The sequence below is a fragment of the Cyanistes caeruleus genome, chromosome 10 (assembly GCF_971803275.1).
Source record: "Cyanistes caeruleus chromosome 10, bCyaCae1.hap1.1, whole genome shotgun sequence".
In the NCBI taxonomy this organism is placed as follows: domain Eukaryota; kingdom Metazoa; phylum Chordata; class Aves; order Passeriformes; family Paridae; genus Cyanistes; species Cyanistes caeruleus.
The window spans coordinates 8,222,121-8,294,209 of record NC_141710.1 but is presented as its reverse complement, the minus strand read 5'-3'; the positions used below and the strand labels follow the sequence as shown (position 1 = coordinate 8,294,209).

The 72,089-nt window shown below is 43.4% G+C and overlaps 1 protein-coding gene and 2 long non-coding RNA genes across 5 annotated transcripts; 2 read left to right on the top strand and 1 right to left on the bottom strand.

The window, feature by feature from the left end:
- Positions 1-3,850: 3,850 nt before the first annotated feature.
- SCG2 (secretogranin II) lies at positions 3,851-10,075 on the top strand. The gene is made up of 2 exons (XM_023933230.2): positions 3,851-4,587; positions 7,717-10,075. Exon 2 carries the CDS (start codon positions 7,731-7,733, stop codon positions 9,606-9,608), a length of 1,878 nt encoding a protein of 625 aa, XP_023788998.1. The 5' UTR covers positions 3,851-4,587; positions 7,717-7,730; the 3' UTR covers positions 9,609-10,075.
- Positions 10,076-31,568: 21,493 nt separating this feature from the next.
- On the bottom strand, positions 31,569-47,614 carry LOC147651279 (uncharacterized). Of its 2 annotated transcripts, none has more exons than XR_015274434.1 (3): positions 47,168-47,607; positions 37,735-37,831; positions 31,569-33,347 (listed from the first exon to the last, which is right to left on the bottom strand). It is a non-coding gene; the product is annotated as an uncharacterized LOC147651279 (long non-coding RNA). The 2 variants fall into 2 exon arrangements; XR_015274433.1 differs by lacking the exon at positions 31,569-33,347 and adding an exon at positions 36,533-36,690 and having other exon boundaries at positions 47,168-47,614.
- Positions 47,615-49,353: 1,739 nt separating this feature from the next.
- Positions 49,354-63,878, top strand: LOC111933557 (uncharacterized). Of its 2 annotated transcripts, XR_015274431.1 has the most exons (6): positions 49,354-49,683; positions 50,039-50,284; positions 54,521-54,661; positions 54,769-56,443; positions 60,213-60,319; positions 61,812-63,878. It is a non-coding gene; the product is annotated as an uncharacterized LOC111933557 (long non-coding RNA). The 2 variants fall into 2 exon arrangements; XR_015274432.1 differs by lacking the exons at positions 49,354-49,683; positions 50,039-50,284; positions 54,521-54,661 and having other exon boundaries at positions 55,862-58,926.
- Positions 63,879-72,089: the final 8,211 nt, after the last annotated feature.

The window sequence follows — 72,089 nt, the reverse complement described above, 5'->3', positions numbered from 1 at the left end:
ACTTTTTTTATTGATCTGCTGCTTTTGCAGCTCCTTCCAGCCCAGGCTGCTCTGCCCCTCTGGCCCTGGCTGAGCTGATATATCCCATTCTTTTTTTTCACTTTTCCAATTGCCGGCCCTGAGCAGAGGGGTCTCTCCTATGGGGTGGAGCCTGGTTATCCCAAGCTTCAGGCATCCCACAGTCAGTGTAGGTCACTGGGCAGGTAGCAGCAGTGAGGCAGCGGCGCTGGAGCCAGCAGCAGTCCTTGGAGCAAACAGAGAGGCACTGGAGAGGTGGCAAAGCCCTAGGGAAGGACTCTAAGGAGGGTGGCCCAGCTGAGCCCCAGGTGACCCCAGCCCTGGTGACCCCAGGTGCCGAGCTGCAGTGGGTGTGAAGTGCTGACTCACACCGCTGAGCACTGGGACACAGCCCCGTGCTGCTGGGAGCCTTGTCTAAGGCTCCTCTTCAGAGTTATTTTTTTAATAAGCAGGCAGCCTGAAATCCTGAACTTGTAAATGTTGGATAAAAGTCCAGATTTGTTTTTTTGTTTTTCCTTAGCTTTTCCTGTTCTTGAAATGTCCCCTCAGGGAGGTGTGTAGGGCAGGCTGGTGTTAAACCTGCTTCATCTCGTTGCAGTGTTTGAATAAAGCCCAGTGATCGACAGCCAGTGGATGCTTGCCTTGACATCCCTGCTTTTAGAGGACTGGTTACAAACTGCAAAGCCCTTATTTTTCCTTCCAATGCTGTATTTATCCCTCCCCTTATGGCTTTGGAAATGAAATTTGAGCCATTTATTGTGCACTAAATTTAGGGAGGACAAAAATATTTGCATACAAATATGATTGATCTTTCAAGCATGCAAAATGAGCAAAAAATGATGAGTCTGATGTTGGACAAAAGCAGAGCTTGAGTATTTTAAAATTAAAATAATTTAAAAGAATCTGTATCTATGATGGCAGATGAGCTTTTTCTGAGGAAAGAAAACCTCCTCTTTCTCATTATATACCGAGTAAATGAAGATATTCAAGTCAGATATGGACTGAATTTTAAATGTGACAATGGCATTTATTCTGCAGGAGATGTCATGTCTGTAATGGATTATAAATTATTTTTAGTTGCTACTAGAAACAGAAGAAGGGGGGAAGAAATAATCAATATTGACACAACCCTGCTTTATTTTTTAAGTAGTGCTGATCTTGGTGGCACCAATTAGAGGAGGAAAGAGCTAAAGCTGCAGAAGTGCAAACCCATTCTGGTGTTTAGAAAAGGGCCACAGCAGCGAGACAAATGTGCTGCCTCTGTGTTTCTGCTGGGATGGTCATGCCAGCAAGGTCATCATTCCATCCTCTCCTGGGAGCTGGGCAGGTGTGGTGGGAGGCCACGGCCCAGGAACAGCTGTGGTTCTGTCCACCTTCACCCTGCTGGTGCTGCTGTGTCCTGGGGCCTGGGCACAAGGACACTGACCCCAAGACCCTTTGCCAGCCCATGCTTCTTCCTCAAGACAAGTTTCCTGACTTTTCCCACTGACAGTAGGGATGATGATATTCCAGCTAAGGTATGACAAACCGAGTGGGCCAGACCCCTCTGGCCTCTGTTTGTGGCAGCGAAGCTCCCCTCCCAACCCCATGCCCTCTTTCTTGCATGAAATGGAATAAAAGCCTCTTGCTGCAAGGTGCAGGGTTGATTGATTAACTTTTATCTTCTCATGATGCATGACTAGGTAAGGCAGAGCATGTGACAAGACAAGCTGTTCAGAGAAATCACTGCGGATAGAGCTGGGCTGTTCCCAGGATCCACAAAAGGATGCAGCATGGGCGAAATTCACTCAGAAAAACAAGATTACCCAGCTCCTTTGCTTAAGCAGTTGATATTGAGCTAATTCTAATGCAATTTCCTAAAATTTAGAGATGCTGTGATGCGATCTTATTCTTGTATAAAATGCCATGGAACTTCTGATGACAGAACAGATCCAATTTTCTGTTGCATGACTCATTCTGAGGAAAAGAATGCTGTACATTCAATATGACCAAAAAAAGTACATTCAGTAAGGCCCTCCTTATAGGGCTGTGTGGATGCAATCAATCGTAAGCACAAAGTCCAGGCAACACTTTTTGATATGGAGTAAAATTGACAGATGGATTGTAGAAGCCTTTGGAAAATTTTATCCACTGAACCCAGAATAGCCACAGCAGAGACCTAAGCCAAGTGTCTGCCTGACTTTATATGCTGTAAATCTGAGGTGAGTGGTTAAGGAGGATGGAATCTTGCTCACGTGCCAACTAATTTGGGTTGTCTGAAACGCGCTCTAATGCAGAAGATCAGGGATAGATGGATGGGGTTCAACAGGATGATTTAACGGGAAAGAATTTGCTCCATAAGTATTAGTCATTTGGTGACAGAATGCACAAAAGCCTGTTGGAAATACCTGCAGAAGAACAAGAAAATTCCTGAAAGTCTGAATTGAGTAATTTTCTTCTGGGTGTTTTTTGTTATTATTTTGTTTGTTGGTTTTGATTATACTGAGTATTCTGTCCATGGACTGAGGTGTATTAGCGATAGCACTGTCTGCAGGGCTGTGTTTTCTGGGCATTCAGAGCCCTGCTGAGGGGGATGTGGTGTTCAGCAATACAGTTCCCAGCTGCTCAGAGGGCACTTGGACCTTGCCCTCTGCTTACTGCAGCAATGCCTTTCTATTTCCCTTCTTAAGGGTTGCTAACATGGGCCCTAATGCAATATTTTTTGGCTCTTTTCTTCCTGGATCTGTTAATGAAAGTGAGTGTGGATGGAATCTGGGGCCAGAAGAGTTTCAGTACAAAAACTGAAATTGTATTTTACTCATCAAACTATGTGAATTGAAACAAAATCTCTGCTTCCAGATCTCCATGTTAACTACAGCAAATGCAGCCAGGATTGTCTTGTTGTCTGTTCATGGCTAAAATTATTTCTAGCTTACTGTTCTTACAATAATTTAATTTTGTAATGTTTATTGGCATGGAAGGTATATTCATCCTAGTTTTTTGGGGTTTTTTTTTGCATTTTGTGCTGTAAAAGGTCAAAATTGTCAGGAAAGATTTATTTTTGGGGAAAAAGAATCCTTATTTAAAAGCCAAAGTAAAATAACCTTTCTGTAACAGAAAGGAAGGTAGAAAGGAAGAAGGAATAAGCTAAGACTCTGAGCATCAGGTGAAGCCATGTGTTACATCTTGTATTGTGTGATTTATGAAATGGTGGTATTTACACACCCCACTGATCCAGGCGTGCAGGTGCTGCCCTTTTTGAGTGCTGAGAATGGAGGTAAAACTGTAAGGGCCTTTTCAGCAGCACCTGGCAGTGGTGCCAGGGATGGGTAGTCCTTCTCTGGCTCCATCCCCATCCAGAGGAGTGCCAGCCTGGCCCCTGTCCCATGCCACAGCCACTGGCAGAGCCAGAGCACACAGCCTGGGATGGGGGCTACTGGGGCAGGAGGAACCTTCTGCCTTATCTTTCACCAACATTCTTCAGTTTTTCCATCTACCTCAGATAAACAATGGAGGGGTGTCCTTCCCCCCTCAGCCCCCTCCCTCAGGAGTGTCCCTCTCTAGCTGGTCCAGAGCTCCAGGGCTACACCTGATGACAAAGCCACAGATGCCATCAACATCAACATTCCAGCCCTGTGACAAAGCCAGAAATGTGCCACAACAGCTCAGTCAATGAACTAAAGAGAAAAAAAAATAAAAAAAGCCCTGCTGGCCATAGCTGTTGAAAGGCCATCTCCTGCCAAGGCATGAGATAAACACACACTCACACAGACCCTGGGTGTAGTCTTCCTCATAGCTGGGCTCACTCCTTCAGCCCCTGCGTGCCCTCAGCTTTGCTCCTGCCTCACAGCCCTGGGCGAGTGTCCCTGCTGCTGGCTTGGCCTGCACGCACCCCCGAGCTGGGGTCATCTTCAGCCACCCCCGAGCCGGGGTCATCATCAGCCACCCCCGAGCTGAGGGTCATCTTCAGCCACCCCCGATCTGGGGTCATCTTCAGCCACCCCGAGCTGGGGTCATCTTCAGCCACCCCCGAGCTGGGGGTCATCATCAGCCGCCCCCGATCTGAGGGTCATCTTCAGCCACCCCCGAGCTGAGGGTCATCTTCAGCCACCCCAAGGTGTAGGTCGGGTTTATCAAGTCCTTCCTCCCAGCCTGTGGGAGCTGAGAAGCAGAACTGCCTGTATCACGTCTGCCTTTTTGGGGTTTATTTTGTTTTTGGTTTTGTTTTTATTTTTTTCTTTTTAAACCTTTATTCCCTTTCCCCCTTCTTTCTTCCCTACCTTGCTTTTCTCTTCTTGTTTTTTTCCTCGCGGCTTTTTTCGCTCTGTCATTTTTTTTATTGGTTTTTTTTTTTTTTTTGGTTTTTTTTTTACTTTTCTCCCCGTTTTTCCTTCCCGGCCTTTCCGCCGGTTTTACGTGCGCGGCTGTGTGCCCGCCCCGTGAGGGCCCGGGCTGGCTCCGCCCGCGGCGGCTCCCGCGGCGCCTCGGCCGGGCCGGGCGGGCGGGGCGGGGCCCTGACGCTGAGGGCGGTATAAGCGGCCGCTGTCCGGGTGCTGAAGGCGGCGGAGCGGCGGAGCGGCGGCAGCGCAGGTAGGGCTGCAGGGCCGTCGGGATGTAGGGATGTAGAAGGGATGCGGAGCCCCAGGGCTGCGCAGGGGGATCCGGCACCGAGAGAGCGGTGAAGTCGCACCGAGAGCCGGTGGTGCCGCGGCAAGGGAGCACATCTCTATTAGATGTGCCCCATCACTGTATATATGGTATAGGCGCACTGGCAGCACCGGCCGGGGCTCAGGCGGGAGCTCCGGGAGCGATGGCACTCAGCCGTGCCGGGTGGCCGACACGGCACTTGGGCGGATGGGCGGGGGGTCCCTGGGATGCAGACACCCTCCGAGTCACAGCACACAGTCCTTCCATTCACTGGAACTGCTGTGGGTTTGGGCTTTTACCCCTCCGTGCTGTTTTGTTTGTGTTGTCAGTTCCTTTCACAGGGTTAGAGATGCTTTTGAACAAGGCAGATTTACTGCACTCGTGTCATTTATTGCAAAATAGAAATGGGAGGAAGAGTGCATGATATATTTATTTTCCCTGTGGAAAACTGCTGTTAGGTTTCACCTAAGACTCTCAGGGCTGGGACACATTTATAGGAAAAACCTGGGAGTTTTCACAGCTAAATTTCACTGAAAACATTAGAGTCACATCAGAAACAACTGCTAGGAGAATGAGAGGGAAAATTACTGCTACCATGGAAACATCCCAGAAAGGAGATATTTTCTGTGTCTGTTTTTTAGGGAACTTTTTCAGTCTGTATTGCCTTTGTATGTGTTAAATTTTGATCATGATTGCCTGATTTTGTAAAGAGAAGCTTCTTCATCTTCATGTGTTGGCTACAAGATGATTTTCCTGTTTGTTAGGTGCAAGTAGAGGAGAAAATATGCTCTCCATCCTGACTGGTTTCACAGTTATCGATCTGGAGACAAAAGAGCTGTTTTAACATATTGTCCTTTGAGAGGCACAGGAGAGAATGTTTACAATATTTCCTAAAGATAGGCTAAAATGTCCTGTTTTCAGAACAAATGTGTAATTAAAGTCTGAAAGACTGGGGAGGAGTCCTCTTACCTTGGAAAGTGCAGTATATTTAATGACAAGATTTACGATCTGAACTCATAGCTTCTAAAATAAATCATTCCTAAATCTGTTTGACAAGGCTTTCAAATATCATCTACCAGGAAATTAGAAGTAAAAATTGACCTAGAGGCAAATGCACACAAAATATGTAGAGAGGAGCCAATGTTCTGTTACTTCTGCAAAGGAAATATCCAACTGAGCAACGTCCTTGTGGAACACTAAACTAAACTTTGCCTGGCTGCATACATTTTGATTTTAGTGGGATGCTGACAGCTCTTGAAAGGCTGTAGCAATCCAAATTGTGTGCAGCAAAGGAGGGTGAGTTCCTGGTCTTTGTGAGTGGGTGGTGCTTGGCAGATGATTATAGAAGGACTCTCCCTTCCCCCATCCCTTGAAAAGGACAGTTTTTCATGTGCTAATCAAACGGACTCTGTTAGTAACCACTCTGCTGAAAAAGAAAGTCTGAATTTCACTTATTTGCTACAGAAGTAGAAAATTAGGTGCTTTTTGTTGTTGTTGGTAGTGGTTTTTTGTTTGTCCGTTTGTTTTTTTATATATGGAGATATATATTTATGTACAGGGCTAGTGCCTTTTCTGTGACAGAAAACGAAGCAATGTGTTGGCTTTGTCTCAGGGCAAACTCAGATCTGGAGGGTGGGACATTCTAATCAACTGTTGAACTAATCCCTTGTGAAATCAATACTCAAATGTATCCAGGCTTGAAGTCAGAAATGTTTGGGGAAATTGTTTGCTATTATGCCTGTTAGCCTGCTCATGCATACTGAAGGGGGAAAAATAAGCAGCTCTCTGAACTGATAGTGCTTTAATTATTCAGTAAAGTCACATTATGTTAAGGACAAAATCTGAGTGGAAAAATCTACCAGTGAGCTGAAATGAACACATTCATGCTCACTTTCTACTTCCAGCAGTAGTGTAAACACGGGTGTACACAGCTCTTTCAGGATGCCATGAACCACCAGCGTCTCAACAGGATGCTTTTACCAAGCCAAAAACCAAAGGAACCAAAATAGGTCAATTAATCAAAGCAGTTTCTATCTTTATCATTCCATTCTCATTATTGTACTTTGTTAATGTAACTGGATCAGAAAAGAGTCTAATCTGTCCCGTGGCCCCAGTGTACCAGTGCCTGAGTGTGTCCTAGGGAATGACTGATGGCAATTTTCCCCTGTGCCAGCTCCCTGCAAGGCTGGGCTTTTGCAGCTGTATCCTCATGCACAGCGATGCTGTAATCGTCTTAATTCTGTCAGTGGCATATTTTTCCCAGCTCTGTTTCAGAATTTATTTTTGTCTGGTGTAAGCTGGGCAGACATGGGCTTCTACTGATCTATTCTAACCAAATTTGCCAGTGGTCATGTTTCTGCCTGTCCTGGGACCTGATTCAATTTCTGCTGAAGTGAATGAATAAGCAAATGAATGAAATCACCACTCAAACCTACTCGAGCTCAATTCCAAGATGGGCTTTAAAGGATTCAGTAAAATGATCTTGTACCTTTAGGATAAATTATAGATTTCCTCTCATATAAGAGATCATTGCCCTGGGAAGATGACTCATAGAGTCATTAACTGGTATTCACCTGTGATACAAATAATCTTAAAAAAATGAAATAGCAAAATAAAGGAAGTAATAGCTTCAGTACTATCAGTACTGACAGAAATAAACTTGCAAGAAATTTTATATGCTACGTTCTGCACTTGATCACATTAATTTTATTGCAATTTAGCATCATTTAGCAGTATTGTCCTGGCATGAAATTAGATGCCCTATGGAACGAGCTCACAAAATATTTCTGTCCATAGTTTTAAGATTAGTATTATGAGTAACATTAAATGTATGGATACACCAATTTTGTCATTTAAGTGCTTTGTTCTCATGATCAAAATGACATTGAGGTATGTCTATGGGCATTTCATGAGTTATATAGGGTTGGTATTTTGTATGTTGGTGCTGTTATTGGACAATTAATGTCCATAAAGTACATGGAGCATTGAGATAAGAAATTTCTTGCATAGTTTCCTAAGCCTGTCTCCATATGTTAAAAGCTTCTTTTTTTTCTTCTTCTTCTTTATTTAAAGGAAATATTTTAAACATGGCAGAAACTAAAAGCTTCCAGCCTGGAGCAGCCTGTGCTCTCACCTTTTTCTTTGTCCTAATCTGTTGGGTTGATGCAGCCTCCTTCCAGCAGCACCAGCTGCTTCAGAAAGATCCAGACTATGCAATGAAAAACTTACAGAGGCTCCCAAATCCCGATATGATCAAAGCACTGGAGTACATAGAAGACCTTCGCAAGCAAACCAGCAAGGGAGAAGGCAGTCCTGATTACAACTCATATCAAAGTGTCCCGTACCTCCTCCCACAGAGAGAAAGCAAGGATCAGCTTCACCTCCCGGAAAACATGCGGGATTCTTTGACTGAAGATGAGTCCCAATGGGTTAAGGTCATGCTGGAAGCCTTGCGGCAAGCTGAGAAGGAGTCAAAAGCTGGCCCAAAGGAGAACAAACCTTATGGTCTGAGTTCAGATAACAACTTTCCAGCTGGAGTAACTGATGATTACGAGGCTTACAAGTGGCCTGAGAGGTGGCAAAAGTACCTCAAAATGCCACTTGGGCACTATGAAGACAGTTCAAGAGACAGTCCCTTCAAGCGTACCAACGAAATTGTGGAAGAGCAATACACCCCCCAGAGCCTTGCCACGCTGGAGTCGGTGTTCCAGGAGCTGGGCAAGATGGCAGGACCCAGTAACCACAAGAAAGAAAGGCTGGATGAGGACCAGAAATTGTACACAGATGATGAAGATGATGTGTATAAAGTGAATAACATCGCCTACGAGGATGTGGTTGGAGGAGAAGATTGGAATCCCATAGAGGAAAAGGTGGAAAGCCAAACCCAGGAAGAGATAAAAGATAGCAAAGAGGAAATTGATAAACACGAAGAGGAGATTGATGATGAAATGAAAAGATCAGGAAAACTCAGCTTCCTTGAGGATGAAATAAGAAGAGAAAATAAAGATCAAGTGTCAGAGGACGTTTCAAAACTAATGAATTATTACCTGAAGAGGCTGATGGGTAGTGCTGGGAATAGGAAATTAAGGACTGGAGGAGAACTTGAGGAAAAAAGAGCATCCATGTTTTTGGATAAGCAACTTGATCCTCAGGCTATAGCCCAGCTGATAGAAATCTCAAGGAATTTGCAAATTCCTCCTGAGGATTTAATAGACATGTTGAAAGCTGGAGAAAAAAAGCAGCTTCAGAGCGAAAGGTTGGAAGCCGAGCAGGAAATGGAATTCCCAGAAGACCTCGATGAGATAACTGAAACAAATCTAGGACAGAGCGACATATTTAAAAATAATATAAACTCTAAAAACGGGTACATGAAGCAGCCTCTTATTCCAGAAAATCTACCTGAAGACCTCAATCTTGAAGATATTGTCAGCCTTCTGGGAAATGACAATTTAGCTAATCAGAATCCCTCCTACTTACTAAATCGTCTTAATCAAGAAAGCGATTTGCCAAGACTGTCTTACATTCCCAGAAGATTGAAAGGACACCTGTTCCCTAAAGCTGCCTGGATGAACGATTTGGAAAGGCGACAAACGGAGTATGAGAAACTGAATGACAAGGATGAAGAGCTGGCCGATTACTTGGCAAAGGTGCTGGCAAAATACCCTGAAGTGATCAATACGAACCAGATGAAACGAGTGCCGGCTGCAGCTTCTGAGAGCAACCTGCCGGAAGAGGAGCACCTGGAGCAGGCCATCCGAGAGCACCTAAACCAGCTGGGACCACAGGAGGCTGCCACGCTGGCTTCGCTCAGCAAAAGGCTCTCCATGGCCGGGGAAGCTGATGACACACAAACCAGGCAGTACCTGGATGAGGATATGCTGGCAAAGGTGCTGGAGTACCTAAAACAGGAGAAATCAGAGCTTGAAAGAGATCACATTACCAAGCGAGCAATGGAAAACATGTAATTGTTCCCCAAGTATTATTTCTCTTCAATGTGTTGACTTCTATCCCAATTCAGTTGTGATTTATTCCTGCTCTCCCACTAAACAACCTATGGTAGACTATTTACCATTGAACAGTCTGCATATCTTTCTCAGAGCTGTTATATTGTTTATCGGTATACTTATATGTTATAAATTATGGGGCAAACAACAAATTGCTTCAAGTGTTTTAAGAAACAATTTAATGATATCAAGTAAAAGTATAATATGTAAACAAATGACCTTTGCATTGTTAATAAAACATGATAAATGAAGAGTGACAATTATAATTTGAAATTTTTAAGATTAATTGGATTATTTTGTTACTGTCTGTAGTGGTTTTTGTGCAGTATCGAATAAAAAAATAAAGCATTATATATATATAGTTTTATTTACAAGGCTTTTTCTATTCAGTGTTTTATTGTTGATGAATAAATTATTTCTGGACAATCGACTGTGTTTCTTTGTGGCAGTTGATAAAATCATATTAATTGGAAACATATTTTTACTTCTACAGCTGACTCTTCTGAAATATATTATTTTTCCTACAAATTAAGTTGTAAGCATAAACTTGTGGTTTTCTGGGGTGTAAGAACATCCACTGGTGTTACCCTTAAGGGCAGGGGGTACCTGAAGAGCTTGCTGAAGTCAATCAGTGTAATAACTGCATTACCTAGAACTGAAAATTTGGCCTCACATAATTAAGAGGTATATCAGTACTTCTTGGCAGCAGGAGGAACAGAAATGATCTTCCAGCTGAGACAGACTTGATGATGAAGCTCTGAAAAAATGAAAATTATGAGCTCTGGGAAGCTCTGCAGACGAGTCCCCCTCCATCTCTCACAATGACAGCTGCAAAGAGAGGGCCAGGCTCCAAGGCAAGGCAGGCAGGGAACTGCTTTGGTTTGTCTGATAAAGATATTATTTCCTTTTTCATTAAATGACCATTACATGTCACATAAATACACAGAAAACCTTTACTATTCAGCACACTACCTGGACACTAGAAATGTCTCTTGAGCTCCTGTTATGACCTGCAGTAGATGGTCTGGAGAGGTTCTGGCTCTTTTACAGAAGGAAATGTGCTTGCAGAACTCTGAGAGACAGAAGTGGTTTTCACTGGGACAGCTCATTTCCAGGATTATAGTTTAAAAGTGGTTTTCCCTGTGGTATTCTGCAACAGCTCATCTGGCCTAAGTGGCGTGGGGATGATTTTTGGCAAGGCAATGTCTAATGAAGTACAAAGGCTGCAGAAATAAAACTTCAGTGTTGCCATTACCCTGAGCAATCGCAGCCAACAGGAGCTCAGCCCCTCTTGCAGCCATTATTCCTTGAATCCACACCAGACAATAAAATACCTGACTTTCCAGGTGTGTGTAGGACCTGGAAGAGGTGTCACACATGGTGACACATGACAGGTGGGAGTTCCTTAGTGTCATTCCCCTCCTGCCGTAGCCTGCAGTACTCCCTTGCCCTGGGCTACCCAAGCTCCTGAGCTGACCAAAGCCCTGGGGATCTGTTTGACTGCCCCCAGGCTCTTACTCAGGGAGAGCTCAATGAAAATTTTGGATACCAGAATGATTTTGTAGTAGTACAAACCTATGCATAAAAGGAGAGGTGCCATCAGACACGATGTAGAAGAGGAAATAAGCTTTGGAAAATCCTAATCTTGGCATAAGAAAGCACATCACTTTTTAGAAGTCCATCCCACTCACAGCATGTGCAAGCTATTAGGCACTTTGTGGTTCATCTTCACAAACAAGAAAAGGGGCACTGTGCTTGAAATAACAGAATTACTCTTTGTCTAACGGACCTATATGGAAGTGTCAAGCTGATTTCAAGCTAAGAAGTTACAACAGTACTTTTTCCTCTTCAAGCCACAGAAAGCAGACAACTAATCCCCCTATGAAGTGCTTTATTTCTAACGAACTCATCTCCAACTCTATACTGGAATTAAATGAAATGAGAAAATATTAAATAGGCAGCAGTCTCTTGGTGGCTATAGCTGCCTCTTGCTATGCAACCAAGGCTCCCTCAGAAGAGCCATAGTTATACCTGAGTATGCAAGACAGCATTATCCAAACGTACATCCCATCATGAGATCTGCTCCATTAAACCACTCCAGAGCCTCCTCCTGCAGAGAGGCTGTGTAGTGCTTAATTGTTCTTAATAGCCACGGCTGCTTCTGCTTTCATTTGTCTGTGGTTTGTATTTTCCTTATGGGTGCAGTGGGACAAGGAGTCATGTTGTTAATAATGCACACAGAATGCACAATCCATAACAGATACACTATCAAGATTATTATCATAATTATATGCAAAATAAAGTGACCACCCTGCAATTTTTACTCAAAGTGAGGAGCAGATTTTTAATTCCCCTTTTGTGTTATGATTTGACAGCATCCCAGATGCAGCTGGTTTATACTCTGTGTCAGTGGCTTTTGTCCAGCAAAGAAAATGTTTCTGCTCAAATTTTCCTCCTAAAACTTGCTTCATTGTGTCCTCATATTTAAGGTCCTCCTCAACACACAGATTGAACAGAAATTCTGTATCTGGTCCAAATACACCAAGCTACTGAACACCTTCCTCAAGGAAGTTCTTCTTTGTATATACACTAGAATTCATTTATTAGTACCCATAAGAATAAATGCTGTTTTGGTTTTTTTCATTAATTCATATGCTACTGCAAGTGCTTTGTTTACATCTGCCTCTTGATGGTTCCATTATTTTGTCAGCTGGAGCTCTTAAATGAGAACACTTGTTGATTCAAAAATTAATGTAACCAAATTACCTCGACCGGAGAAATGAGATTGTAGCAATTATTTCCTTCTAAGAGGGTATTTCCACGGTGCAGTGGAAGGGGGTTGAGTTGCATGCAATGTGACAGTTGTCACTGTTTCCCAAAGCACTTTATGAGACTGGTTTTGCAGGAGAAACGACATGAGCCATTATTTTCATACCATGACAAAGGGGAGCCGAGGCTGGAGCACAGGCAGCCTGAGCTGTGCTTTGTCTCACAGCTTCGCTCTGCCTTTCTTGCTGTTATTAATGAGAACACTAATGATTCAAACCTGCATCTCCAGACACACCTGACCCAGACCCAGCTACTGCTAGTTAGGTCACACATGGCATCACAGGAGCAGAGCAGTGCTGTGGCCAAGGGATGTGCACTGGGGACTGATGTGTGGGAGCAGCATTCCCTGGAGCTTCCCCCCAGGCTCCACAGCACTGAGCAGTGGCTATTTACTACGTGATGCATAAATCCATACAGACACAGCTGGATGGCAGCTGCACTTTGCGTTTGTTCAGCTACCCAGGCGCCTCCAGAGAGGTTAATGTCAGCTACAGGAACTCCAGTTAGCAGCAGCAGGCAGGTGCAGAGCCTCTAGTGCATAAAGTGGAAAGGAGAAGCCCTGAATCAGAGCTGATTAGCTGAAGAGACACGTTATTCCTGACTTTTGGATCATTCAAAAACATTTGAGATCGTTAATAATTCATTTGCAGATGTAGCAGAGCTCTAAATGTGGCTGATTAAATGCATTTGACGTTTCTCTTGAGAGAGGCTGTTATTCCAGGAAACCACTTGGTATCTGCAAATGTCTTGGAGTTAGTGTACTCAAAATTACGGCTTCACTCGCAATGTTTTCCCTTGTAAAGAAAGGAAAGTGACCTCTCATTCCAAATGTAATGTACCCTGGTGAATAACAGTGGCACAATTATTTTTAAAGTTCCCCACAGCCACTCAGCAGATCTGCTGTGTAATGACATGGTCCAATGTGCAGAGCTCTGCCTTCCTCTGCTTAGACAAAAACCTGTAGCATCTGTCTGCTGAGATCTCCAGTGAAGCAGATGGTCATTCCTTATTGTCTATTAAACTCTTTCCAAAAGCATGGAAACCTTTAAGTGGATACCTTTAAGTGAATCTTTTTTTCCTAGCTCAAATTTTAGATACCATTTAGTTTCACATTGTACACATCTTGAGCCTGAATGCAAAAAGAAACCTCCCATCTCCACTTTTCTCTCTCCTCTTTGACCTAAGAGAAGGTGTGAGACTTCTTGGATGAGATACAACATATAATTTCTGCAAAGAAACACATTTTTACCATGGCTACATGTCTTGCCACCTGCTAATAAATGTCATAGCAGCACAACAAACCACTTAGATCTACCAGCACTTGTACTCCCCTTCTAAACACGTAAGAGCCATGCCAGGAACAGCATATATACACCTAGAGAAAGGTAAAAACAAAGATAAATCATTAAATGGGGAAACCCTCAACATTCCTTGCTTGTTATGCATGCAGCATAACAACAGGAGATATGTTAAATCCCTGCAAGTAAGTTTTAGGATGGAAATAGAATTTGACAGGAAAACTGTTTTCTGCAAGGGTAAATTTACTCAGATCCAACACAATATCAATTGATTTTTTTCTTACAAACATGAATGCAACAAGATAGAAACTTTTTGATAGTGACTGGCACACTGAAAGAGGCTAAGGAAAAAAAAAAAACTACATTGGAAAATTTTATTCTGTATGTAAGTCTGCAACTACCACCATATCCCACTGGGTAATTTAGACAAGAAAAATGTTACTGTGCAAACTCATGAGCTTTTAGTCTCACCCATGGCCTCAGATGTTGCTCCCCTAGAAGCAATAGTCAGGATGAACTTTGTTTAAATATATTTTTGACTTTCTAATTTCTGTTTTAAGAATGACATACCCCTGACCCTCTCCTCACTCAGAGTGTAGAGTCTGAAGCTGGTGCAACCCCAGTAGCACAAACTTTGAGGAATGGCTGGGGCACAGCGGCTGCTCTAATGCCAGATGTTCTGTCTTCTGCACACCTGAGCCTCCTCCTTGTGACAAAGGAGTTATTTCAGCCATAGGATCTTTATCTGCAGGGAAAAGTTATGGATATTTTTATTCTAGAAGAAAATCTACTGTTGAGAATGACTCAACTGTAAAAAAACTTAGAGAAAAAAGGAAACCTGCCAAATCCTCAAACTTTATTACTTGTTACTTTTTTACTTATTACAAAACCCCTGATTTTGTTTTATTTCGTGCTGTTTCTCCTTTGCTCCTTTCAGACTCAGCACACTGCACTTTTCTGATGCTGCAAAAGAGTTCAAAGCTACTGCTTGCTTCCCCTTTTGGCAACACCTTTTGCATCAGTCTTATTTATATCTGACCCAATGCAGGTGGATCTAACAACTTCACACAACTCTCTGCTGCATGGTGCTATTTGTTTCCGTGCTAGGAAATTTTGTGATATCCCACATAACAAGGCTGTTTTTAAGCTGAAACTCATTCCCAGCCCAGAGAAGATGTGGAGCAGAAGCCAGCATCCTCCACCACAGACAGAGCAGTGCTTGACACTGCCTTGGCAGCCCCATGTCCCCCTCCCCAGTGTGGGGACAATCAGGGACACCAGAGCAAACACTTGGAGACACAGTGACAGATGTATAGCTCAAACATACAGTTTACTGTGCAGTAAAACAAACCACTTTGCAGGGGAAGCCACAGAGCAACTCTTCAGCACTGCCATGGCTGTGAAGTTCCTTCCAGGTTAGAGCAATGTGCCCTCTTGGAGCTGATCACTGCTTCACGCACAGATAGCCACATCAGACTCCAAATCTCTTGGCTCCAAACTAGGATGCTATTTACAGATCCCCCTCAGCTCTCCCCACCAGCCTTCCAAACAGGCTGGGATATAAACTCTGAAAAATAGGAAAATTGTTCAGGCACAGATGTGAGAACAAAAGGGATGGTAAGTAATTTGGATATTAAAAAATATGCTAAAATAAATTGTGACAGGCAGGTCAAGTTCCTGAGGAAAAATATTTTGACAACAACCTTCCAAGAAAATTTCAGTAAAACCAATACTTGCTCAAACATCTTTTCCCATCCATCTGATTCACAAGTAGGCAGCCAGAAAATGTGATTAGCTTTATTTCGTTAACCCTGCTAAAGGCAACATTTACATTTTTAACTTAATACTGGATGTTCACTGAAGTGCTCTCCAAAGCCAGGTGATGAATGAGGCTGGGGAGGCCTCCCATCCCTGTCACTCGCTACCTCCATGTGCCACAGAGAAGATAAATGATAATTGGGAGCCTGGCCATGCTGCAGAATAATGGAATCATCTGGGGAAAATGGGACTGGAGACTGCCTGAGTATCAGCATTCCCCTGGGCAACCTCAGGCTTTAGGAGCCTTCTGTCTTCGAGCTGACACCTTAGTGGTAACTTTCTTGGCTAACTCATTTGTTAATCAGGTTGAGTAATTTCCTTCTCTTCCATTTACCATCCTCCTGACTTAGCTCAGTGCATGAGTCAGTAAGCCTGGCTTCATCTTCTTTATAAATTCTGAATGTATTTTATTGTGGATAAAGTTTTTGCTGATCAACTCCTACAGCTTAAATATTCAGAATGGAAAAAAAAGGTGGAACTTCACCTTTGGCTTGGGTATTTTTAAAAATTAACTCCTACCTCATAGCACCTCTCCAAAGAAGCAGCCAAAAGCAGCAGTAGACTGTTCTATAAATATAAAATGGAAGTGACCTTTTAAAAATACATACTTTACATATCAAACTGCAGAGATAAAGTAGAATATAGTTATCCTATGCCAAGACCATTGAGACACCTGTGTTTCTCCTAAGGAAATTACTTTGCCTTGTAGCTCACCTTTTTATAGTGCACATTATTCTGCCTGTGAAATTCATTACCTAGTACTTGATCTCCTTGATAGCCTAGCACTGATGTCCTTTGGAAATGATTTTTTTAACAGTCTTCTTGATGAACATGTGTTTTGTGGCACCTGAAAATAGATGTACTTCAATTCTAGGCTAGCTGCACATTTTACCTATGGAGCTGTACGTTTCAGTAGCTGTGACTTTCTGTGTGTGGAGATGGAAATAATTGAAAGGGTCATTTGCCTGATGAGATACGATTATTTGTCCTCCTACATATCCTATGAGTACAAAGTTGGATTTATAGCTTGACCTTTTTACTTTACATCTTTCAAGAGCCAGAGAAGAAGCAGTGTACTACTTTATAAAGCCTTGCTGGGTGTATCACTACAGGCACTGTAGTGATATACCCCCCTTATAACAAAGACAGTTGAGGTGTACAAAGCAGCAGGTGCTTCAATGCAGTTACAGACAGGAAAACACATGGGAGGAGAGCAGGCAAGACCCTGCTTGGTGTTCACAGGTTAGGAATGAGATGTGGGGGACTGTTTCTGCCACCAGATCTGACTTGGGCAGCAGGAGACAGGTCTTCAGCTTGACTTTCTCACAAGGAAGGCATCAGCCTTGGCTCATCAGTGTTTCTGTTCAGCCTGATGAAAAATATCTATTTTCTGGCAAAAGAAACTAAAGCCAGGGATGCTGTTCTCCTAAAAATATTGTGACTTTTGGAACTGTGAAACAATTTGGCTGCCTAAAACTAAACATCTACATTAAAACAGCTCATCTTTCCAAGTTGCTGTGCCTTGGCAAGGCTAAGAAAACATTGGGGTTGGCTTTTCCTTATAAATAGCCACACTGTGTACTGGGGTAACTTACTGCAGCTCTGCTGACTTCACTGCTAACAAAGGTTTGGCCACCTAGACCAATAAATACATGGAGACAAACGATCTCCCCTGTCCATGTCCTGTTTGAGTGTGTGACAGTTCCATGTGCAGCCAGGATCTCTGGGGAGCACAGGCCCTGCCCAGCAGAGCCTCTCTGCTCTGTGTCCCAGAGAGCAGCAGGCAATAGAGGACTGACAGGGTGTGGGAGCACAGCTGTGACAGGAGCACCTTCCCCAGCCCAGGTGAGAGGAGAGCCAAAGGACAAAGTGTCCAGGGTCTCTGTGAAGAGGCAGTGCTGTTTCCCAGGAGCCCACATGCTCATGTGTCTCCCTGAAACCCACCCACTGAGCATTTCTAACCTTCTGTAAACGGGCAGGGCACAACTCTCCAGTGCCCTGCAAGCCCTCTGCCATTCCTGCAGCCCCCAGGAGCTGGGCTGCCTCGGGACCAGCCTGGACCTTGGCTGGGAAGCCTCTCCTGGTGCAGGGGAGAACCCTCCAAGGGGACAGAGCTGCTCCCAGCTGTGCTGGGCAGAGCTCCCCTGCCCTCCCCTGCCACAGGCCACTGTCTTTGGGCAGGCTCTGGAAGGTTTTTTCTTCATCAGCCTGATCCTCAAGCCTGGGGAACACAGGGTAGTTGCTGGGGCCACGTAAGGACAGACACACTTATATTCTATCTGTGCTACATTTTCTCCAACACTTACATGAATCCAAATGTTATCAAACCCCAAACTCTTCGTTTCACACAACACAAATTTTTATGTAGCTTTTGAAGTTGTTTTTAAAGCTCTTCTATAAAAATGAAGTACAAACTGAAGGTAAGAATCATCTGAACATAAAATGAACTATATTCTCTTCTGAAAATTCCCTTTCTGTTTAGCTTCTTAAGGTTTTTACCTGTTCAGAAATCTGCAGACTGCTTTACTCAAAGGATAAAAAAAATCTTGTTTCAAGAAAAAGAAAATATAATTCTCCTCTCTTAAACTAGAAAGCAGAAAATAGGATCTTCTTTTCTTTTTCTGTGGCTGATAGCGTCTGTAAGAGGCTTTCTGCATTCCTTCATGCAAGAGAATTAGTGGAGAATTAAATATCATATAAATGTGTTGAGACACAACTACAGCCTGCATCAAGAATAAGGTATCCTCCCATCCAGGGAAGTATTGTTATTCCAGAGAAGTCTGTCAGAGACCATTACTGATAATAGCATATAAAAGCCATAGTTCTGTTCCCCAGAACTAGCCAGTTTGCTTTCTTCACATGTAATTTAGAATTTGATATAATTTTCAACTTTGCAGTGCTGGGAGAGCAGTTCAACTGACTTTTAAAGTTAATTTCAAGAATCCAGTTCAATTTAGCAAGTAATTTGCAGAGACCAGCCTTCTTATTGCAGCATGGTTTTCTGCCCATTGCAGAAAGCTCAAAGGGGAAGGAAGTGTCATTAGCTACCCCACATAATACTCTCTAACACAAAATGCAATTGTAAGTGGATATATTGAAGCATTGAGATGCCAATTAGCTACTTCAATGTAAATTATTCTTTTACTTACAGGGTGGTTCTTCCTTAAACGTGAAATTGCTGCAGCTCTGAGGCTAACACCGACTCATGAGCTAAATGAATCACAGAGTCAGGTTACTGCATCTGCAAGGAATGTTCCTGAGTCTGACCCGATGCTACAGCACCTGCAGGAGATCTGTGTGTGTGTGCATGCATCTGCCAGAGGAAGCAATTCCCAAGGGATTTTCTGGTGGATCGTCTCCCACATGTTCTAAGGCTGGAGGAGCAACCAGCTGGAGCTTTGGGTCCACCAAAGGGAACACATCCCTCCCTTCTCTGCTCTTATCCACGGCCACTTTAGGTGAGTTCACTCCTTTAGGTGAGTTCACACTTTCCTTCACTTCATCAGCCCCTCCAAGCCCAGAGCTGAGTCCTCTCTCACAGGAGCAGGGCTCCCAGCAGTCTGGTGCCAAGTGTCCCAGGGCTACCAGAGGGCCCCTGACCTGGGAAGTTTTCCACCTGTTCCTGCTCTGTCAGACTGGCCCAGTTACTGGTCCCCATGTTCCTTACCTGCCTTTAGAATGCCAAGTTTGCAGTGCAGCAAACGTGAGCCAGCAAAGAGGAATCAGGCTGTGTTATCTTTAAAGACAAATAGCTGGAGGCTTTCCAGAAAAATCTGGATGTTTTTCCACTGCTGATTTCTTTGCTACACCCAAGATGAAACCAAACCCACGGGGTGAGCTTTCTGCACTGCCAAGCCAGCTTTCCCTGCCATGCTTCCCACATCCCCCAGGAGTAAAAGCTCTTCTCACCCACGCCTTGAGACCCCCAGTGCTGCTCCCCATTTCAGCATGGGCTCCCTGCATCCCAGCCACACCACCACCTGTCTGCTGGCATTTAGGAAATGGCATCTGGGAGTCTGGGGGCTCCTGAAGAGGGTCCACAGCAGTCCAGGAGGTTCACAGGCCTGCTGCTGGCCTACCTGAACACAGTGCTGCAGCCCACACTCCCCAGGAAATGTCTAAGAGGTGCAGGCTGAGAGAGAGATGATGCTCTGCAATGCACACACAATCAGGAATTGGCTGATCAGCTCTTGCCTGAGGTCATATAACATAGTAAATACAGAAATGGGATTATAATGGCATTGACCTTGGCCTTTTCAGTTCAATTTCTATCAGAGGAAATGCTAAAAGTATCCACAAGTACTCTGGCCAATTAGTTACCAAATGTTTCTGCAATATCTATAGAACCTCCACAATTTAGAGTATTTGCTGCTATTGAGAAATATTAAATTTTACTACACTCTGGTTTCATTCTCTGCAGAGCTGTAGCAGAGTCCATTATCACATTGCTAGCTGTGCTCTGTTAATGCCTACAGAGAAATTAATGGCAAAAATCTGATTGCTTTGAGCTCAGTGGGAGCCCACCATTGCCATCAGTATCTCCCAGGCCTTGTATGGGTCTTTAGAGACCATGTCTGTGAAATATGTCCTGTCACTAAGGCAAAGCTCTAAAGCTCCCTCCTTTTTCTAATGCTCTTTCTAAGCTTTTAAATCATGTGTTAAAATCTGCCCTAACTGGGCATTAAGTTCTAAACCCTTTCCACAAACCTAGAAAGGGTTTATTTTTTTTTTGTTCCTATATTTAAAATAGAAACATGACTCAAGTTTTTAGTAAAAACAACGTAGCTGTTGCAGGACACTTGCAGCTTCCCAGTGGGAGTTGATCACACGAGACAGGCAGTCCCAGGACCAGCTCCAGCTAGAGAGGGACAGCCTAAAGGAGGCTCACTGGAAAGCAACAGAACTGAAAGCAGCCAGCCCCTCTGGTCACTTCCAGAGACTCCCAGCAGCCATCTCCATCTCCTGCTGTTTTCCAGCGGGTGCAGAGTCAGGCTGGTGCCACATCAGTCCTGATGAGATGCTGGCTCTTGTTGGCAGCAGCAGCTGCCTCTGCAACATTAGTCACACATGCAAAACAACTCAGCCAACTTAGGAGAGACAGCAGCATAAACTGTTCTTCAATTTCCTATTTTGTTATCTCTGTACATCTGGTTTGCTTGTTTGTCTCATGTCTCCCAGGCTTGTTCTCAAGAGTGATTTTTCTGAGGTGATTTCTTTCTATTGGAGTATCTGCCTTTGCCAGGCTGATTGTGCAAGTGGAAATGAACTTCCATTGAGACAGATTAATTAAAAGAAGATTAGTAAGATTAGCTGAACTATAACTGGTGTGTGCCTTCCTTGTTGAATGAAAGCATTGTGCTACGAACAACGGAGCCAAGGGCCAGCCCTTCTCCATAAGTATCCAACGTTGGTCTGTGTATTCTGGCTTTATCAGCAGCTGCTTGCTGGTAAATGGATGATAGCTGCTGTAAGGTTCTGGTGCTAGACACTCACAAGCACACAGGAGAAAAGGACAAGGGAAAATTTCCAATTATTCACAGCCCAGCACTTTGGAAGGTGGGCTCGGGGTGCCAGCACAGCACACCAGCCAAAGGGGGTTTCATTTGTAGTGCACCCAAGCTGTGACACCATCAGTGACTCTTTCATGGTGTTAATGGAAAGACAGAGGTATTTCTAGCTTCTCTCAGACTTTTAGAGCTGTTTTCCAAGAGCTATTCATGCCACTCTGAATTGCTTTGGCAATATGTTTCCCACCCTGGGGCTGTCTGAGAGCTTTTGGACTGCCTGTGGTGTGATTGCTGGGACCTGTGTCTTCTCCTTCACACACAAACCCCTCAGCAGGAACACTGACCAACACAGCAGGAACCAAGCATTTTCCCTGGCACCAGAGCTGGAGGAACACCAACAGAGCTCTGGACTGGGCAGAGGCAGTGCCATGTTGTTGAGCTTTTAGAAGGAGGGCAGGAAACAGGGCTTATCACACCCCTACTGCCCCACACATCCCTGCCTCCAGCACATCTCATGGGCTGCTGCTGCTCTACCCAGCCAGCCTCACTGCCACAGCACTTTCTGCCACCTTCTTCTCCCAGCAGGAGAAAGCATGGCAGCACATCCCCAAGCACCATGACAGAAGGGAGTGGAAGGTGTTTCAGCATTTGGAGATTTGAAGAGGTCAAGTCTAACCAGAAGCAATGGATTTCACAGGAAAAAAACCCTCCCAACTGAATTGTGTTTACCTCAATTACACAGGAAACCACTCTGTGGCTGATGCTAGGCTGATGCTAGGCAGGCTTTAGCTCTTCTTGTAAACAGCAGTGATCTTCCCCCTCTCACATTTTCTCCTGGCTGCTTGTTTTCCAGCTCAGGAACTTGAGAGGGGGAAAAAAGAAAAAAAAAACTGAAAAGGAAGACAAACAGCAGAAGAGAAAGAACAAACTTGAGGCACAGCAGGTCAGGAAGAACACAGAAAAGGCAGATCAGGAGCTCCTGTCCTTCCTGTCTTGCACAAGAGCAATCAATGACATGAAAAACAGCAAACACAGAGCTGATGGAAGGAAAAACTGCCATCTAACCCATAATTAGACCAAAGAACTCAGTGCTCTGAATGGACATCCAGGGAAGGACATGGTGAAATTTGTACAATTATTTGTGTAACGAGAACAGCAGCTTTAGAAGTTAACAACCTTGTGTGTGAGTGTGTGTAGATGATGTAACATGGCATATTCCCAGTTGAAGCCAGTCAGGATTAGGAGAAACCCAGTTAGAAATGCAGTCTGACCATAACAGCTGAAAGCAAGGCTGCTGGGAGGTGCCTGGAGCACCCTTTTTGCTGCAGACCCATTAAGCAGAGGGACAATGGCCCTGTTTGCTGTGGCAACCCTGAGCCCCTTTCCCTGTGACACCCCTGCTGTACCCATGAACACACCAGGGGCCAGGAGCCCACCCTGCTGAGCTCTGCCTTTTCCCTGTGACACCCCTGTTGTACCCATGAGCACACCAGGGGCCAGGAGCCCACCCTGCTGCAGCTCTGCCTTTTCCCTGTGACACCCCTGTTGTACCCATGAGCACACCAGGGGCCAGGAGCCCACCCTGCTGAGCTCTCCCTTTTCCCTGTGACACCCCTGTTGTACCCATGAGCACACCAGGGGCCAGGAGCCCACCCTGCTGAGCTCTCCCTTTTCCCTGTGACACCCCTGTTGTACCCATGAGCACACCAGGGGCCAGGAGCCCACCCTGCTGCAGCTCTGCCTTTTCCCTGTGACATTCCTGTTGTACCCATGAACACACCAGGGGCCAGGAGCCCACCCTGCTGCAGCTCTGCCTTTTCCCTGTGACATTCCTGCTGTACCCATGAGCACACCAGGGGCCAGGAGCCCACCCTGCTGCAGCTCTGCCTTTTCCCTGTGACATTCCTGTTGTACCCATGAACACACCAGGGGCCAGGAGCCCACCCTGCTGCTCTCCAGCCTGCACCACACACCAGAGCCTCTGGCTGCCGCCTGTGCCCTGGGGTACTCACAGTGTGGAAGGAGAACAAATCACTGCTAAAACACCTAGGAGATTCATTCAGGAAGTAGATTTTATTACAATCTATGCAAACTCCTTTTGCAGCTTGAGCACACCAGACTATGAGAGAAGTCTTGCTGCCGGAGCTAATGAGCCAGTTTTCAGCAAAGTGTAAATCAGCTTGTAGGGGCTCCCAGGCTGTCAGAGCACAGATCATCATTGCTGAGTGCTTTGCTAATACTGTAAACAGTGATGACATTTAGAGAATTGTTTAACTGAGGGAGGAGGTTTTAAGTTACTTCTGCAGCAGTATCTAATGGGGGTAAACCTCTGCAGATCATACATCACAGCTCTGGCAGCAGTCTGTAATGTCTTTAGGCTACATCTTTAAATTATGAATAATGCCCATTAAAAAATCGTAACTCTTAGTTGATAAGCACATCTGGGTAAGATGCTGTCAGAAAGATCAGAGCCCAGATCACAGATGCAGTATCTGGCCTCATCCTATGGAACAGTTTGGAGGATTGGCACACCATTGTAGTGGTTTATTGCACCTCTTAAAACCAGCACACTGCAAAGTGCTTCCCAGCAACAATCTTTCCACTTGGATTTGAGTTAAGCCCTTCCAAGTCTGAGCATCCAAGAGCATGAGAAATCAGTAGGATGCACATTTTAAGGAAGTCTTTTATAACTTTGAGAAAATCATTTCCTCTAGAAGGATTTATTTATCTTGTAGCAAGGTAACTTTGAGGCAATGTGAGTTGAGCGTGACATCTCTTTCCTGTCCCCACAGCAAAGAGGAAGCCCTTGGTCTGTGTCCCTGAGACCACGCTCATGTCTGTGCAGTTATTTCTGCAGCAGAGCGAGAGGCGTGTGAAAGAAAGCCTCTGAGCTGTACCAGGGTATGTCAAAATTTAACTAAAGTCAGTCAGTTTAGCTTTGAAGTGTATTTAGCTTTCAAGTTGAAGTGCAAACAACCTGATAAAGCCAATGTTAAAGTTACAGCACATACACCCCTAAATCTCAGTAAGAGCAGAAGCAGTTGCCTCCTTTTGTCCAGGTTTGTGCTGCCCAGCCCCTCTGCCCTGTGAGGATGCTGGAGCCTCCCTGGCAGAGAAGCCCTGCTGACTGCAGTGCAAGCCTCACAGCACACAGCCTCCCCAAGGCTGGGCTGAGATGTAACAGCACAGCAATGTCAGGGCTGAGCTGGGCCTCCAGGACCGTGCTGAGACCACTGGGGTGAGACACCAGAGGGATCCAAGGCTTCCAAACCCAGGTGTGCAACCTGGCACCACCCTGCACAGTGCAGCAGGACCAGGGGCTCAGCTACAGAGATATTTCTTGTCACAGAGAATCTGTGGGACTGGCAGGCTCTGGGGGTGGATGGGAAAACCACTGTGGCTCTGCTTGCCCCTGCCTCCCTCCATCCTCCAGCTGGGGAAGGGTGGAGGGCAGGCACAGTGGCCAAGCTAGTATTTCTCTCATCACACAGACCAAAAATAGCAGCTGACCTTAATGCAGGCTTTTTGTCTAACCACTTTCTTCTAATCAGCTGCATAAAGGCCAGCCACCATCTATTCACCACAGAGCAAGAGAGAAATGCTGAGCAGAACTGCCAGGTCACTCATTTAACCTCAAGAGTGTAATCTTCTTACTCTGACTGCAGGAGGTAGGAGTAGCACCTGGCCAGGACATGTCCTAAGTGAATTAGCAGCACCATCCATAGGCTTGCAGAAGGAAAGAAAATCAGAGCAGTACCACACAAGGAAAGGAACTTCTGGCAGCTTATCCCAAGCTTTCTGGAAGGGCAGGCAGGCTACAGGCAATCAGAGCAGCCACAGGACATAGCAGATACCATTTTATAATGCATTTTCCCCCCAACAAATGTAAAGCTTGTTAAAAGTGTAAGGCTGACAGCACTGAGAGATAGCTGAAGAAGGAAAACTGGTTTCAGTAGCATGAGATTTCACATACCTTCTGTCAAGAAGCAATCCTCAATCTCAGAAGTCCTACTTCAGTGAGAAACTGTAAGTGATGGTCCATTTACACAAAGTTAACTACAGCTTGCAAAGGCCATCCAGCTGGATGAAACCCTGTTTCTGAGCCCGGATCCACTCATTCCCCATACATAACACCTGATAAACAGACATTCTGCTGCCATTCAGTCCATTGCTGGGGCTCATCAATCTCCCTGGGGCCTGATCTCTCATGCAGCTCTGGCTCAGCACTGGAGGATCCCTCCTGCACCAAGCCTGCTCTCCTGCTGTCCCAGGCAGCCACCTCACATGGCCCCATCTGTCAATCAGCCACTGTGTCCCTGCTCTGAATTACAATTGCACTAGACAGGCCCACCCTCAGATGAACCAAACCCCTCACATCCAATGTGATGCCCACCATGGAGAAGGAGAAGTGTCCTTTTGTTCTCTGTAACCTGCCTCTACTGGCAGGGTGAGGTCCCACCTGCAGGAGCTCTGTGCCTCCCAGGTTGCCTCCAGCTGGCACAGGGGTGAAAATGCTTTCTTGAGAAGGGATGCTGTGTGTTCAAAGCTGTGCAGCCACGGGAGGGTCAGTCTCCTGTGGAGTGCTCCAAACACCAGGCTCAGTACCCAAAGGCGTCACTGATGGTGCCACTGATACCCCAGAGGACAAGGGTGAGACACAAATCCTTCTGCAGCATGCAGAGAAGAGACCAGCACCACTCTGGGACTGTTCCAGGCTGCTGAGGAGAATGCTCTGAGGTATTGGCAAGCCTCAGGAGTGCCAAGATTTTTTGATGTTTTGTGTGTAGTCAGAGTTCCACTTTGACTGGAGTGTTTTTACTCAGGGGATTCAAGTCCCATTTGCCTCCCCACTCTACTCCAGCTGATGGAGACACATCTACAGGACAACAAGAGTTTTTGAGGTATGGCTGAAGCTCACAGCTTATAATCCTACAAGATGATATTCTCCTGTAATGAGAATACCTCACAACCAACATTTCATTTAACAATTTGCATTTACCACAAACCACCAACATTAAAATGAGAGGAACTGACAAACACATCAGCTGTAGCTCCTACTCTGTGCAGCATCCGAGATGGCCACTCTTCCTTTCCAGCAGATTATTCCCCCTGTAGAAGCCAGCTGCTTCTAACATCAAGATCACCTGTTTTGAACATTAACTCAGTCTAATCCTCACTTTCTTGGTAGGCCCTTGCCATAGAAACCTTCCTTAGCAACAGGGGGATGGAGCAACAGCAGCTCCAGCCAGAGACATTCATGAGGCAGCCCTGGACCCTCTGTGTGCCACCTCAGGCTCTGTCTTCCCAGCTTTCCTTTCCAGCAGAAACAGGGTGTGTGTCAGGAGGAAAATGGCTGCACTGGGAAACTGTTTGAGACCACTTCAAAATCTCCTTTTGATTAAGTTCCCTTGGCCTGGTTTATGAACCCAGCTCACTCAAGGGAAACAGTCTGCACCCACTGAGCACTGGGGTGACAAGGATGACGACTGATGTTTGTGGCCACAGGTACAGGGGGTGACAAGAGGAACCTAGAGGAAAGTGGGGAGGGGATGAGAGCTGGAGCATCTCAATATTGGCTCAGCAGTCACTCTGCTGAAGTGGAACAAGTAGAATGGCTCAGGGCACTGAAAACAGCCCTGAGAACTCCATGAAGAAAGAAAATCCTGAGCACAATCACATCCTGCACAATCATTTGTGACCCTCACTGGCCAGCAGACAATGGTCTCCAGTGAATCTGTGGGGAGTACTGGTACCTGAGATGTTCTACAGTTTTTCCTGCCACACATTTCTGCTGTATCTTTACTTGAGTGCTATTTCTTTTACTGGCTAGAAAAATCAGTATTTGTCTCTCTGATGGGAGGCATGCTGTAAAGAGAATATCAGGAGCTGCATGAGACAAAGGGCAACACCTCAGTCCTGTACCACCACAGGAGAGATGGCAAAGAGAAATGCAGTCAAAAAAAGCTGGCACTTCAAATTCCTAATCAATCAGCATCCAGGCTGGAAAAGAAGTGGTGAAGGATCAGACAGATTTGTTATTGCTTCTGTATCATCCTTCCTCCAGACTTGTGCCTTTCTGCTCCCAATAGCTTTATTTTGGCAGGCAGATAAAGCAGTATGCATGTTGTTCTGAATTTTCCACTTCTTTCAGGGAAGTAGCTGACTTTGGCTCTGCAGATAGCAGCAAGGCAGATCTGAAGCAAGCCTGAAGTGGAAACATCCCACCAAGGGGAAACATCTAGCCCAGGTCCAGGGTCAAGCTAAAGCCAGTGGTGCCACTTCTGTTGTGGAGTCTGCTTGTGTCCAGCCACCTTGGAGGCCAAGTGTCCTAACCAAAGCTTCCCCAGCTGCCTCCTCTCTGGAGAGCCAGCACAAGGACATGTCTCAAGTATTGAGGCAGGCACTACACCACTTCCAGTCTCAGGAACCTGTACCTTTATCCTTCCATGCTCTGACTCACCCTGTCACAAACACACCACGCAAGCACCCTGCTGCTCCCAGCACCACACCATGACTCACTGGTAAACCTGCACTGCCCTCACTTCCAGCCCCCCCTGCCAGGTTTTTCATTATCTGCTCTGCTGCCTGTGGGACAATCATCTCTGGGGAGAGCCCAGGGGGTCTGCACCTCCAAACCCCTGTCCCATGCTCACCTGCCAGCACAGGACACAATTAACTGCAGGCAGCTGACCTGAATTCACATGCCTGGCTTGTAGGGAAGAGGGAACCAATTTGTCCTATGCAGTGGGAGCAAGTACTTTTATCTTGATGGGCTGCAGAATCTGCAGAATTCTCATGACAGATACAGGAAAATATTTTTCTGTTTTTGTTTGCTAGGGTTTTTTTTCACATTTTAATATTTTCTAGCTTTTATCCAGTGACAAACATTTCTGCTCTTAGATGAGGAAGCATTTGTTTATGCCTCTGACCAAAGCTCTGGCCCTGAGAGGGCTTAGATTTAGCACTTTTATTCAACAGCCCACTGAGGAGCAAGAGGCTTGACTTACATGATTTATTTGATATGTTTGAAGATATATGAAAACTTGATTATATCAAAGGCTGCTATTTATGAAGTCTGTTTCTCAACTATAGAAACAAAAATCTCAATTGTTAGATGAATGCTTACTGAATTAAGTGAAGGAACCAAATGGCTTTCGTTACACATGCAAGTATTCTCACACACTGCTATGAGTAATAACACATAAAAAATTCATGGAAAAAATCAAACTTGCTGAAGGCTAACTATAACATATCCTTCACTATCAAAGAAATAAAGATTCAAGACTTAGAACACTCTTAAAACAAAGTCAAAAGTGAACATTGTTCCTAAGAAACAGGCATAAAACAATAAGGGTAAGGTGCCAAGGCTGTGCAGTGCCTAATTCCCAGGAATTATTATTATTGTAATGTCCCAGGAACTGGCACATGCTCAGGTAGCTCCATTCAGGTGCAAGTATTTCAAGAAAGTGGAGGTGTCTTCAAGCCTGGCTTACCCTCTGGGTCTCTCTGTGGAGCAGACCTTTGTTCTGGAGAGGAGAGGAACCCTGCAGAGCCACATGTGCCAGTCAGGGAACCAGGCAAAGGCAGCACAGGGCACAGACAGCAGCGAGCTTGGTTTTCTGCAGGCAGGAAAACTCCCAACACCTGGCTTATCTACAGAGTGAAAAAACCTGGAAGTGTGATCCAGCATAAAGCCTACCCTTAGTGATTTATTCTGATCACAGCCTTCCAAAAACATTTTGCTTTCTTTTTCTTCCAAGAAACATACATAAATAAATAAAAGTGTCATTCTTTATAAGTGTATTTGGAAATATTTTCTATTCTGATAAAAGAAAAGCACACTACAACTTTGTTCCTCTTATTTTTGCTTCAAGTAAGGAATAAATCCTGTTTTACATGTAAATTTTCAAGAGAAAATTATTTTCCCTTCTAGAGTTCTAACTTTCCTTTTATGTTGTTCTTTCCTTCTCCATCACTATTAGGCTCTCTGAGCTTACAGGCATCCAGGGTATGAGCAGTGGCATTTCTGCTCTGGTCTGCAGCTGTAAGGAGCTGTATCTTCACAGGGGAAGGGGAACAAGGTGAGTTTTTCTCCATTCCCATTCATCTTGCCCTGTTGCAGCACTGCAGAGGACAAACTCTCACAAGCAGATGGCTGAAAGTCACCATGCAAGACAGGAGAGATCCCCCACTGCCTCTTCAGACCTCACACACTTTTTAATCACGAGGCAAGATGACCTTGGCTCTCTTAACACATTATTTTCTGCCAAAATTATGAAACCAAATTAGCTTTCACAACTGGGTTCAAGCACTGAATTTCCATTAGTAGTACAAGAAAAATTCACAGCAACCCACAGCTTCCATGCATGTGGTTCACACTTTCTCCACAGCCTGAGTATCAAATGAACAATTTAACTGGGATTCCAGGGGAAACCTGAGTAGCAGAGAGGAACCAGAAAGCAAACATCATGAACGTAGCTAAGGAAGAGCAGATCCCCTCCTCACCCACCTGCCAGGCCTTAACCAGCAGCTCTGGCAGAGAAAATCTTCCTTGCCAGCCAGGAGGCTTCCTGGAAGGTGAGAGCAAAACCTAAAAGGACTTCAAAACTGAGTCTGACTTCAAAGAGCCCTGCTGGGGGACCTGCATCTGCAGCTTTTCACATTGTCTTGCCATGTTTGACAGTTTATCATGAAACTATTCATTCAGCCAGATCAGCACAACAAACCCTTTAATGGATCTTAGGCTGAAAGGAGTTCAGCCTGTGAACATAGAAAGTAAAACCATCATTTTCCATGAAGAAAACTTGGATGAATCTTAAAATACCAGGTTTTTTTCAGGGGTAGATATATATTCAAAGCTTTTTTTCCTTTCTGTGGGCTTTTCAAGACTTAATAAATCTCTGAGCCCTTATTGACCAGGCACAGCAGGTACCTACATTGGAACATCTTGCTGGAATCCAGGATGAGGAGACCAGCTCTGAAATCCTCACACTGCTGGTGCACCGAGCACAGGGTCACACAGGAAGAGTCTTCTCATGCCTAGGAAGCTCTAATCATAGAAACATCAGCAAAATTTTCAACCAGGCTGATTCTCAACGAATCAGTGAAACTTCTGATTTTTACCGTAATGGACTTGGACTCAACTCAAGGACTAAAATCTCATTAGATTCCAAAACCTAAACTGAACCATGTAAAAAGCTTTCATGCTCTGTGCCCATCCCTGTTATAGGGCCTCCATTACCATGGCATTGGAGTTCTTCATGAGTTTTAACATTTATGCTCACAGCATCCTACTGCAATGGAGAAATTTCTTCCTTTTGTAGGCTGGAAACTGAGGCAGAGAGAGACCAAAGAGTCTGATCCAAGAATTACAGGACCCATAAAGTCTAAACTCCAAACCTGAGTCCCTCAAACTCACACCTGTAAGAGTTCCTCAAAATCCACCAAGTCCTTAGACTTAGGTCTGTCTCAAATGCTTGGCATCATCACCATCATCACCATCACCATCATCACCTTTTGCATATGAGAATGCTGGAAAACCACTCATCAGAAAGTCAGTGCTCAGGATAGAAGGGAAATCAGATGCTCTAAATTATGAAAACAGGTCAGGTCAGAGAATGCTGGTTAGGGCAGTGAGGCACATCCATATTATTTATCCTAATAAATAGGCCTCTCTGGACCATGCAGAAATACCCAGACTTTCTCCCTTTGCATCAGCAGCACCCAGGCCAGCACAAGTACTGGAATATTTTGAACTTGTCTCACTTTCTCAGACACTTAGTGGGGAAAAGCAACAGAAAGTTATGATGAAAGGGATATTATGTGGCTGTGTGACTGTCACATAATGGAACACTCTCTCTGAGTAATTGCGTAAAGAGCAATTTTGTGGGTTTTATTGAATAACTCAAGATAATTTAAACCTCCATAAAAGGATAGTGAAAATAAAAAATAACTCTCTTACAGGAAGACACGTCCTCACATAAAGAATTCTAGAGGTGCAACACTTAAGAATATGTTTGAATTTTAACTTTTTCAGAAGACATTGCAACATTTTAAAAGGAGTAGTTTTTGTTCAGACAGTCCAATAATTTAGTTCATAGCATACAAGATCTGAATGTTGTGTACATATGATGTGTATTGCATTCAGTATATAAGTGCTATACAAAACAAATGGAAAAGAAAAGTCCTGTTTAGAAAAATATTCCTAGCCACAAAAGCCAGGTGGATAAGGGAAAGGAAAAGTTTCTTTGCACATCAAATATGTCTCCTGCAAATGTGCCTACACCTACTTCACCTGTCCCCACTCATACCCTTAGCACTTTAAAAATCAGATTTTTACCCAAGATATTCTAGCTTGAGGGCTATTGCAGAGCCAGACCAGGACCTCATCAATACCATCTAAAGAGCCAAAATAGAATAATTACATACCATTGTTGGTAGGGTTGGTTTTGGTGTTGTTGTTGTTGGGGTTTTTTTGTTTGTTTTTGTTGGTTTTTTGTTTGTTTGTTTATTTTTGTTTTGTTTTGTTTTTTGTTTAAAGGGAAGCATCAGCATCAAAAGATTCAGCCATTTGCCCCCATCTATCCTGAATTACTGATGGCAGATCTGGAGAGCTGATCTTGGACCTTGTGCCTCCCAGCCCTCTGTTTGGCCAAGTGCTAACAGAAGTTATTAGACATGTCACTGAGGACAAAACCACTGAAAACACACCCTGAGACACAGTGCCCAAATTTAGGGACTCTTTGGTTCTCTAATTTATTTTAGCTCCTTTAGTTTTCCCTTTTAAAGGAAACATCAACACCACATCTTTCTCAAGGTGAGGATTTTCTGAGAAGTGCTACTCTTAGCCTTGCTGGGGAAAAAACACCCAAGCAAACAATGACAAGCATAATTCAGTTCTCACAAAAACCCATATACAGTGGCAGGTAGCCAGTTTGTGATCTCATTTACACTGGGGCAAAGCCATGGCAACAGCAGAGCCGAAGAGCTGGAGCCGCTCCTGCTGCTCGGGAGATGGGCAGAAGTTTGCAGCACAATGCAGACAGCCTCTCCCAGCAAATGGGAAAGATCTAGATCAGCACTTGGAACGAACAGCAACACGTTTACACATCACAGAAGGGTTTTCCTGTCTCATTTGGGCATTTTGCTGTTAAGCTTTTCAAGTAAATTCTGGAAAACCCGGGCTCCAGATGTCAGCAAGACTTTGCCAGGTGCTGGGCTGCAGCAGGAGGTCAGGGTCAGAGCCACTGCCCCACGCTCCCTGGCACAGCTGCTTGGCCAGGCCACCACACTGAGCCATCAGGGTGCCCTGCAGACCCAGCACGGGCTCTTCCTCTTGGCTGCTGTGAGCTGGGAGATGTTCTGGGGAGTGTGGCAGCTCTCGGTGCTGAGTCAGACCGACGGGGAATGACTCACCCAGAAACGTCAATGAAAGACAATATTTCTTCTCTCCAGGCTGCCCTTGTGTCTTGTGTTGCCTCATGCTTTTCATCCTAAAGGACAGGGTCCCTTTGCACCTTTCTAGATAACAGCTGAGCAGTTTTCAACAACACAGAGTTTCAAAATGCTGTTTTTTCTCGCTGGTTCTCTCCCAGCAGATGCTTTGTCCTGTGCCTGATACAAGACATCCATCGTGTGCCATTGCAGCAGCAGCAAGTGCAGCAGGAACCACAAGGAAGGCTGGATGTAAAGCCAGGGCTGGGAAGTTGAGCTGGCTGCTGTTCCAGCAGACACACACAGAACAGCCTGACTCCCACTTTGGCACAGCAAATGACTGCACACTTGTCCTCCACCCCTCTCCAGCCACTGTGAGCTGCTGTTTGCTCTAGGCATGGCATGGGAAGAGACACCAGGTCATTAAGTACACGGAACCATTACGTGCACATGTTTAATAGAAACAATTGTAATTATTCATACTTCATCATTTCAAGACTGTTTCAAGAAGAAAAGGCAAACACCCTCCATAGATACAGATACTGTCATTACCAGGCTGTCCCCTGTCCCCTTGCTGGGGCCTTGTGGCTTCTCTGTGGTCAGTGATGGGCTTACCTTCAGGCTCTTTGCTCCTGAGACCTTGCAGGTATTTCTCTTTGTTTTGAAAGATGGAGCTCACAGGCTTCTGAGTTTGTCTCAACCCAAATCATCTTCCAGGCTTGTGAAGATGACAGCTTTATTTTGAACAGCCTCTTTGCATGACTACATAGCATTTGTGCATGTGTGTTTCCATCTCCTCAAACAAGGGATACCATCTGCAGGCACAGTAACAAGAGAACTACATAAGAAATTGATAAACCAGATCTGAAGGGGATGTCTGTATCACAAACAGGGCTGTAAATCCAGGCTTCACTCTTAAGCCTATCAAAATAGGCTCATAGGCCCATATTAAGTTGTTTATCTGGCGTTGTTTCATGAGCCATTTTACTTGACAGGTCTGCAGGAAGATCTGTGGTTTTTAACTGCCAAGTGTCAGAGACTGAAGAGTAGGCAACTACATGTTGACTCTAATTGAGTCAACATTTAGGTTAGAAACACAAAATATCATGCCTTATTTGAGACAATCCTAACAACTGGAAGCACACCCTACCTTTCTGATTATGCTGGGAAGTTATTTTGCACCAGATTTTAGAGGTGGTGCAAAGAACAAGAAGTTTTCTTGCATAATTTCTTCCAAAACAGAGGAAAGCACAAACCCTGGTATTTCCATTCAATCATGTACACATGCTCAGTAGCACAAGAGACCTCTAACCTTTCCATGGCAGGACATGACTGGGCATTCAGGGAATGTTCTCTTGGTCTTGAGAATTTACTCAAGCCTGGCCAGTCAAGGGAGGGAGAACATTCTTGCATCGTCTTTGCTTTAATCTGTTCTCTTTAATTTAGATAGACTGCAAGTGTTCACTCCCTGTGGGTCACACCCACCCACCAGCACATCACTGGGATCCAAAGAAGTGTTATGAGTGTGGGTATTACAGCAATTTTCTTAGTGAAATCACAAATAGTTAGCATTTTAATGGTATAATTAGCACCCATAAAAACTCTTCTTTCTAAGAATAGTCACAAGAAACAGAAATATGGAGTGGGAGCTTATAAAATGTTATCTGTTTTGTCATCTCTGTTGAAGGAAGCCTGCCAACTGGCCTCAATTCATCCTTCAAGGGCATAGTAAATGCTGGAAAGTAGATTTTCAGAACAGTTTTACTCCAGCCTTCTTAAAAATCTGAACAGTTTTCCGTTGCTCCTTCCTTGAACAGCAAAACTAAAGCATGTTACCAGATGTAAAAATTCTCTGGTTAATTAATGAATTAGTTAATTGTAGTTGGCTGCCATATATGAGCACTGAAGTACAAAGCAGCAGTATTCAGTTATAAATAGAACTGACCAGGGTACAGCATGTGCACAGTTGTGTATAGGATCCAAGAAGCTGAAGAACAGTAATTGGCACTGGAATATGCACAGGTTCATTAAATACAAAAATTTCTGAAGATGTGCGGTGGAATTTAGGGGAAAAGACAAACCAAGAGTCAGAATTTAAATCCAAGCTTGCTTGGCTCCAAAGCAGCACCCTTTTGCTGCCATTGCTTGGTTGCTCATCGTGGAGCTGCCCTGTCACCCAGCAGGCACTCTGGTGATGCCAGGCAAGGCTGTGCCCCAGCTGCAGCTGAGGCACCGATGGGATCAGTCTGTGCCCTCTGCTCCATCAGTGCTGCACACGTCAGTCCCACCTGCCTCTTCTCCTAAAACTCAGGTACTCCACTTTCATTATTACAACCTACATTCCCTTAGGTCCCTAATCTTAATCACCCTTCTAATATTGCGCTGTTGATGTGGGATTTAGGTTTCTTTATCACCTTTGTTCTTATCTCTGCAGTTCAGTGTGGGTAAACACTGCTGGATTGTTCCAAGTCACTGCTCTTATTCTTCACAACCTGACACCCATCTTTATTCTTTGCATCTCTCTCAAGAGAGGATTATAAAGTAGATTTGCCTGGCTTTTGCACAGTGGTTAGGTAAACAGAGAGAAGTTAAAAGAGTTATTCAGCTGAAATGACTTCTCCATTCTTCCCAGTTTCTAACCCCTGGCCCAGGCCTATGCTGAAAATCAGGTGTGGCCTAAGGCAACATGAGCTTCTCAGAAGCCACACATCTGCTCATTCCTCCCAGCTGGAGATGTACACACCCAGAGAATAAACAATAGGTCCATCCTGCTTGCCATTTGCTTCTGTAAATTTAAGTAACAGAGATCACCTTGGAAAAAAACTAGAAACAAAATGGCAATGGAATTAATTAATAAATCATTTTCACTTTTGGTGGCATTTTATTCCCAGCAAGGGAAGGAAGCTTTTGGGAAACAATTTATTTTGATAGGAAAAACTTGTTGATTCCACTGGGAAACCTCAAAGATCAGCTGCAAATTCCAGTTGCAGATACTGTAATGAAGATGAGCTAATAAACAGCAAGGTGTGAGGATATGTTGGTAAAGCAGTAGATTGTGTTTTTAACAGAGTGCAAGCAACATTTGTGGGAAGGGCTTGTGAGCAGAGATTCAGGAGACTAGAGAATGCAAGTCAAAGCACTGGAGGAAAAGCAATAGGGAAACACTGTAATAATTTTTAACTCTTTGATGTGTTTATGAGTTTTAAGAGCTTTATAGATGGTACTTTAAAAAAGGGCTTGAAAAGCTGCGTTGATTGCTGGAGTGGGAAAGATAACCTTAATTATTATCTCATCTCCAGCTAAAGCTTAGACACTGCTTCAGGGGAAAGGAAGTGCTCAACCTACTTTGAGATATAAAATATCTCACCAAATCACCCAAAGTGGGACCATTTCAAGTTATCATAAATTCTTGCAAAGATTTCCCAAGATTAAGAACTTGATCAGTGAGAGGGAAGAATGAATTCCCATCAATTTCCCTTCCTCTGAGACACAGGACAGACCTGCAAAAGGCTTTGATAAGCTCTAGGATGGGGTTCTCAGAAAATACATTGGGTATCGAACACAGCCCCTTCATGGAGGGCTGATTGTAAGCTGCATGCTCACCACAATATCCCACTTTGGACAGCAAAATTTGCTCCCCTGGAATAAACCCAGCTGGGAAATTAAGAATTTAGTTGCTACCAGTAGATGTACATTATTATTAAATTTTCTTTGAAAATACATGATCATCTATCATTCTTGTAAATAATTCTGCAGTGTAAAAGGAGTCCAAATATAGCTGAGGCAGTTAATTATCCACAAGAAGTGATGGAACACAATGCTCCTATGTAGTTTCCCATAAATCTGAGGTGCTCAGTAACAACTGGAATGGGAACTCATTGTTAGATTTCTTAAAATAAATCCCAGACTCTTCAGATGAGAGAGAAGGGTCTGAGAGGAAAAACAAAACACAGGTAAACAATGGAAGAGTACTCTACTGAAATTCAAATATCACACATGGTTTCTGATTCTGCTTGAAGACAGTCATGTTTAATGCACAGTTCATCAAGCACAATTATGTTTCCTCTTGGAGCACTGTGTTTTCTTCCTTCCTTCTGGCAGTGTGGGCTTCTTCCTTTACAGATCCCTGCATTGCACTCCTTTGTTCCCCTGCTTCATCTTAAGAAACAAAACAAAAAAACCTTCTTGTTTCCTTTAGGGAGCTGTCTTGTCATGCTGATGTTGAGGCAAATCAAAATGTGCATACTTGCTCTAATTTAATTTTATTTGGAAGATTAGCAACAGCCATTCCTGCAAATATGTAGGGGAGAAATAAACTGCAGCTTTTTCACACATGAGAATCTAGGGAAGGGCAAGCTCAAACCAGAATGTCCTTGGACAGCTCCAGATGTGAATATGTCTGGATTTCCAACAGTTTTGCAAGTGGGCTTCTTGGCTAAGCTCACTAGAAACACAAGGGCAAGGCATGAAGTTCCAAAGGAGAGACAAACCTTTATAATTTTCTAGCCAGAAAATCACTGAATCATAGAAATATAGAATGATTTGGGTTGGAAGGGACCTTAAAAATCATCTTGTTCCAACCTCCCTGCCACGAACAGGAAAAGGTATCAAAGTCGTCAATATCTTATCAAACAGGGCAAAGATTTCATCCAACAAACCTCATATGCCATGCTTCTGTTTTGTCTAGCACACAGATATCCTCTGTATCTCCCCAAGCAACCAGCAGATTCCTTCTGCACTGATGTACCAAATCCTCATCAATGTAAAAGCTCCAAATTCTGCACCACCACAGCTGTGGCCAACAGAATTCATAATAGGAAACAGAACATAAATTGTATCTGGCTTTTAGGCTTTCCTCAGATCTGACAGCATGGATCCCTTGCATTCATTTTAATAGGAATGGTATGACTTTTTATTTCAGAGAGATGACTGGTTTTTGGTTGGTTTTTTTTTTTTAATATTACTACATGACAGCATTGATATTTGCCCAGGTTTCAAGCTCCAAGGCAAGTTATCTTCAGTGATATAAAGTATTGGTTCAGGAAAGATAGCAATATTGAATTTAAAATTACTTTTTTTCCTCTATCTACCCTTTTCTTCCAGTACAGTACTGTCTGCAAAAGTGCACTTCCCAAGGGGTCACATTAATACTAGAACAGCACCTAAACTGGCCAACATGAGTTAATTTCTATACATACATACCACTCCAGCTGGAAAGCCTGTCCATAATATGCCTCTATACAACTGGTTAAAGCACTATTAGACTGTATTCCTTCCTATTACTAGAAATCTTGCAGCTCTGTAGGAGAGACAGTAAACATCACAGGGTTATTAAATTTCTGCCTCAAGGTACAGCTGTGAAGAATGGGTACTTAGCAACCAGAAACAGAGGAGCACAACATGTTCCATCCTAATGGCACATTTCACAAGGAGATACAAAAACTCCTATCAGCCTGTAACATCTAGGCCAACACAAATGATCTCCACAAACAGCTCCAAACTTGTAATTGGCAGGAAATGAACAGATTTCAAAGTCTAACATGTCTGGCAAATATAACTCAGCCCCCCAACTTCCCTGACATTTTTGTCCTTACCATCACCATGTTTTCCAATTGGATTTAAATGAGTAATCTCAGTTTTAAAAGGTTGGTTCAATATTTACGTTGGTTATTAAGGTCGAGGAGTCAAGAAATGAGAACGCTAATTTCTGCAAGCAGATTGCCTGACATTTGAACAAGATTGAAAATTCCATCAATATGGCACATTTTCCCTCGTAAAAAGTTCATGTAATTTCTTAGGCATTAGTCAGCAGAAGCCAATCATGAGTGACAAAGAAACAACGAGCAGGATCCTCTAGGCCGTGTCACCCAGTCTCATTGGAATGTTTGTGCAAAGAGGAGTACAGATTGCACAGCAGAAAGCAAATCCAACACAGCCTGTACTGACCTCAGAGCTGACTGGGAAAAATTGTGTAGGGATCTGCTTAATGGAGAGGATGAATTTGGGGTGGAGCTAAAAGACCACACGCATGAAGCTGCCATATAGGCCTAGGAGAAGTAGCAAGTGGTTTGGGCCCCAGGAACTGTCTGTAAAAAGCTGTATCCATGATTTCATTAAGGCAGCACGTGGTATGGAAAGGAAGGACTGTTCTGGTCCCTAGACACTGGGACATCCAATTGCTAGCAAGTGTTACCATATCTCAGAGGCACCGTGCTGTAAAACCAGCCCAGGTTTCTGCCTGGCCACAAGGATTGGTCAGGGCATTGGGATATGAGAGGACTGGATGAACCCCAGTTCTCTTTTAGCTGCAGCTTTTTCAAGCTTTCCTGAGCTCTCAGAATACCCACCTTCTCTTCCTTTGCTGACAGCCAGTGGGAACCCTACTTTCTTTTATTCCATTTCAACCTCCAGCCACATCAAACTACGCCATGATTAGAATCTCTTTGGTTTGGCAGCATAAGAGGAAATACACCCCCAAGTGTATATCATTGAAATGGTTATTTAATGAGCCTGCTGACTTGTGTGGAAGCTGCAGCCAGAGGAAATAAAGGCTTTTAAGGCGTCTTCCTGATTGTTCAATAAATAGATCTATAGCAGCAAGAGGGTTCCCTCTTTCCAGGACGTTAGAGGAACATCATCATGCTGGGAATCACTCAAAAGCCAGCCAGCTCCTCAGCTGCACTGCAAACAAGGAGCAAACTGGGAGTGCCATGGAGGGAAATGCATCAGACTCTTAGATGGGAATAATCTCAGGGTGAAGCCAATTAGAGACTTTTAGAGACTTAAGTTAAAAAAAATAAAGCCTTTGAAAATGCCCCAGAGCTTCATGCATACATGAAATGTTGAGGATTACTGCACTCTTTTCCTTCAAGTGCTTTTCCTTTGCAAGATCCCCCAAGAAATGTATATGGTGTTGGAGAAACATTCACTTAACCTGCACATGAAAAATAAAAGAGGGAGGAAAAAAAATCTCCACAAATACCAAAAAATCCTCCCAAGTTTTAAGTTGTAATTACGAGAAATTATTCCCTTCAGCGTGCCAGCTGCACAGTCTCTCTTTGTTATTTGGAAAGTTTTGTGTGTGGTTGTGGTTGTTTGGGTTTTTTTTCTCCAGTTTCTTATGATGTGATTAAATATTGGCTATAATTTACAGAACATCTGTTGGTTTGGAGTTCCTTTGAATGATATAATGTGGGATACAAGCTGTGTTGCTGTGTGTCCTGCTTCCAGTGCCACACAGACCTGAGGCCAGGCTGTCATCTCCCCCAGGCAGCTCCTGCTGGCTGGGGATAAAATCCCTCTCTTGTCCACAAATCAGTGGCTGGGTTTGCTGGTTAGAGCCTTTTCCTCCTGTGTTCTCCAGGCAGTTGTTTTGCAGTTCATTACAGGAGACAAAGACTGGGACCTTTTGAGTTTTGTCCTTCCTCTAGAGCTCCATTTGTGCTAAAAGGAATGGAAATCACTTTGCACATGGCCCCCTAGATTTATGTGTATAGTCCAGTTATAGGGAAAGGAAGGTTACATGCATATGCTGAGACAGAACATGCCATGTTTGACGTTTCTTTTCTTTTTTTTTTTTTAACAGGATTTTTTTTCTTGTCTAAGAGCAGAATTTGGTTAAATTTTAACCAAAATACAATAAACAGAATGATCACGAACAAAACCTGAATATGGTTGTCCTGACAGTTAAATCTGTTAACACCTTCCAACAGCTTCAGGAAAAACCAAACTCCATAAAGGACAAAATAAACTGATCTGAATTAAGAAACAAGCAGCTGCTTCCAATAACTATATTTGAAACACTTATGTTGTTGGTCATTTAGACAAATCCCAGTGCCATTCCCAGGACTTGTGAGCTCCCTCTCGCGGCCTCGTTAACAATTCTGGGCTGTTGCTCATCAGCCCAGATTAATGTGGCACCAAAGGGCACTTTGTCACCTCCCAAGCAGGAATTGATTTTCGTCTCCCGGGTACCTCAGTGAGTCAGCCGGGCTCCTGCTGAATCACCGTCACAGCCGCTGGAGGGGAGGGGGATGTCGCTGCCTGGGGGCACAGGGGAGCTGGGCAGCATCCCTGCTCCAGGCTGGGGTGGCGAGGGATGCCTCGGGAGCCAGAAGGGCTGAGCTGCTCCCCAGGCTCCCCAGAGCTCCGGCTGCCGCTGCAGTCCCTCACATCCCCAGGGACGGGGAGTGATGCTGGGGAGCCGCGGTGATGCTCAGCCCAGCAGGCGGGGGAGCCTGGGAGGGTGGCCTGAGTTCTAGGGGACCACTAATGAGGAGAAAAAGAAACATCCAGCTGCCACACCGGTCTGTTAAATGAGCTATAGGGAAGTGTCGGGTCGGGAGAGCAACAGAGAGATTTGCAAAACAAATCTTACACAGGTCTGAAATCAGAAGCTCCAGGGTTTGGAGGGCGAGCTGAAAACTACCTTTTTAGGTTAAGGTTATAAATAATAATAAAATAGATTTATTTATTTATTATTAATAATTATATACGTACTATTAATTATATAACAATCAATAATTTATGTATATAATTATTATATATACACGTATACTTACTATTCTATTACACTTTTTATTATACATATTATTATACTTATTATTAATTTATATAATAAAAGGTTATGTTGTGCAGATGTAGCATATGAGTTCTGTCCTGCTTTTTAAAATGGCAGAACACTATTCACAAATGCATGGTATCCACTTGCAGACAGCCATTAAAGGCATGACTGAGATTTCCCTTTCTATTTTTAAAACAGGTAAAAAAGGAAAAAAAAGAAAAGCTGCTTCTTTCACCCTAGATTCAATTTCCCCTCAAACCAAAAACATTATCCCCAAAGACTGATTGTTCTCTTACCATTAAAAGCTGGACTGCAGGTTTAGTAACTTAAGCCTAGACAGATTTGAGTGGTGTGTATGACAATCAATGAGTTATAGCCATTCAAACCCTGCAGAACTGCTAATTTTGGAACACAGTTACTGGGATACATTGCATACAATGTGCCATGAGAGTAAACACACAGTCCTGCAAGCATTACTTAGATCCCCTTTTAGTACTTCTTAGCACAGAAGTTTACTGAAAAATAAGTTCATTTATTAAAAAAATATAATTCAAATTTATCAATATCATTGACATTTCTTGTAGATCTATACTACCTACTAGATCAATACTACCTAGTAGCAAAACTATCAATAACTGGTGCAACTGTGGGCCATATGTACCAGAAAAAACCCACACATTTAACTTGTGCAAAACCAGGCAAATTTAATTTTAGATCATTTGTGTATGCTCAATTACCAAAGTGCCATGGGCAAATAAGATGCTAGAATGCACACACAGCTACAACTCTCGCTGCTCTATTTGAACCAGCAGTTATCTCATTGTAATGCAACATTGCTTTTTCTGACTTGCTAATTTGATCGTGACAATAGGGATTGTAATAATTAATTATCGGATTTCTTAATTAAAAAAATTATATCCCCAAAATCTTCCCCCTCTCCATCGTGTCTGCTGCCCCCCGCCTCTCCAGCTCTGCCCAGGACTGTGAAGGATTTCTCTCATTGCATTTGTCAGACTTTGGATCCAGGCTCCAGGAGACAAAGCCTTCGTCACAAGGCTTGGTATCAAGTTGCTGCAATGCCACATAGCTGGGGAAGTTAAATGCTTCACTCAGAGACAGAATAACAGCAAAGCTGCCTCAAAAGGCCCTACACCAGGATCTGTAACACACCCTACAGTACAGGCTCAGTTCCTCCTGCAAGTAATTATTTCCTGTTGAGCAGCATTTTCCCTTTTCAGACATCTCAATGAAAGAAGAAATTAAAAAAATACCCCAAACATAACAAAAACCCCATAACCCAGAGGAAAGCCCAGGCCTCTGAGAGGTGGATGTCAGATGGAAGCCCTGGGAGCTGCAGTACCTAAGGAGGTGCTGTCTGCAGAAGGGACCTCAGCACCTCATAGTGCTCCTTTTCTGACAGCTGAGCATTTCACCACAGCTCCTCTTCCCATCCCTGTGCCTGGCATCCCATCCTCTGCATGGGGGACCAACCCAGGAGCACAGGATGCACTGTCCAGGGAAGCTGCTTTAGACTGTCCTCCCCAGAGCTGCTACAGAGGGATACAGAGGGATGGGGCTTGTCCTTCCCCAGGGTTACCTGTGCCCCATACCCAGAGTGCCCAGCCCCACCTGAGCTCCTGCAGAGGCAGCAACGGGAGCTCAGCATCACTGCAGGCACCACGGAACCCTAAAAAGCTTTTCACAGCTGCATTATTCCTGTCTGGGGAGCATCCCTTGGTGCAAACAGAAATTGAAGGTTTCTCCCCACACTTCCCCACCTTTCCCTTCCTGTATACTGGTGCTCGAATGGAAAAACAGATTTTAGAGATCGCTCCCACAACCAGATCTTAACACAGGTAATTCTGTTAGGTAAATTTTGAGATGAAAGCTCACACAGCAGCAAGAAGTTTAATGTCTTTCAAGATAGCTTTAAGGGAAAAGAAGATCCAAAGGGGATCTCAAAAGTACCCATTTCACCAGACTGCTTGTCTCAGTCTATCCTTGTTGAGAACAGAGTGCAGAACAGGCTTGGACAAATGTGATGGCAGTGATAGCAAGCACTGAGCAGGGAATTATGAAGTGCAGATGCAAAGTTTGGCTAAGATCTTCAATGCTAAAAGGCCACAGCTGGAATTTGGTTTTTGGAATTATCCAGCTTATGAACTCTTTGAAATGTAACAATTTTTGCACATTTTAACACTGCATATGTAGATTAAGTATTATTTTCCCACATTCTCTCTCAGGCAGAAAGAAATTAGGCAGACTAATAACACACCCATTTTAGAGATGATGCCTTTGGGGAAAAAAATAATACCCTATAGCTAATTTACTAAGGGAGATAAGTGATACTCATCTCTTTTACTATCTAGAATGATATTTAAAGATGCTGCAAAAAGCTAATTACCTTATTTCTGAGAAGCAGATATAAGACTAAAACCTGTTTAATAGTTAAGCCTGTTGCTATAACAACCGCACTTCAAGGACATGGATATACCAAACACGCAACAACATCTGCATTAACAAAATGTCTAACTGCAATTGAACTGTACCTGGCAAAAGAACCAATTAAATGTGAAAACTTTTTTGTTCAAAGGGAGAAAAACCCAAAAAATACTTTATTTTCTTACTGTCAACAGAATTCCATCTTGAAACGCCAACAACCTCTCCACAGGAGATTTGCTATTTAATTCATCTAGTCTTGGATTCCTCCCCAAATTTTTCCCCTCCAAGGACAAGAAGTAAACTTCAGTGTTCCTACTTCAGTTAAACAGACATTTAAGCATCTGGCTGTTTCCATTAAGTGGTGGGAATATTGCTTTGGCTGTGTATTGCACCATGCTCTGAGATAAAACTTCTTTCAGCCTTTGCTCATGAAATAAAGAAAAGAGAATGAAGCACAGAAAAAGAATGCTTCACTGTAATGTAACATAACAGACCAGGCAAGGAATCAACAGATTTTTGTTTGTTTGTTTGTTCAGAGTCATTTGACAAATTAAATAGTCATTTGGCACAACTTTCCCCCTTATTAGATCATTATTTAATTGGGATAGAAAAAAGACTATAGAATAATAACTTTTTATCATTTTTTTAAAAAGGAAGATAGGCTAAATCAAGCTGAGGATGATAGAGATGTGTTCAGTGATGTTCAAGAGCAGTACATGGGTTTTGCTGCTCTGAATAAATATGAAAAAATTTTATAGGCTAGGGAAGCTCTACTTGAATAGAATTATGCACAAAGGACTGTTACACACAAAACATACTAATAGCCATTGATTAGGATGCCAAGATTGTTACTTCAAAAATAAAAGAAAATGCAAATTTTTGTGCAACAATTTAAACCACTCTAAAGCCAGCCAAGTGTTGTCATTATGAAGGAGTGTAGCTCAAACTTACACAGTGATTGTTTCCATAGTTTGAGGAGATTTCAGTTCACCCATAAAACATCCCACAGCTAGAAGGACCAAAAGCGATTTGGATCCAATTTAGGAAATAATTATTTTCAGCATAAAAAGTATTCATCATGCAAATTTCAAAAACATAATAATGCTGCATGGGGGGGTTGATAATCATATTAATGTTTGCAAAGGGATAAATACAGCTTCCTCCTGGTTAAATCTGTGCTTTGCAATACCAGTCATGGAACATGGCAGTGGGCAGACAAGAGGCAGTAGCAGTACTTGTGCACACCTCTGATGAATGAATTTCTTGACATTTCTTTATTCTGTTTCTCTGATCAGAGCATCTCAAGCAATATAGCTCCAACAATATACACAAATTAATCTGATTATGCTCCATTCCTCCCCCCCCCCCTTTTCATTTTTCCAAGTTTACATTACATATTTGGGGAAGACAGCTTCAGAAAGCAACATGAAATTCAGCACAAGTTTCATAAAGCTTTCTGGAGCTGTGACTTTGTTAATAATAAAAACAAAATACAGGTATCTCTACAAATACCTTTTAGCTTTCTCTTGCAAATAGCAGCTGTGGCTTTGAAAGAACATTGTTTTCATTTGAATGCACACCTGTTAAAGAAGCAATAAAAGCACTGGAAGCAGAAGTCAACAAATGTGTTACAGTGTCCAAGGTTTTTGGTTTCAACCCAAATTGCATACTAGAAAGGCAGCCTGCCAAAATCAGACCACAGAAATAAAAATCACACTTTTGTTTTCGTTCTCAAATATAAACACAAACTCTGACATTTATTAGAGCAAAACCCTTTAAGGCAGAAGGCAACAAGAACATCACATCATTGATGATGGAACAATACAAGTTGCAAGCCTCCTGTTTAAACAAAACCAGCCACATCCTTGAGGTGTGCTTTTCTGCTGGATGAATTTGCCATCACCTTCTTGTACTTGTTTTTTAAATTTTAACAATTGAGCACTTTTAAGAGTCTGCTTATCAATTAGCAAACATACTTGAGTCTTCTATTCAGAGGTCTAATGGCAGGAGCTGGAAAGGTCAATTTATCATAAAAAGTTTTACAGCAGCTGCTAAAGCCAAAGGCTGAAATCAAATCATCTCAGGCAAAAGGAACTCTTACCATTGTTTTTAAGAGCTGGGATTTCACCTGCTGAGCTGATGGCTTGAATCAAAAGGTGAAAGCAGAAGACACTGCTGTGATACTGACTACCATAAATAGAAGCCCAAAGCTATCAGCTCTTTGCTCAAGAATGTTTTGGGTGAGATTAAGATCAGAGAAACTAAATGTGGGTTATTAATTTGCAAATGAGATCCAATATAAGCAAATCATGCTCATGAGAAATGTTTGATTCCTACCATCTCAAGATCATGAGCCCCCAAATCACACATGGAAATCAAGTTACAAAATAGCTTCTAATTGCAGGAAAAGGCTGACAAGAAGAGAGGAAATAGCCACATCTCTTCATTGACATTAATTTCTGTCACACTCATCTCCCTATCCAAGCAGTCATGATCTTCTACACCTCACTCTTTAGGTGTAAGAGGTAATCTTTTATTTAAATCAAGTGTTATAACTGAATACAAGTTTTCAGCCATACCATCTCTAGTTCAGCTATTTTGCAGCTGTAAGTGTCTGGTGGCCGGTGAAGAGCTACCTTCTCTACAAAAGAACAGATGCTGGCACTGCAGCTTCTCTACAAGAGATGTGGGTGAGGAATGCCCCAGGGCACAGCAGCCTCGGAGGCCCTGCTAGACCCTGCACAAGCAGTGCAGGCACCCAGCTGGAGGACAAGCTGGGCTGAAGCTTTCTCAGGGCTATTGTGACGTGCCAGACACATTATTCTCTTTTTTTCCATTTCACTGAGCTATATTGTTTTCTCCCTGGTACTCACTTTCCTATTGTTAATCTCCTCTAGCCCCCAGCACAATTTTCAAGTTACAAACAACGATAAGAACAATGTGCATGAAGCGACTGATGTTAAACATTGTCATCTGTCTCCACTAAAACCTCTCAGTTATTCAGCATAACAGCTGGCAAAAAGACAGATTACTTCCTTTATGCACTTCAGCAAATTTGATCTATTATCAATGATTTATGCCCACTTTTGGTTGGAGATGTAAGACACAGCCCATTTCTCATTTTCCAAACTGAGGCTCTCAGGACTGGATTCAATTACAGCTAAATTATGAGATAAGGCTTGGGATAAACGTTGCCACCCTCTGACAGTCTTCAGAAGGCTCTAGTGAGGCTGAATGTCTGCTTTGTGACACAGGAGCAGGGCCAACCTTCAGCTTCAGCCTAGCAATGTCATGATGAGGGCTGCCTCGGGCCCAGCACTGTGTAGAACAGCTGTCACACCCACACGGGACCACAAGGGATCCCCTGGTTCTGCCTGTGCTGTCAGCAACACCGGCAAGAACTACAGGGTTCTCCTGAGGAGGGAAAATGCTCCAGAAAGAGCTGTTTCACAGAAGCATGTGAGATGGTCAGAAATTTGCGCTCTCTCAATAAAAATTTCAAGGCCTTGGCTGAAAGATAAGTGCACATCTGAAATATGCATTGCAAATTGTCACGTTCCTGTTTCTAATGCAATGGCTGGAGAGAACTCGGCTCAGGCACGTCCTGTTCTCTTTCCTGAGAAGCCTTACCCGAGATGCTCCCGAGGGTAGAAGTCTATTCCTCATGAAAATGAAAGGGCCCAGGCATGCTGTGGGCCATCATGGAAGGAAGTCCCTGGAGGGTAAAGAAGAGCACGAAGACGTGGATTAGGGCTTTTTATTAGGGCTTCTACAGCACCTTGCACTAGAGCAGACAGCTGCAAGGTTTTGTATGGAAAACAAGCACACTCTGGGAAGAAGTCCCCATGAGCCATCGGTAGATGATGCAGAATGTGAGTTTATGGGCAGGTACTACCCTGCACAAACAAAGGAGAGGTGCGGGTGGGCCGGTCCGGAGCCCTCAGGCTGCACCGACCCGGCCCAAGGGCCCTACAGCCGCTAGAGGTCAACAGCACCCCGCTCTGAGAGCGGATAAAACAGCGGGGAGCCGCGGGGAGGGGTCCTGGCAGCGGATAAAACAGCGGGGAGCCGCGGGGAGGGGTCCTGGCAGCGGATAAAACAGCGGGGAGCCGCGGGGAGGGGTCCTGGCAGCGGGGAGGGGTCCTGACAGCGGATAAAAGCAGGGTCCTGCACGGATGGGTCCTGACAGCTCCCCAGGGAAAGCTGAGGGCATCTCCTGGGGTGTGCTGCTCCAGGCTGCAGCCTCCGGGACACACAGGGTGTACACGGGTGAGGACAGAGAGAGGGGAACGGGGAGAGGGAAATGGAGAGAGGGGAAAGGAAAGATGGAAACGGAAAGGAACCAACAGTGCTTGGTGCTCTGCAGCAGGTGAGGGCTAGCCATGCTCTTCTGAACTGTGGGTTATGATCTGCTGAAACCCTGAAATACAAACTCAGGAAACACTGATGTCCTTTACACACAGCAGTGCCAAAGACACCTGTCACATATTCATGTCCTCCATGATTTCCAGACACAGTGACCAGTACTTAGTTCTGGCAGGTAATTTATTTAATCTGTTCAGGAGCTTGTATAGCAATGCAGCATTTTGGATTCTGAGAAATCAGTTACACACAAAACTATAAAAGTCATATACATTCAATGGAAAACAGCTCTCCAACCATTCAACAACCTCCAAATAACCATATTTTTCCCCTGTGAAGCAAAGCACTGTTGATCATGGTTATGAAATTGTCTTTCACTTTCCCAATTTTACTGCTGCAACTTGATAATTTCTTCCCTAATTCCATGTTTGCTTTACATTACATGTTACTAAAGTTCCTGTTTTTACCAGTGTGTTTTTCCGACACAGAAACATTGGTAACATTATCCTCTCTGTCAAACAGTACTTACATGTACACTGAATTCCCCCATCCCAGTTAATTAGTCTTATACTGTCCTTGGCAATGTTCAGACTCATTTTACCTTCCTCAATTTGCTGGCTCTGTGAGAGGAATGTCCTCAGTCTATCCCTGTACAGGGGAGGGAACCAAACTTTTTGGTGTATTTGGCAAAAGTCAAATATTACTGTTTACCTGCACATTTATATTCTATCCACCTCCAGAAAAGAACAATTTTTCAACAGGTTTTTCTCAAATAATCTGGTTTTATAGTTCAGGTAACATCAGATTCAAGTTATGGCTGACTTCTGGAAGTTTCCATATTAAAGGGAAAATACTTACATAAGCCTTTTAATGCTTTCTCCTTATTGACATGCCAGCATTGTAGATGAACTCCCATCTGAACTGTGGCTTACTGCAGAATGTAGATTGGGACCTATGGTTATACTAATAGATTTTCAAGGTCTTTTTATTACACTATTCCATTTTCCTAGGGTAATTACATATATCTATTAAACCTTGCAAAGTGCTTTATAGCTTTAGTAATTCACAATGCACAATGTCTTCAAAAATCAGAATCCATGTACAATTTTTAAGTCTGGAAATGTAGGCCAGTTAATTATCAGGAATTTCCTAAGGAGCCTTGGTATTCTGTACCTATTTGCGATTACAAATATTCAATTATTCTATTGATCTGTAAAACATATCCTTTTGGTTTTTTGCTGGTTTTTTTTCCATTTTGCTATTTTGCAAGGCCCTTGGGGCAGCAGGTGGTGGGTACCTCAGCAGGAGTGTTGGGCTCCCTGGTTCATCACTGCGCACCTTGGCACTTTTAGAAAGCAGGAGCTAGAAGGGAATCCTGGGCTACAGACTTGGGAGGGGGGTCTAGGAAATTGTGGAGGGGGCAATTCCCTAAGAGTGTGTTCCTATCCATGCAGTATCCTCCTGTTGTGCTGTCCAGTCCCACACACCACTGCTAGGAAAGACAGTGAAAATAATGAATGCAGTTGCAGCGAGAAGAGTCACAGGGCGTGGAACAAGGAAGATGGTTTTTCAGATGAGTCCAGGGTTCACATGTACTTCAGGCATGGCTTTAGCTACTATAAAGAGTTGGAAAAGTCCTCTGAGAGCTCATGAATCATTCTCAGCTAATGAGAGCACATTGTGGGTCGGCTATCAAATAAACATGCATTATCTGCTCTTAGCCCTGGGACGTGACTGCGGGGCTGAAACTAATCAGCAGAGCCTCCAGCTGCCTGGACATGCAGGTAGGGATTAAGTTTCACTCTGCTGTTTTGCTGTTGTGTGCACTGATTTATTTGGTAACCAAAAGACCTCAGGGAAGGCAGTGCCAAAAGCACTGCTGAGTTCCTGTAAGGTTAAATTCATTCTTTTGCCAGTAAGATTTTAGTACTTTATAAAAAGCAAACGGGCCTCAAAAACCTCTCCAGGGTTCTCCCTGCTCTGGGTTTTCAGAGGTCCTCCAGGGAGGAGAAACCAGAACCCATTTTATCACATTTGGGAAAAAAGTGAAAAGAACCACCAAAACCCCACAATGGTGAAGTTTTTTCCTTCTCTTTCTCTTTTTTCACCCCCTTCCTTTTTTTTTTTTACCCCTGTCAGTTCATTTCTCTCTACAGGCAGCTACTGAAGACTTGGAGAAAGACATTTCAGGAGGTCGTGGCTGTGAAAGACAGCAGTGAGTATATCAGAATCCCAACACAGTCCTGGTAAAGCTGTAGCATTCAAAAATGGGAAGAAGAGCTTCTGCAAAGATCCTCTAAACCAGACAAAATTCCCTCTGACGCCACAAAGACTGCTGCTTAGATAAAGGCTGATGTCTCACTCACTGGAAGGGAAAGCACATTGGTGAGCTAATTGCATCCCCTCAGAAATATAACTTTAGCCATGATACTTGGAAATAGTAATTAGATGTGTGGCTTTTGTTTGTGTATAATTTTAGTAAATCTTCACATTTTGTATCTTCACACAAAACAGGAGATCTTATGCAGAACTTTTCAGGTTCAGAAATAAACTTAGAGCAGAGTGGACACTCTCTTAGATCAAGAACTGTTTTCCAACACTTCTGTATTCCCATAACATAAAATTAATCAACACTCATAGTCTAAATGCAACTACCCTGCCCTGTAGATGTGGGCAGACAAAATCAGCCAATGATTTTTTTGGGAATGCCAAAGAAATTAGTATGAAGAAGTAGAAACTAGTATTAGTATTGGATCAAGCATTACACAGGGAAATGTTGTCCTCTCTTCTAAAATGTAAATACAACTTCTGATGTGTGGGACTGTAACCAAGCTACATTTGATAGCTCATTATCAAGTCCTAAAAACATCTTGAAGGGACTACCTTCCACTTTTAATTCATATCCAGAGAAACAAGTGGCCCTAGACACTGGAGGTTGATTTGTAGCATTTGTTATCTTTGTGAAGTGTAGGATTTAGATGTCTTGCATTCCATCACCACCAAACCCTCCAGGATCCAAGGCTCTGTCCTGGATCAGCCTTTCTGTTCAGACTGTGCTTGCAGTTTCACAGGCAGCAGTGTTTGGTCACAGCTGAGACAGAAGTCTGTCCTTCTTCTCTGCATTTCTCCTTTCTCCTGTTCCTGCTCTCAGCTGTACAGCCCACCCTCTTGCTGAGATCTGCCAGGTGCCAGCTTCAGCAGCCAGCTGAATTTCTCACAGCATAAAACCAGTGAGGCTTTCAGATCACAAATTAAATCAGTTTCTAGGTGGGTCCAGTGAGCACCAAAGGAGCCTGAGGCAAAGCAGTGAGAGATATGGAGTGGAGCAGGTGGAGATGGGAGACAGGATGAGAGACACAAACACCTTCACCACAGGATCTTCAGTGACCTGTGGAGCCGTATCTTCTGTCACCCCTGCTCTTCTGTGGTCTTCTGCCCTGATCAACCACCTGGCAGTACCAGTACCTCCCTGCCAGCCTAAAGGGGAACAACATACACACAGGAAACTCTTTTCCCTGGGGTGGGAGGGCCAGGAAAGACACAGAACTGGAAAGTGAAGTATATTAGAAAGCTACCTATGGCTTTATTATAATATTCCCAGCTACTGCACCTATTAGTTTGGGTTTAGGCCCAAAGTTTTGGCACTCAAGGGCAGGACAAAAGCAGGTAGTGGCTTCATGCTGTTTCAGTCAATGCGTATCTGCCTGTGAGTTCACCAATCAATTTGGCTGTGTGAAAGGCTAACAGAATTTCACTTCAAGTAAAATTAAAACTTCTCACAGCCTCTCTTACAAATGGCATAAAATGGCTTGGGAGCTGCTCTACCATGACAAATGCTTTTTACACAACCACAGCTCTCACCTTGTGCTCATCTCATCCTGGCCAGCTGCTGTCCTACAGCCTTTGGAGACTGCACATGGAGCAACCATCCTCAACCTACTACAAATGCAGTATGCAGTTGTTTGTAGGGCTCAGGCTGGGCCATCAACATGATAAAAACACTTAATAACAACTATCCACAGGAAAGTGTGCAGCTAGTTACTCTCAGATAGCAGTCAACTGTAAAAACCAAGTCTGCTGGAAAAGGGTGACTTTGGGCACATGGTAATGTTGGAGTAGTAAGGACACAAGCAGTGCTTCCATTTTTAATTCTTACACTGGCAGCCATTCTCCCAGTTAAACAAGCCAGAGTCAGGACACAACCTGACCCCCTGTGGGTCAGGGTGGTGGTAGCAGTCCCATTAAATGGTGGCTGCAGTCCTGTTGGAGTGAGGGATGGGATGGATGTCAAAGCAGTGAGCCTATAGTAAAGACTGCTCCTTTTCTGGAGGTCCAGTGGTGACTGTGGAGCTTTTCTCAGTGGGTAGTGCTCTCCTGGTGTTCCAAACTCAGATTATACCCAGGTAGGGATGCTTGGTTCCTCCCCCTGGGCAGAGCATCTCACAAGGGATGATGTAACTCTGAGTCATGCAGTGACACTTGATGGCCTATTAGCAGGGGCAGCCCCTGCTCCTCTGAGGGAGTTATCAGAGATAAAGAACACTGTCCCACCTGTTCTTAACAGCTTATGAAGATGGTATTAGAATACTTTTGGTTTCACCTTCCATTGTAACCTAAGCCTGCAGCACTTGCAGTCTCTCCTGCCTGGCAGGAAGGCTTGAATTCCACATGCAACCGATGGATTAGGCAGCTTGCAGGCCACTTTTTTACAAAAACAGCTTTATATCAAATCTCAAAATCTCAATATCCTGTACCACTATCTCTGGAGATACACATGAATAGATATACTTGGACCTTAGAAATTACTGTCTGTCAAGCCCTGAACATTCAGGTGAAAACTGGGCTAAGATGTTTTATGCTTCATGTGCTTTCAGCAGGGTGATGTATATAGCTTTAGCAAGAACATGCCTGGATGATGAAGCAAACTAAAGCATTCACATTAAAAAATAACAAAGGGAAGCTATTCTTGGAGCCATTTGGGCCACCAGATTTTGCCTAAATAGTGCAGAAATATCAACTTTGAATAATTAATACTTGGAATGGTTGCTTCTCACTGAAGAAAAGGAAGCAGCTTAGCTGGTCTTCCAGCAGTCATTCCCACTAGAGGTGAGAGTCAACTTTTGTAGTGCCTTTCACCGGGATTCCTCAGCCTAGCACACAGCAGCAACAAAACATTTCTCACCTTGGAAGTCAGGGTGAGAATGAGAATCCAATGTTTCAGACCTGTGTCTCCATTCAAGACCCTCTTCCTCACAGAATCTGAGCAGGGATTTCAAAATCTGAGAAATAATTTCCAGCTAAGCCTGAAACTACAAAGACATCGCAATAACAGCACGGCAGAGCTCTGAAGTCAAACGTTGGATTCAGATACACAACTCATTCACACAGGGAAAACAAACTGTGATGAAGCTTTAGCACTCTGCAGCTACACAGCAAAGTTTGAGGACTTGAAGCAAGTGATTCCTAAAATCACTTAGGCTTTATAAAGACACATAGAATGGCAAAAAAAAAAAAAAATGGACACAGTGCAGGTTTTTTAATATACCATATAAAAGGGGCTTATAAAAAGGAGGGAAAGGGACTCTTCACAGGGCAGATTGTGACAGGACTTTGGTTTTAAAGAGAAAGAGGACAGGTTCAGAAAGAGGTTAGGTTTAGAAAGAGGTTAGGAAGAATTTCTTTACTGTGAGGGTGATGAGGCATAGGAACGAGTTTCTCAGACAAGTTTTGGATGCCCCATCCTTGGAAGTGTTCTAAGACAGGTCAAATGGGGCTCTGATCAACCTGAGCTAGGGAATGGCATCCCTGCCTAAGGCAGGGGCTATGGATGGAACTGGATGATTTTTTAATTCCCTTTCAACCCAGCTGATTCTGTGCTTCTGTGATTCTATAAAGGTGAGCTTTATGGTCCAATCTAGGCAAAAGGAGGTAAGATTGGTGGATGCTCTCACCTGAAGGGAGATTCCTTTAAGGTACCTCAAGAGTATCTCAGAAAATATAGCAGTTCTTGTCAACAAAGCAGGTCTGTGTGAGCCCTGTCAGCCCCATCCTCATGTCCTCACTGCTCCAGCACTTTTAGACCAAGCAGAATCTTGTTCCACAGGATTTCAGATAGTTGTTGATGTGCAGCTACTTATGGGCTTTGCAGTAGCTGAGATTCCTCATGAGCCAGGAAATCCTGAGAGAACACAAGTTTTTTATCCCAGTAGGATGAAAAGGCAAAACCTATTCAGGTTGAGCAATAAAGTATGTAGATTTTGAGATTTTATGTATTCCTTATCTCTTCAGGGAGACAAAAGCTGCTCAAGTCGTCAAGGTTTTGTTTTTTAAAACACAATCTCATGCGACTTTGAGTGCAGGTCAGGACATGAACTCTAGCTCAGCTAAGCCTATTCAGCTCAAGAGATAGATAGTTCAAATAGCAGGACACATGTCCTGGAAAGAACTGGGCTAGAACCAGGAAAATAACTTCACCAGTGTCTGAAGCCTTCAGGCAAAACAAATTACCTTTGTCCTTTGGAACCCATACAAAAAAATAAATCTCGCTCCACATTAGTGACATATAACAAATAAACTAAAGAATACTAATAACCCTCTGTAATTTTTTGTATTTTTTTTCAGAATATTATTTCTGGCATATCTCTGAACAACAAAAATAGTGGTTAGAAATTGAGGGCTGATCCGAGAATGAAACACTTTCCTCCTTTGCTCCTTTTGAAACTAATGTAGGTCTCTTTTATACAACTGAGACTTATGAGAGCTGTAAGTAAGAGCAAGTGTAAGAAATGAGTCATATCAAAATTCCCATAATGATTGACTGTGAGTAGTCCACTTACTCGACCAGCTTAACACATTATTATTTTCCACAGGGCCGACAGGGACAAGTGCTGGACTCTGTTAGGATTTGCCATGTTTATGTTGATAAAACCCCTCCAGCTGAATCTAAGACTTGGAATGCCTTGGTTGTTGCCAGTAGCGCTGTCAGCCCAAGCCTGCCTGGACCCCAGCTTAGACAGCAGCCATAAACAGGATCCTGGAGCAATGTGGGCTGTGAGGAGGCAGCCAGGGAGCAGGGCTCTGCTTGCTCTAAATACACCACGTCACGCTCATCTCAATCAGCATGGGAAACCACAAAGCTTCCAGGCTCATGGGTATAACAGAGGCATCTGGTCTCACTGCCTTTCACCACAATCTGCCCCACAAGTGCTGCCCTGCCAGCGGGGCTCAGTGAGAAGGACACGTGTAATTGCCCTCAGCATTAGCCAGTGAGCAGGGCTGAGAGGGGAGCACAGCACACTTCAGTGACGCCACTTATCCTGAGCTGAGCAAGGCCAGAGGAGACACCATGCACCCGAACCCCTGACTGACTCCCTGGAACAAGCCTGGAGCCCTGAGCCCCAGAGGAAATACGAGTTCTGTGGCACTCTCAGCTGGAGGAAGGTGTGCTACCAGAGCAAGGTCATCAGAGGTATTACAACACCCTGCCAGAACACACACATGTGTCTTGCCATCCCAATGGTTTTAAGCCCTCACAATTTCAAGGCAATATGACAAATCTGTGTTTATGAGCCCTTCTTTAAAGACTTCAAACCATGGCACAGAGAAAATGGTGAAAGGGTGGTCACATCACACAGGGTGGAAGTACTTGCCCATGGTACAGTCAGACTAAATTAGGCTACATCACTGCGCTGTACTTGACAAGAAGCAAATAAAATTGTTCAGGCAGTCCCAATAGGAACTCAATTAATTATTAATAGGGGCTTGTTATAGCTGACATCTACTACATTAGAGGAAATCCCAGTGGTTTACTGTGTGGGTGAGATATTCACTTCTGGTTAAATGAGCCAATTTGGACAATAAACTTTGGCAACTTTTCTTAGTTGTCCATAAGAAGGGAGAAAATGTCAGAAGAAAAATCAGGCTGTTTGAACTACTGACATTATGACAAAAAGTCTGGACTTTTACTGTCTCCAATGCTTAGGTTTTACTAAGCCAAAGATTTTACTAGCCAAGTGTAATCTAATCTCTGAAAAGAAAAAGTGACAATCCTTGACTGCTTCTGGAAGAGTTCTAAGTGAGTCTCTCCTTTTCCTTTCTTTCTCTTGCTTTGAGATTTTGAAACAGGGAGGTTGACTTATTTTCTAGAATATATATTTTTCTCTAGCTTTTCCTCCATTGCCATGAACCTGTTTGGAACGCAGCTAAAGATGAGCATCCTTATTCACAGTCAAGAAGGGTGAATTATGTAGGCTGATTTCTGGCATGGTAACAGTTGTCAGTCACAAATATTCAGACAGCTTTTTTTCATGAAAACTCTACAGACTCAAAAATTTTCATACATTGTAACCTGGGAAACCATTTGGAGAAAATTTGAAGCTAGAGGTCATCATAATTTTCTCTTCTCTGTTCTGAGTTTTGATAACTCCCATGAGAAGTGGAAACAATAACTATGGGAATAAGAAGTGAGAGACCACCACAGGAAATGAATAATTACTTCTCAATCAAAGCAGGAAGACACAGCCACAAGGCCTTTGGGCAGCAAAGGTACAGACACACCCAACAAACAAGGGGATGAGGTCAGGAAAAGCATGCTAAATGGGAATAGAGCTGAAAAATACTGAGTTCATAACCACTGACTGAACAAGCTGCACTTGCTCCTGGACAAGGTGCCACTGCACAAGCAGATGTTTGCAGACAGGTGACCAAATTTTCAAATGTTCTGCCCCACTAAAGGGCTCCAAGCTTTGCACTGCAGACATTGTCTCACAGCTGGAGCCAAGAATATAAAACAGGCCATGCCTAGAGAGAACAGATTGCTATTTTAGGATGAGAATTGTCTTTACAGGGAGAATCCTTGCTATTCAACAGTAACAAACATAACTGAGGGCATAGTTAGCTGGGAACAGCTACCTGGGGATGTTTAATGTGTGGCAAGCATTCTCCATCAGCTGCTCTCGTGAATGCTTGCTCCTTTGAAGGGATGAGCTTCTCTTTTTTACAAAATGCCACATTCAGCTTCCCCAGTCAAATTTTAAGTCTCTACTACAACCTGTGAACTGGCACAGTTCCTGTACCTGCAATCAGTCACAGGCAGCCTTGGCTTGGAGAAGTGTGCAAGGTTGTGGTTTTTTTCATGCTGTCTTTTCCAAGTACCACCCTTAAGCCTTTCCTCAAGGCCAGGATAACCACACTTTTGAAGTTTCTTAATGCTGAGGTTAGCCTGAGGCAGCTGGCAGGCCTGACAATCACCTTTGTTGGATAGATCTGTGATCCTTAAGGATTTATTTTAATTACAAATACAGTCCCCTAGCATTGCATGTGCAAGCAGTTCAGCTTCCCAGAATCTAGAAGTTTAGAGCAAGGAGACTCCAAAACAATGTTTTCTTTGTAGACATAGTTAGAAATGTCTCTGAGAAATAATCAGGTTCTTCCTCAAATACTGAAGCTCTGAATGATATCTGAATGCTACAAATATTGGCATGCTGCCTACTGCTTCCAATTAGCTTCTAATTACACAGTGTAATATATGGAATATAATGCAAGAAGCAAATTTGTCCATTAATATGAATGTGATGAGACCACAGAGAATGTGTCTGTATGAGCTGCTGAACTGACTTGAGAGTGATTGATTGTCTTAATTTCATTTCAGTTTTATTCCCAGTTTACAGCGTTGCTTGGTTTGGGGCTTGGAATTTAATAAGATTTGCATCTAGAATATTAGAGCTGAAAGCTTTCATCTTATCTGGATTTCCTGGAATTAAGAATTTTAAATAAAATATGAAGAGAAAATGAAGCTGAGGAAGACCCCAAGTATTTAATGCTAGAGTTGGGCTGTTTTGAATGATTTTGAGAAAGATGTCTGGAAGTTCACAGTGCAGACAGATACAGTACTTACTAGAAAAGATATACCTTGCCCAAGCTCCAAGCCAAGCATGGACCCTTCTAAGAGTGAGAATGCAAGAACAAAATGAAGGAGTTAATTACATATTTTTAAGCAGAAAGAAAGCTTTGGGAGGAATAACAGACAAGTAACCTTCCACTGCCATTATGTTGTCTTCCTATGGGAATTAAGGAAAGAGAAGATGCAATCACAAGATCAAGTGGCAGTATTTTAAGTTTCCACGTTCAGTGGTATCAGGATTCTATGGCTGCTTATTCCTAGTCCCAGGTCACTGCAGACCACACAGAAGGAACAGCAGAAATGCTGTAAGTCCCTGAGTGACGAGTGCTGGCAGCCTGGGAGAAGCAAAGCAGGGATATTCCTGCATGATTCTCCTTCTACTGCAGGCGCTGGCTTCAGGGGCAGCTCCCTGGCCCTGCACAGCACAGGGCTGCTCCCCAGCAGGGACATTTGGGTGGAGAAGAGAGGCCAGCAGGGCTGTCCCCAGCTGCCCACTCCGAGCCCCCAGCACCCAGCAGGTTCTCCAGGAGGATGTGACGAGCCCGTGCTGGCACACAGGTGGGGTGGCCCAGGTCCCTCACCCCCCACAGCAGCACCAGCTCCTCCGAGGGCCAGCACCGTGTGGCAGCTCCTGACCTGGCCACCCCAGCAGCCCCTGGCCTGGCCAGCACAGGGAAACACGTCCCACTAGGGCTGAGGGGAGCTGGGCCCAGGAGGAGAGATGCTGGCCCATTTTGGCAGTGATTGCTTCACGTTCCTCAGCGTGGGAAGGTGGTTCCCCTTGCTGGGACATACTGGGGATTAAGTTTGCAGCACAAAGCATCCCCCAAGCACCTCTGGGGCCACTGCCTGTGCCCAGCTCCATCCTGCACCCTGCCCCTGCCGAGCTGAGGGTCAGGGAGTGACAGCACCGTCTGCTGCCTGGAACAGCTTCTGCCAGCAAATGCACAAAATAGCTCTTAAATAGTGCTTTCTGCCAGAAAACCGTCTGCAGATGGCAAAGGTGAAGAAAAAAATGAAGTGGCTTTTTAGAAGTCACTGAAGAGGATCAGTCTGAAAATGATTCTGTGTGTTCAAACCCTCTATCTATAGACACAGCAATCAAGTACTTAGGAGATTATGAATGGTAGGTGAGAAGGTGACATTTTTCTTTTGGAAAGAAAAACATATTTTTCCTTAACCATGCTGCCCTTCATAAAGTTATGCTGAGAAAGATCAATTCACTGAATTTCTCCTGCTGCTTTCTTTGAAAAAAGTTTGAATGCACAGAGATGTCTGGGATTTTTTTCCCCTCTCTTCACTAAGTACTATTGAGTCTATTGAAAGGACTGAAGCCTTTGTCAATACACTCCAGGTTCAGACAGTAATAGGTTTTATTTGGAATTACGTACTACCATTTTCACTTGAGCTAGGGGTGCTTGAGGGGTATTTACCTACCCCTTGTCTGCAGAGACCTAGTTTTACGTAGTCTAACTTTTATATTTGTTGCAGACATACATTTAGATTCCTCTTGCTTGAGTTTCCCTTCCTACATTTTCTTTCTCCTCTCAAGCAAAGCAAATACTTTCAAAGCAAGGTCTTGTACAGCCTGTATTCCTGTAGCAGCAGGCAAGGTGAGGCAGCTTTGGTTTGGTTTTGTGTCATTCACGGGTCACTACTGACATACTCTGCAATTTATTATGACTGTAACACACCCACTGCAGGTCATGCTGTGACTGCAGTCAGGTCATGTCCCTGCAGGTCATTTATCTTCAGTAGTAATATCAAAAGGTGCTTTGGGAAATCTTTCCCCAAAGTCCTTTTCCTTTGCCTGCTGCTATTTCACTTGCAGAGATGAGTGATGTGACATTGCCGTCCATGCTCTCAGTACCCTCGCTTAGCCTCTCCTGTCCCCAGGAGCATTAGTTCTGGTAGACACTGACATGAAAAAGGGACTGTGCTCAGGAGTTAATGAATCTGAGTGCCTTGCTAGAGATGCTTTCAAAAGGGGGCAGACATTCAGAGGAAGGAGAGAGCAATTACTCTGCAAGGGCTGAGCACCCACAGAGAGGAGGATCCGAGACACACAGGCCCTTCTGGCAACCTTGGGCAGTGTCTGTGCAGGCCAGCTTACACAGCTGGGCCCCGTTTAAAATTATGAAAGGGGTTTTTTCCCTTGGTTGGTTGGCTGGTTGTTTTACTTTCAGATCACTTAACAAACAGGAAATGAAGAGGACATCAAACAAAAGGGCAAACAGAGCTCCACACATTTCACCACTCAGCTGGGAAACTCAGAGTGAGTCTCACTGAGGGGGGGCAGTTCCAGCGGTTGTGCATCCCTAGCTGTGACCCGTTTCTTCTCAGCTCTCTCCTTTATACTGTGACTACGAAAGGACTTTTTATTTAACCAGCATGGGGAATCCTTTGTTTCAGCTGCCTAAAAGCCAGATGACTGCTTAATATAAAACATAATTGGAAAGAAGGCACAAGAGAGTTAATGAGAGAAACACAACCTTCATTTCCTCTGTAGACCACAACAGGTAATTTTCAGAATACTGCTACCAATGCTATTATTTGAGATTTGCATGAGTCCAAACCAAATGAAGTTTTTCTGTAATTTAGGATGGAGATCAGATTTAAGGATGTGTGTTGATCTTGGGTTACTTTTGAAAGGATATTGCTCAAAAAAGCACCAGGAATTGACACAAGCCACTCATGTTTCCTCTGCACTTCTCTCACCAACCCAACTTTCTATTGCTTATTTCAACCCAACACTATTGCTTAGTTATAAATACACATATTTGTATTTTAAACATATAAAGTGTAATTCACCATGGCAGGAATGACTTGATGTTCATCACCATCAGAGTGAAAGGCAGAGCAGGATGTGATGCCAGGCTTTAGTCCTCTCCTCTACCTGAACGTGCACTGCACCATGTGGAGCCAGAATTTGTGACAAGCTTTTCTAAACCTCTGAGCAGTAAATACATTAACAGCACCTCACTGGAGAGGGCTGGGAACAGGGGCAAACATGAACCCAGAGTTAATACAGCACATTATCACAGCAGGTGGGCAACAGAGAGTATCCACAGCCTTACCTGTGCTTATTAAGAACACCAGAAAACTTCAGGGGTGCTTTTAGAAGGTCTGGTACACCCCAGGCTTCAAAGCTGGTGCTTCCTTGGGTGTGCTCAGCCCTCGCTTCTCTGAACGCATGCTGGCTTTACAATCCAGCTTCATGTGAAGGTGGCCAAGGCACCTGGGTGTGACCAAACACAGACTTTGTCTCACTGGATAAGATGGATAGCCTCTGTAGCACAAGAATATGACAAAGACTTCTGAAAAGTCTTTGTTATGCTGCTCCATCCTCATGGCAATGTGGCTGGAGCCATACCTAGTCAGCCAGCCTTTCCTTACAATCCATCATGTGCTCCAGGCTAGTTACCAATGCCAGAGCTCTGAGGGATTCTCAGCACTCAGATTGGTAATGAGGGGAACTGGGAACAGAAAAATGATAAATCTGAGAAATAGATCCCCAGTTAATATTTGTTCCAGGCTTGAGGAGCCATAATACATGCTACAGAAAACACTGAAGTTAGAGATCACGGTACTGACCTCACCAGTAAATTATATGCAATATTTGACGACCTAAAGATCAATAATCTAAGATTACAGACCTATATAAAAGATCCATATAATTATGAATTATTTCTTACAGGGTTTTGATTAAGCATTCAGATATTTCGTCAGCATATATGATGCACAAAATCACATTATACCACAGCATTCCTGTATGTGAATGGGATTTGCCTTCAATGTAGCCAAGCCTGAACCTGAGCTCTGAGTGTCTGTGGTAGTGAACTTTAAGGTTTGAGTCTGATGAAGATTTCTTCAAGTGAGAAACCCTCTTAAAATCAATGAAGTTACTTAACTCAGTAGAGAAGGATGATTAATTTGCTGAAACAATATGGATGGTAGGGCTGTGGGACACCCTCTGTGAATGTCCTCATCTCTCCTGTTTTCCATTCACAGGTTCAATGTCAAGTGGAACAATTATAAGAATTAAATGGAAAATGAGGCCAACTCTTCAGTATGAGCCTTTGCTGTTATAAGTAAACTAATTAGGTATAACTGACATTTCTTTGGCAGACAAAGCCCAAGAGTAGAGAATTTCAAAGTCCTTTTGCTGGTCTGGCTTATTTCACTCAACAGAACTAGTGAACTTTAATAGCAAATACACTTTTCCTTCAGTAAAAGATGGGTCTACACAAGAACTGTTTTGTTAACATTGCTGGCAAACCTCTTTAGCAGAGACTGATCTCAACAGAGCTGTAGATGAAGGCCAAAGTTCAGATTCATAAACCAGAAACCACTGGGTACCAGCTGAGGCCTAGTAGCTGCCTCTGAGCATGCTTTTGACCTAAGACAACAGTTTTAACATCTTTTACTGTAGCTTAAACTGGCTTGTACCTCTGTGAACCTAAGTAAATATTCACAGGTAACCTACTGCATTGTAACACGATGAACCAAAGTGAAGTGGCCCAAGTACCTGTGGAGCAGTCAGGGAAAGGGAATACTGATATTCCCTCCTCTCAAATCCCACACAGAAACAAAAAAACTCAGCACTAGTATGTTCTGACACTGACTGAAGTACAAGTTCCATTTTCCATCACTCCAGTGTCCAGTCTCCAACCTTCAGACCAAGAGGGTTTTGATTTTTGTTGGGGGCTTTAAGCCAAAGCTCTTGGGGCCTACATTTTGGTCTGACTTGTTCTTCCAGATCTGATTGTAACTCTCAAATGACAGAGACTGAGTCTTCCCCAGTGTTTATATCTTACCAAGCAGACTGAAGACAATCAATAAAGCAGAGATCATCTCAATAAAAGTTTGTATACATTTCATTAAGTCATTTAAGTGCATGTGTAAGTTACTGCATGAACAGCTTCCAAGTGGAGCACTGTGAAACTCCATAGCAACACTAATGACATCAGGGAAAAGAATGAGCCTTTGAAAAAATAGAAAGCTGAAGAGGTCATGGCTTTCAGCCACACTTGATCCTTCAACATTCAGCATAAAGTGTACTTTTCATTCCCCCAGCTGGTGAAGAACTGAATACAGGAGACAGGGGTGATGCTCTCCTCCGCACTGATGCCGTTTTTAAACACACAATTGCTTGGGCTCTTTACCTGTGGTAACTCTTGGAAAAATCCTGGGCATGGCCTTGTCTGGCTGCTCTTAGAAGCAGTGATTAGGACAGCCAGTAACAACAGTCAAGGAAAACACAGTATGTGATGCTGGAAACAAATTGTTATTACAGAGAATCACTCTGTGCAAAAGCCTTTTTCATACAACAGCACCAATTATTTCAGAGTTCAGAGCCACAGCTTTCAACTTCAGTGGGAAAAAAACCAAAACCATAAACATCTTTAATTCTGTCCTGGCTCTTGTAAACTTCACATCTGTATCAGGAGCACCTTCTGCCCTTTATGGTGCAGGTATCACCCCACAGCTGTGTGCAAGCTCGGATTGGGTGCAGATCTGAAGAGCAATTGAGAGGATGTGGATCCACAGGAGAGGCAGGACCCGAGCTCACAAGCAGCCCGAGGCTGTTTGCTCTTGAGTGGACACTGAGGAAGAAGGATGTGCATAACCCAGCTTTCCCTGCTCAGCCTGAGCTGCAGGTGTGCCTGGGAGGCCCTTGGGTGGCTGGTTTGCAGGGAATTCAAGTGTCCTACATCAGCACTGCGACACTCAGGGAAGCACAGAGGATTGAAGTGTCACTGCTGTGGGCTCGGGGTGACAAACCCAAGGTGTTCACAGCACTGCTGCCTGGAAAAGATGGAGTGTGCGCAGCAGGGGCTGTGCTCCAGCCAGCTCAGGAAAGGAAAGAATTACCCAGCCAGGAAAACACTCTGAAAAATCCTTCAGACATTTGAAACAGTGCTTATTATTTTTAATATCTGCATTTCAGATTTTCCTGGGGTTATTGTTATTGTTATTGCTATCCTTTAACAAGTAGAAAGAGACACAGAAGAGCTGAGATATTTCCTGATCTGTTTTGTTTGCCTTTAGATAAATAAATCTGCAAACGTTTCAAAAGATGCTCTGAGTTTTGTTTCCAATACACATGACCCACGTCATTTCCTCTCAGAAATATGTTTGTGGGAATGCTCAACCAGTTCTTGTGTTGACATCCATAACAGTCAACTTCTGATTTCATATTAAAATCAATCACCAGCACTTCTGCACATGGCTGGGCCTCACTGGTGAGTGGGGGATACTTCTGTCACTGCTCTAAATTCACACACTTCTCTTCTGCAGGTTGTGATACTTTTCCTGCACTACTGGTACTCCTTACAGACATTGTTTTGCCCTGATATAGAACTTGGTCAGTAAAATCCCAGAGTACAGACTGAGTTGCATTGGCAAAACAATTTTTCTGGTGGCTCTTTTTGCCTCAGAACAAACAAGTAGCAGTTGCACAAGTGATTGTGATCCTTGGGACTGATTTCACTCTAATGAAGTATAACAGCAGCAGCAAATGCAAATAGCTCTTTTAACCACTTGCCATCTGGATGCAAAGATTCAATTCCAGCGTTTTCTGCATTACAACATTTTCCAAGTGGCTTTCCCAAGATCCCTACAGATATCAGCCAGTGAAATCCTCAGTCCAGCAATAAAGCTGATCTTGCTCTTCAGAGCCATCACCCAAAGATCACAGAACTGGAGGCTGCACTACACCTTGCTGCTGAAACACCCACCCCTCCCTTCATCTTGCCCTCTACTGGTGTTAAAAAAGCACTTATCACCTTGAAACCTGAACCAGAAAAGAGAGCCAGCATGCAGGATTGGAAGTGTGTATCCTGCAGGCTGAAAGGCTGTTGTTAAATTACTTTCTGTTATTCCATGGCATGTTATTCATGGCATAACGTTTTAGCTACTGACAACTTGACTGAAGAAGCCAGGCTCTATTGGTATGTTACCTGCTTTTGTACAGTAGGACACCAGATTCAATATATATTAGCATTTTCCTTACAAGACAAGGATTCCTTCATGAAGAAAAACTACAAACCCAAATCCCCCACTTCAAATTTGAAGTTCCTGAGTGTTTTGGGGGTTTTAAAAAGCCTTTTGTAAAATAAAAGTTGGGGAGGAAAGGTCTCTAGTGCTCATAGGATGTGAAGGTAACCTTCAAAATCTGGGTCAAATATAACCTATGCAGTAATGCCTACTCAAGTTGCAAAGAGCTTGAAGCAACCACATATTAACTGCCCAGTTCTGCTTCTATAATAATTATCCACCCCAGCTATTTCAGTGCTCAACAAAGACGGTAAAAGGAACACGGTCATTACTCCAGGGATCTGTAAAATACAGTGTTGTCAACCTCAAATACTGAAAACTGTCCCACACCAATTCCCCTTCCCCAAAAAGAAAAAGGACCAGGTAAAAGAGTTGAAATTAAATACTTGTGAGTATTGTTTTATGCCTTTTTAATTTCATATCTCTTGTGTACACTGAGGCCAAAGTTTCAGGCTTTTATTCGCATTCAAAAATGTAAGAAAAAAGATATTAAAGTCGTAATGTAGCCATTTGGCTTTTAAGGGCAGAGAGAAGTACATCATTCTTAAGCTTAACTCGTGAGAGATCTGACAAGGTCAGCAGCCACATGTGACCAGTATCTCTTTTCTGGTGCTGAAGACAGCAGATTCTGATGGATCAGCATTACATCAGCATATGCTAAACTGGTCCTGAAAGGTTAAAGCCTCCAGAAGAAGGGTGAGCATGTTTTCATTGCACAAGTGCTCCATTTAAACATCACATTTATTCACTTACTCTGGTAAAGACTCACCCCTTTAGCCCAGTCTGTTAAAGATTAAATCATTACTATAAGTCATCACCTCCTCCTTCACATTGAAGGACCTCATTCTTGTCACCATATATTTATGTTGCTGAAAACCAATGACAAATGTGTGCTGTGTGAATAAATCCAAAATGCAGTCCTGATAACCAGTGCAGGAAGAAATACAATTACAACACTAAAGAGAACCACCCCACTAGTTATAAACAATGGAAAGAAGCAGCCCATTTCCAAACTTACTTCAATGAGAAATAAAAACCAAGTCTGTCAAAACACAGATTGTACCTCAGCCCTTCAGCCCAAGGGAATGATGCCAGAAATAAATAGCAAAACCAGAAATGTCAGCAACCAGAGCCTTATTACAGGCCACTTTTAAGGGCAAGCTTTGATCCTGTGGTGGGTGTGGGGAGATGGGGGACAGGGTGGGTTCCCATTTCTGAAGCACAACATGGTGCATGCTTCCTTTGCTCTAAGCAAGCTCTAGTCTTGTGTCTAGCACAACCCACTACATTGCTCAGACCAAGGAACAGAATTGTACAAGTTTTCCCCAATTCTTCCCAAAAGTACCTTTTACCTTAGGGAGACCCTTGAATCCACAAACACAAGCAAGGTCAAGGCGGTCTTTCTGGTTCCTCTGCAAGATTTCCTCCAAGTCAGAGCCTGTTTTAATTTCCTTCACAATAAAACAATATATGTCTCTTTCCCTAGTTACTATGGAGTTTAGGAAAGAGAAAGACAGAAGTACAAATCTTCTTACAAGCAATGCTCTGAGCAATGTTCCTCACTGCCCTTCTGTGGCATCAGACATTCATTTAAAAAGTCTTGGCTGTGCTCTCTTTGTTGTTAATAAAGCTGTGGAGCTGTGGAGTCCTGCTTCAGGCACAACCCCTACAACAGCTCTTCTTTATTGAATTCAGTTCCATTGTACTTATATTTTCTTTGCACAAGGAGTTCTGCAATTTCAAAACTAAAACTTGTTGTAGCATATGTAGCATTGTGGGTCTCTTTCCTTTCCTGAGTTATCCAAGTTCAAGCTGGACAGACTTGAGAGACAATCTATCTGGTTGCAAATTTCTGTGTGTTCTCCATTGGAACAGATCCCAGGGGAAAAATTTTAGCTGGGATTCAATGGCCTGTTGTAACTTTCCCTTGATTTTATGGCCAAAAAGATGAAGGAACCAAGCTCTTTTATTTTTCCACAAAGGCTTCTTATCACTGGGACTATGCTCATCATTACAACAACAGCAGTGTAGTAAAGACCTTTGAGGCTTCCAAAAAATTCATTTTAGGCTAACCAGGACTGATTCAGAAAGCTGCCACCGCTGGCTTCCTGTCCCTGTCCTTACTGGTGTTCCTTCTGCCAGACCTTTGCATAATGCCTTGAAGAGAAGGGAGCAAAAGGCCAGGCTGGTCCCCACCCTGACAGAGCTTTGCTGCCCACCCTCTCCCACAGCAGCCTCAGAGCAACACGGGAGCTGTTGGCTTCTTGTCAGACCCCTGACATCAATGCTGTGCTCACAGCAAGGGCTGCCTTTTGCCTCAAGCACCAGCTCTAACTAAAAAGGAAAGTAAAGAGCACATTACCCTGCTGTTTCACAGAGAACCAGCGTTAGCACAATATATCATCTCTAGATGAAATGTTTGCAACCAGCAGATCCATCCATCTTCTCTGGGTACAGTCATTTTTGCCAGTCTTACTTGTGTTGGTAAAAAGGGGCAGCAAAGAGTCTTTTATCTGAAAGCACGTTTCCCTGGAGATCAAAAGTATATTCTTTAGTTTTCAAATCTTCCCTCTTTATCCTCACAGTTTCCATATACGGGAAAAAAATGGCAAAACGTTAGTGAGAGTATATATAAATCACACCAAGCCCTGATCCTCTTATCCAGTAACCATAACACATCATACATCGAAAGTCTTTCTCTGAGAGAGCAAAATAAATTACATTTTGCTTGCCAGCATACTGAACCTTATGTTGGTTATTGTAAATTACTGAGAGCACAAAGGTATAGTCTTTGTGCACGCTTCTTGGAATATGGAGCAGGAACATCAAAGGCAGCAGTTATCAGAAACTGCTCTTTCTCTGCCTCTGCTTTTGACAATGGCCTGAGCTTCTCCCAGCAATACCAAGTTAAAAGAAACAGAATTAGACAAACCATTAGAAAAAACAATTGTTACCAAAGATAATAAATTTTCTGTGCTATAAATATCACCACAACCAAATAGTTGGCATTCAAATGATTTATTATAGCATATATAGACCAAAAAAAAAAAAAAAAAGAGGAGAAATAAAGAGACATTCTTTATAACTTCTTTCAGCATTAAAGGTTTTTAAAATGCTATCACCTCTACAGCTGTTGAAAGGAATCATTACTATAATCAGAATTTCATTTTTAAACAGTAGATCATCGTTTTGCATGTGAGAACATTAACCAATGTGAAATCATCCTACCTTAATACAATTTTTTTGCTGGTCTGTTTTCAGAGTCAAGGTGAACTTGACAGCAAGACACAGAGTTTTGTCTAGGGATTCTAGAACAAAACTGCACTTTTTTGCATTCTTCACCACAAATGACTTAAGAATTTGTCTCTTTGTTTAATAAGAAAAATATCACAAGCATCACCACCACAAGCATTTGTCCCATTCAAACTCACAAATCTGTTTTATTTCCGGGGGTATCACAAAGCTGCTCACAGCTGCACCCCACCTTTAGTTCTGAGATGGTCTCAGAAATGCTGCTGCTGTGTTGTACAGCTTGGGCTCAGGTAAGGAAGCAAAGCAACCTGAAGTTACTTCATAAATTAACTTGTTGGATGGATTGTTTCCTGTAGCAGAACAGAGAATGCAGGAAGGTTTTAACAGTGTTTCCTGAGCAGCTGTACTTTTACTTGCAGGTCTCAATCTTTTCCCAACAGATTAATTAGAGTCAGTGACAGCTGAGACACTCATCATGTTGAAATCTTACCTTCTTTCAAGCAACATGTATGACTCATCAGCTCAATAATTACAACAAACAAACCAAATTTCCCATCTGTCTCACTCCAGGTAGAGCCCACTTAATATCAGTGCCCACAGATGCTGCTTTGAACAGGCTGCAGAGGTTGGAGGAATGAGGAGCCACAACCACCCTGACCTCGTGGTGCAGAGCAGGACTGGCCCCTTCTCTCCCTGTGCACTCAACAGAGAGAGAGCAGAGAGGAAAGTCAGTCAAATGGGAAGAGAATCTCTTCTCCTTGTCAAGAAGGCATTTTAATTATGTTCCTCAGTTTTAAAATGCACCATGATGACTTTGTTTTATAAACACTATGGAGCCTGAGGCACACATTTGTATTACAGTTGAATGCTTTTATTGCATATTGTATTTTTAATTGTTCCTTAGAAGATCAAGCCTTTTTCCACTGAGAAATCTAATACATTATTATTATTTCTGATTCCACAATTATTTGGATCACTGTGGTTCATGTCAGCCACATGACTTGTGTGTATCTTTCTTTTTCTTCCTCTCTCAAAGGATTCTGTTGTTTGGATTATGCAATCATTTTGTTAATACCAGGACAGATGGCCACAGTGAAAACACACAGGGTACTCTCTCTGACAGATACTTGCCAATATCAACAGGAAAGAACGGAATTAAATTCATGAACTTCAGAGAGAATGCACAAAGCTTGTTCTTGAGCAGTGAATGGCATAACTCTTTAATGTACAGAGAAATAGCCAGTGACAATCCACAGATATGCAGGTTGAGAGACCTGAATAATTCAAACAGGGTCTGAAGTCACCTGTAGAGGTCATATCACAGAGAGCTGCAAATGCCCTGTTTGTAACAAATGGCACAAGGTCAGGTGTGGAGAGGATTCAGGATAAGAATCCAGTGCTTTGCCACCCAAAAGGTTTCCTAACATCAAAGTTAAATCACCACCTTCCTTCTGCAATTGAAGCTCACATCTCTCGCTCTCCCCAATTTATTCACCTCTTCTTCAGTCTGGAAAACTCTTCCTTTATCTTCCTGCTGCCAGGAAACCAGGACAAGCCAAGCACCTGTGATTTAACCTCATGCCCCCAGCCACACCATCAGTGGCATTCAATGGCTTTGGCACTGAGCCCATAACTCCTGGGGGAGCTGGGGGCACACGCAGCTAAACACCCACATCTCACCATGTGCTGTGAGCAGGGAAGAAGGTTTCCTACCCAGTGCAGAGAGAATCCATATTTCAGCTTGAAAACTTGCAGATTTGGCTGCTAAACTCACCAGAGCCCAGCTGCCGAAAGGAAGTCTAAGACATCTGGAAAATTTCCATCCTCCTGATGCTGCCTGTTCCCATGACGTCGTTGCTAACTCTCAGCCGAGAGAGAGAGACTCTTGGATGTCACTCAGTAACACCAGGAAATCCATCTCCCTCCACACAGAAAGAGCTTGTGGCACACAAGGTCACTAAGAAGAAAGGAGATTTAACAAGAGGAACTCCACAACCAATGAAAAACTTCTTTTTTTAAAGATTAAGAAAAGTAAACATTCAAATTTTGATCTGACACTTCTTTTACTAGCAAAATTATGATGTTAAATGGGACACTGCTGACATGAGAAAGCTGGATGAAGGAAAAAGACAATTTTTTGCTTTCTTAAACATGTGGTCTCTGACACCTGGTAAAATTTTGTCAGAGCTTGGTAAATCCAGAAGTCTCAAGATAATTAACTGGAGCAAACCATGAGAAGAGAACCGGGCATCATTGCTAGAGAACCCTGTATTTCTTTAAACCAAGTGACAAAGACCAGATCCTGCTCAGGGCAATATTCCTTGTCTGTACAATCAAAATGCAGACTCATACACTAAGCAGACACCCCACCAAAGCTTACACCTCTATATTCTATGAGCCTAAGCCTCAAGATGAGACGTGCTACTTCCAATACCTCCGAAATCTTAATTTAGATGTCTCTGGTTTTCAGCCTAGCTCTCACATGCCCTTGCAAGAGCACTAGGATACAGTATTTGCTCATATATGTAGTATATGACTACATTGCTCTCAGGCAGAAATGGGAAATACATGTTTGGGCCTCATGGAAGTAAACCAACATTGTATAAATTATCTGCTACAGGTCATTCAGGGAACTGTCTTTGCACTCAAACACAGATCTCCCAAGTTTTCCCTGTACTCATTAGCAGTTAAAGCAGAAAGATAAAGAGGAAATGCTAGCTTAATTTCTGTATCAACTTGATCAAGGTTTACATACATTCTTCTGCAACCATTATTTCAAGAAAAAATCTTCATCTGTAAATAGCAAAAGGTAAGTTGGGTGTAATGAGTGAAATGCTGGGATACAAAACAAGGACTCCTTTGCAAACATGGCTGTACTGCCCTGCATACATATTCAAGACCTACAGTGAAAACTGTTTTTTGTCTCAACCTGAAGTAAGACAAGGGGGTACATCTGTGTTCATTGAAGTGAAGCACATTAACAATTGTCAGGTTTTTATGAACCTGAACTGGAGAAATGTAACCACTGGCTTTTGCTATCCAGAAATAAGGTAGACTTTGCAGAAAAGTGAAACATGGAAACATCAGGGACCAAAACCTTTCCTCTGAGAAAATGGGAGCAATGAAAGCTGTGTCCATCTCAGCAGACATCTTTCAGAACATAATTATAGATAACACTGTGGTAAACTGATACAGAGAAAGGTAAAGTCCTGAATTTACACACCATGTTCTCAGAAGAGCTCAAGCAACTTCCCAACAGATCTAAGTACTTGTGCTGTGCTGATTTATTTTCCACCTAAAATGTTTTTACTATATTGGTAATTTAAAACAGGATTTTAATACAATTCCCATGCCATTACAAAGCAAATGTCACAGGCTAAAACTTAAGAAGTAACCTTGAGAAAAATTAATTCTAATTCCTCATTTCAGTCCTTGTAGTCCCTCACTCACTTATTCTAGCTGTCTTCCCATTGTTTGGTTCATTTTTCATTAAAATTGGTTTTGACAAATGCACATTTTGCAATGAAAACAGTTGCAAAAAAGAACACAGCAGTATTTTTATTCATAATAATTCTAAAGACCATTGAGTAAAACAGAAGGATGACATGTCAGCTGAGTTTATTTTCTCCGTCTGACTTAAAAGTTTTATCTTGGAGTTCTTTAATGGGAGCCCATGAAAAATTAAGACAATGGATATGACTACCAGCAATATTTTCCCTAAATGGAGCACTTCATCACAGCTGTTGAGCACTGACAGAATCCCACTCATTTCATTTGCACAAGCAACTCCGAACGCTTCCATCACACACATGAAAACTGCCGTAAGGATTTACCACACACCCACCACACCACTGCTGGCACCAGAAGTGCAATTTCCTACTGATCACACAATGTTTCCTCCCTCAAATCTATCAAGTGAAGCTTCCCATAAAAGTACTTTCTAGCACTGGGTCTCATCTCCCTTCAGCAAGTTATGAG

What these genes read in the sequence shown, in the direction of transcription:
- SCG2 (XM_023933230.2), top strand. Translation starts at nt 7,731, where the DNA reads ATGGCAGAAACTAAAAGCTTCCAGCCTGGAGCAGCCTGTGCTCTCACC.